The following is a 72089-nucleotide window of genomic DNA, read 5'->3' as shown; positions in this document are numbered from 1 at the left end:
TAACTAAATCATGGTTCGTCACATGCGTTTGTATACGAAAGTTGGTCGAAAAAATATCAATATTTCGCCCTTTAGAATATGAAGTACGAAAACGCGAAAACGCGAAAATGCAAAATGGCCTCAACCGGCCACCGTAGAATGGAAAAAACTTACTCCACAACTTTTTAAATCCTCACTTTTTACGGGGAAAGATATTTAGATAGACATATACGTTGAAAGCACGTGATTGCCTCTCTGAAATTGTGTAGATCATTGTATGTTCATATATCATGTATTTTTTCAGTGTTGTAACTGCAGGCTGAGGAGAAAAGAATGTTTCATTCATATAATACAAACAACAAGAATAAAGATTGTTAAACGCATATTGATTTGTATTTACTTAACTGTCACATTGTCAAGACAAAAAAAGTCACTTGAAGATACATGTATATCAAACTGTTTAATGAGATAAGGAGAAGACACGTACAGAAGTAGCTCACATCCAAATTAATTTACAAATTAGACATTACCGTCACTTAAAGCGTATAATGTCCCACAAACAAGCAAGCCAAATCTTCTGATTTTTATATTGAGAGTATTCCTAGCCCAAGTACCAGGAGTTCATGTCACTTTTGACACCATTTGCAATTATGGTCTTGAGAAAACGATGATAGTCCGGCGGAAGGGGACGATAAATTGCTGACCCGTGTTAAGAGAGAGAGAGCCATATCTCTTGCACTTTAATGACACCCTTGTAGATTTAGAAAACGATCAGGTTAATGTTGCTACAGGGCAGCACTCGCACCGGCAAAGTTGAAAGGGGTTAGCATATGTTGCAATAACTTGTTTCCCAATCCACTAGGAATAAAGATGTTTCAACTAAACTACAATTGAATGTCAATAGTATCACTTTTGTTGATAGTGATTGGGATCCTTTCGTCTGTGATTTTGTCGCAACCAATAACTCGGCCAAATATGTTTTATCAAAACACAGCGTAATATAGCTAACTCGTTTTCATTTAATAAAACAACAAATATTTATTCTGAACAATTTGAATTTCCAACATCGTTAACATGAAACATGTCCTTTAATTTGACAATTGACAGAAATCCTATCCGTTTTAGCCTATCTTTTGTAGAACTCATCACCTACAGAATATTAATATGCGTAGATGACTTGTTTGCAATATTGCAACTATTTTACTATAATAAAACAGCCTTTCTAAAAAAGAAACAAGATAAAAACTTGTATGTTTTGATATTTCAGAGTGAAACGCTTAAACATAAACGTAAAAAAAGTGGATTTTAACTTGGAAACTATAAGTATATGATCAACTGTGTAAACAAAATTTCAAACGTTCGGATTTAATTATCTATTTTACGGACAAGATTCTAAAAAGAAAAAACAATCCATGAAACGTCAAAATAAATAAAAACGACACCCTAAACTGATATCTGTCCCTTTAGGAGGCTCGAGGGTACAAAAAGTCAGCAAAATTTTAAAAAATTGTTTTGTAATTACAAATTGTATTACTTGCACTAGTAGTTGGTCCTTTACAATATAGTACAAAAATTAAGCAATAAAATCAATTCGTTTTGGCCCAAGATGGCTTTTAAAATGTCGATCTCATTGTAAAAGCTCCAAACTATCTCCCTTTGGTGAAAAATGCCATTTTATTTTTCGCATAAAAATTGAAAGAACTTTTTAAACTCATCGGTGACCTATATTTTTTATCATTGTTTTCAAATTAACTGTACCTAAACTAAACTATTGTAAAATCTAAGTAATTTCTGTAGTTTATTATTTAATATCTTTTTTATTTCGATTACCTTTTTTCTCCTATTAGTTCAACAGAAAAAAGTACCTTAACAAAAATGCATGTTTCTTTCAAAGGCATATTGTGAGCTTAAATGTACGGTGGCCCTATATTTTTATTTAATTTTTCTATTAAGTATTGGATAAAATTTATTTATAGAAAAAAATAGTGAAATCCTATGTTTAAAAAAAAATGATTTAGACCCCCTTAAATCCTCACTTGAAAAAAAACAGTCAGCTATCTTTATTGTATTCAAGAATCAATAAACACAAAAATGTTATAATTATAGATGTATTGTATGAGTTGCATGTTGGTATGATCGTAATCGTTGGGTACTAATTAATCGAAAAGGGTTTGTTGTCAGTGCGCAATCGTATAAATAAGGGCAACAGACATTTACCGCTGTTCGAAATTCATTTATCGTTGAGGAGAAAAATAATCTGGGTTACAAACTAAAATTGAGGTAAACACATCAAATATAAGAGAAGAACTACGACACAACATGAACTCAACACTAACATTTAACACATAGAGAAACGAACTATAATATAGCAATGGCCATTTTCCTGACCTGGTACAGGACATTTTAAGAAATCAATGGTTGGTTGAATCTGGTTTTATGGCTAGCCAAACCTTCCACTGTTATGGCAATGTAAAATATAACATTTAAATGACAATATAATATGACAGGACTACAAATACAAATAAATCAAAGAACATATAGGACAGAGAAACACACGAATAACCATCAAAAGGTAACAGGTTTATAATTGAACAAAGCAATTACAATACCTAAACAGTACATTTGTTCTTGTGCCTTTTTATAGGGTTTTTCAATTAAATCGTATTATTTTCTACTACATGTAGCATTATTTAAGCGACAATTGTAAATATGGTCAAATTGATACTGTAAATATTAGTTATAAAAATACCTTAAGTTTTGATAGCTTAAATATAATAAAACAATGACTGTAGTGTTTTCCTCAGTGTTTGTTTCACACTTGAAAATATCAAGTATGGCGATAGTTTCTATATTCTTACTGTTTACTGAATCAACAAATTTCAATTATTTTAACCGTCAAATATAATTGCTTTAAAAGGGGTAGGTTTGTTTGTAATAACGGTGGACATCATTTAACTAAAATGACCAATTACACCTATCTATTTCAGTATTTTCTGCGTAAAGCATACACAAATTGTCTGGGTTTTTTTTCGGTCACGCGTATTAAGATATAGTAATTTTTTTATATTAAATTATGATTATTGCCGTAAAAAAAACCCGCTTGATACACATTTCTATAAGACTTATTATTCCATAGTTTCCTATTTCGACAAATTTAACTGACGAAAATATGAAATGAAACATAGTACACACTGTCCTCCTGTCTTCACGAATACCATAGAACAAAAGTGATTTGTGACGGTGTTTAACTGTCAACGAATTGTTCCGTGATCATTTATACATGCTGTAAGCTTAAGAGAGCAATGGAATTGACATAGCTGGCAAAACGAACTATACGGTATAATATGAACAACTCTTTTTTTTTGTATAATTTCAAGTTCTAATTAACAGTTAAAGGTCCATGGCCAAAGAATTGCTACGTAAAGATTCATATAAGAAATTATATTGAACATTGATAACATCCTAAATCGTAAGAAATTGCGCCATGCCCGTGCACTTCGCAACTTGCAGTTTTATCAAATTGTTTTTTATTCAAAAACTGAAATATGCAACACTATTATAATATATAAGATAAACTTCTGTATTCATGTACACATTGATTTATACTCACACATTGTCACATGAGTAAGTTTAAGACATTCAAAATAGTGTTATCTCAAATTTTGATAAGATTGTTGCTTCGAATGATTCCGGATTTACCTGTTTCGAAGTTTACATAATTGCTTTGAATCTTCAATAATATTACAATGTATAACCTGACTTTAAAGTGGAAAGAGCGAATTCTAGTTAAATGACAATACATAACTCAATTGCAATCCTGGTATCTATGATGAATTTAGAATATGCATTTCCCGCTTCAGTACACATAGTCAATTTATATATGATGATGAAAATTACACATTTGGTTGTTTTAAGGTGTTACAAATACATGTTTAACCCCAAAACAACTAAGAAGCTGTTATCGTTCATTTAATCATAACATGTATACATGTAGTTTATGTATTCCTCTGTAACTAAGAGTTCTTAAATGAGAAGATTGGGTATGATTTCCAATGAGATCACTTACCACCAGAAACACTATGGCATGTGTATAACTCTTTCCCTTCATCTCAATTGAAATAAATTCTTTATTCAATGTTTATTATATTAAGAGAAAGTCTGAACAAAAAGTAGTCAATTTCTGTATACATTTACGTCAGACTTATAAAAATTTATCAGTTTATTTCCAGAGGGGATTATAAAAAACGAGAACATTTGATAAGAAAAACGCACAGTATTAAGGAATTTGAGGTTGAGTGTATTTGTATTGTTATACTTTTGAACATTATTACATACAATTTAAAATCAACCAATACAATTGGAAATATGCCCATTCAGTCGCTTTTCATATAGATTGTTCGCACATCACAGATATTTTTCTAATTTTTTAACAGTATACGAGTTGACAAGTCATAGTATTCATATACAGTTATAACTTGAAATTCAATTAAAGATGATAACAACACTTTGCTTAATCAGTTAACAGATGATGTAACACCATTTTTATATTTTCAAATATAATTTTACTAACAGGGAGAGCTAAGCTTTCCAGATGGCATGTAAAACAATTATCTGTAATTAGACACAAGTTTGTCGTATTTGAACTTTGTGTATTCGGGCAATTATGTGATAGTAATTAGTTTTACTTGGAGTGAGAAATGTTATTAGTTTGACGAAAAAACGGGTTATTTTATCAATATGGAATTATTATAGATATTAAATAGCAATGCTACTGACATGTAGTTCTTTGATTTTTTTTGATAATGATTAATATTACTCAGTTTTTACTTTTTAACTCTTATTTTTTACATATGAACCTATTCATATAAGAATATTGACCTATTTTCACTACCACTCAACAACACTTATAAATATCGATAAATAGAGAAAGGCAACAGAAGTATATCGCTGATCAAAATCATTTATCAATTGACAGAAAACAAATCCGGTTTACATACTAAAACTTATATAAACAGATCAACCTTAAAAGTAAAACAACGAAACAACAGAAACACTGAAGTGCATAACAAAAATCCAAAACAACGATATAACACACACATAAACGCACTATACGATAACAACTGCCATTTTCCTGACTTGGTACAGGACATTTTAGGAAAAAATGTTGTGGGTTGAAACTGGTTTTGCTGCTAGACAAAGCTCGCGCTTTACTGGCAATGTCAAATATAACACTAAAATGAAAAAATTTCATGAATATAGAACAAACAAATAAAAAAACAGTTAGGACAGAAAAATACACAAATAAACATTACAATAGGACATGAGAACTTATGACGGTGTTTATAGTTATCAGTTTGTTCAGTAGCTTTTCAAAGAATTTTGTATATTACAATTAACAACTACTTAAAAGTATAAACACTGACCGAACATATCTACATGAACTACGTTCAAATTTCTGATCAGTGATACATTTACCGTTATGGATAATTCTGGGGATACCAGAAGGCTGAAATTGACACAATTGTTTGTGTATAAGTCATTTCCAGTCTTTTTAGACTGCGTTTTGTTAGATAAGAAAAAAACAAATTCAGGAAACATCTGCATTTTGGGAGCAACAGCTCAATATGGATTGGTCAGGTTGTTCAATATTCTGAAGTATTAATAATTTATGTGGGATGTATTATAATACTTTGTCATGATGCTTGTTTGTTTGGGTTTTTTTTATTTTAAATTGAAGAAATAACAGCCACATAACAATGAAAAATGGACAAGTGCGTGTTTCAGGAGAGGATAACTAAAAACACATTACAATTCTTTTGTCCAATTCTCGGTGTAGAAACATGTTAAAGAGCTGATTGTTTAACCATTTTACACTTTGAAACGAACTTTTACATGTGCTTTAGCTTCTGTAAGTACAGACAAATGACAGACTGAAAAATAAAAAATAAAAATATATTTCATAACTTAAACCCGGTATTTGTTTTATTTACCAATTTTCAGGGTAGGTACATCTTGTTGTGATATTTTTTTCGTTGAGAACTATTATATTTTGAAAACATGTATGACTAGTAAAACTTGCATTTCATGTGAATCAACTCATAAAACATGATATAGGGTTTTCTAGTTTTCTAAAAAGAACTTGTTATTATTGCATTTGAGCTTTTTTTTATGTTTGTCGAATATCTCCTTTAATTTTCGAAAATGACTGCCAAGTTCTTCGTAATCATTAAAATTCACCATTTTGAGGAAATTACTCTAAGAACGGGAGCGCAATTTAAAAACAAATGCAAAGTAGATACGACTTGTTGTACTGACTGTTTTATCCTCACTAGTTTGTTTTCTTTCATTGTAAAAGTCTTTGAGCTATGAACCATCCATATTTTTATGTTACCTCTGGGTGAAAATATATAGTTGTTACATTTGTATCTAATAAATAAAGAAGAAACACTTCGGTTTCGGAAATTTAAAACTTTCAAAGGAGATAGACGTGTTCTTTTTTTTAAATTACACATTTGTCTTTCATATAACTATAGGTAACAGTTGTGTAGAAATAGAATTCACTTGGAAAAGTCATTTAAATTTTCCATTAGAAATAATTGAAATTGATAACAAATAGACGATTTCAATCATTCTGTGTGATGAATTTGTAGTATTATCAAAACATGTATCAAGTTTCCGGATTAAAATACATATATAATCGTCAAATCAAAGAACACCTCTTCGTAAAATTTTAGGAAGGTCGACTTTTACGCTAGAACATATAAATGTTATTTTCAAGTAGCTCGCGTCATATATATGTGTACGATGTAAAATATTTGTAGTATTAAAATATGTATTCTGTATCATCATCATGTGACAATGCTAGACTGTATTTTATCATATAATTCAAAATAACACGATTCTTTTGAAAACAGTTGTCCCTATAAACAACACGACCATTTGAAGAAAGACAAAAAATTACTACAACAATTCAAAGTTTGATTCTGATTATAGAAAATAAAATGGAAAATGGAAATAGGGAATGTGCTAAAGAGACAACAACCCGACCATAGAAAAAAAACAACAGCAGAAGGTCACCAACAGGTCTTCAATTTAAGCGAGAAATTCCCGCACCCGGAGGCGTCCTTCAGCTGGCCCCTAAACAAATATATACTAATTCAGTGATAATGAACGCCATACTAATTTCAAAAACTAAAATTAAAATAATACAAGACTAACAAAAGCCAGAGGCTCCTGACTTGGGACAGGCGCAAACATGCGGCGGGGTTAAACATTTTTGTGAGATCTCAACCCTCCCCCTATACCTCTAGCCAATGTAGAAAATTAAACGCATAACAATACGTACATTAAAATTCAGTTCAAGAGAAGTCCGAGTCTGATGTCAGAAGATGTAACCAAAGAAAATAAACAAAATGACAATAATACATGCATAACAACAGACTACTAGCAGTTAACTGACATGCCAGCTCCAGACTTCAATTAAACTTACTGAAAGATTATGATTTCATCATATGAACATCAGGCACAATCCTTCCCGTTAGGGGTTTAGTATCATACCATCATAACATATATTAGAAGAACATAACCCGTGTCATGCCAACAACTGGTTTTTGAATAAATGTGTTTAGTTCCTATGCAAAGACCCTATAAGTGAATCAATATTAACGCCAAAATATGCAATCTTTAATGACCTGACAGCAGTATCGTAACTATATCCCTTCTTAATAAGTCTATTCAAAGGTTTTGTTAGTTTTTGAGGTGAATACTGACACCTTTGTGCTTTATAAAGAACATTTCCATAAAAAATTGGATGTGAAATACCTGAACGTGAAAGAACGTATAAGAGTTTACAACTTTCTCATGTTTCTTGAAAATAGCTTCCAGTAAGATGATGTTTAGAACAAAAACTCAATTTAAGGGTTTCGTTGCCAACGTTAATAACATTTGTAATCATTACTTTTGGATACTTATTTAATATTCCAGTTGCTATATTGTATGTAAATTTTTAAGTATGAAATTAAACAATGTACTATATAATATTTCATTAGCAGTTTATTTTGTTTAACCTTAGGTAAACACCTATTATATATGTCTAATTACAAATAGGCAAGAATTATGTTAACCATGTCAACTGAAATATTCGTTTGAGATTAGGAATACGTTCATTAATCACAACCTAAAGCAACATTACAGAGATATGTTTCTTGTGTCATCGAGAGTACTCGTTCTGTATCGGCGATGGTAACACATTAGAAATCAAATAGCTCACCCGTAAACTACAATAACAGAGTTAATAGATTAAGCTAATATCAATATACTGTACTCTCCTTGTTTTCAATAACGACAGATATATTGCATTGTGAAATAGTTATCAAAGGTACCATGATTATAATCTAATGCGCCAGACGCGCGTTTCGTCTACATAAGACTCATCAGTGACTCAAAAATAATTTTAAAGCGAAACAAGTACAAATTTGAAAAGCATTAAGGACCTAAAAATCCAACAAGTTGTGACAAAAACGACTGAAGAAATTCCTGAAATAAGAAAATCCCTAATTTTCGAAAAATTTAAAGTTTTGTCAACAGGAAAATATTAAATGACCATATAACTGATATCCATGTCAACGCGGAATAGCTGACTATTGGGCTGGTATTACCCTCGGGACGTACGGTCCACCAGAAGTGGAACCGACCTAGTGGTGTAAATAGTTATCAAAGGTACCAATATTATAATTCAATACGCCAGAAGACCGTTTCGTCTACATAAGACTCATCAGTGACGCTCAAAAATAAAATAATTACAAAGCCAAATAAGCACAAAGTTGAAGAGCATTGGGGACCCAAAATACCAAAATACCAATAAGTAGTACCAAATAAGAGTCTTTTTGTTTCTTGAAACATTAGTTTATCCTGTTATTATTATAAGCTTTTAACTGATTAGGAAACGCAGTTTATCGGTTCAGATTTTATTCTCAGTGATACACATACATAGCAATTAAAAACAAAAGACAATCTTAAACAAAAACTTCCATTTGATGAAAATCAAGAAGTCTTCTATTTCTATGTGAACATGGTGAAGTCATCTTTTTTCTGAATATATATCACTACTTTCGTATAATACATTGTAGTGGTATAAGCACGTACAGAGTACATCAATATGTCATCGTTAATTTCCGTGTAGGCCGACTTCTTAGCAGAGATGATAACTGCCATTAGCGACTAAATTGATATGCATTTGGTTATATAACGTTAATAAGACTTAACAAATATTATGCATGACCCTTTCAAAAGAATGTTACTAGAATACCATATCATTATCCAGTAATCGTACATGATAAGCATTGGTACAAATGCAAACAAAAACAGTAGCATGCAAAAAGGGGTAAAATCCATCACCTCTAGCTTATGCATGCATGTATCTTTAATGGACTCACATTTAATGTAAAAATATTAAGGTGGCTGGGACGTCTAAATTTAAATCGATAGAATGTTTTAATATTTTGTTAAAATGAAGCTTTTTTATACTATTTTTTTTAAACCGCTGCAAATACAAAGGTTCAGAAATGTAATAAAAAGTATGGGTCACCGGACATTTGTTAACGATACAGGTTGTGCATGGAAAATTTCATTTGGTGTTATAAAAAGAACACTATTTGATAGAATTTTAAAATAAAATGCAAGAAGATACATTCTGTAGTTCTGATAACATGCTTTCAGATAAGAAAAAGAAAAAATTGGGTCAACAAACTTGTTTCTTGCTACATATCAAAACATGCAAATTCATAACACTTTCTCTTATAAAAATTCTTTTACTCGGATTAACTCCCCTACTATCCGAGTTATCTTTCCTTATTTGACAAAGTTAGAAAAAAGTATTTAAACTCAAATTTGGTGTTTTTTTTTTAGAAATTACAGCCATTAATATGATAAAACAAATACCTTTTTATATTAAAACCCAAAGTCTTACACATGAAATAGGTACTACTCTCAAATGTTGCACAATTCATCAAAGAATTAGACAAACTGTTATCTGCATCTTCAAAATCAAAGAGTGAGGAAGACACTCGAGCCACCTTAAGGTCATTGTTTGTGTTTTACTGTAGAAAGTTTCTTGTAAAGATAACCATGATAACTGTTGAATAACACAAATTTGCATATTTCAAAATTTACAATTAAACTAAGGCTTACCAAAATAGTCGACATGTTATTTGAAAATATTGGGATATACTAATATTGACAATGTTTGAAAGAAAAAATAAGCAACTCATGAGTGACTTTCTGAAAGGAACCGTGGATGCTTATTAAGGTCTTTCCTTTTACAAAAGGGAAAGACCTTACTGTATTTCTTCTGATTATTATTATTATTATTATTAAGGTCTTTCCTTTTACTAAAGGGAAAGACCTTACTGTATTTCTTTTGTTTATTATTATTATTCTTCCGTTAAACTTTGACAAATTTAGCCGCGTTAACCGTAAGACGTGTCGCTTTCATATTCACACTTTGTATAGGTGTCATGAATACCTATCTGGAACTCACCCTGTGAGTCGAAATATTTTGTCGGTTCGGAGTAATCCCTCCGAAACCCAAAAACCTTGTTATCGTTCCAACACCATAACCGTAATAGGTAGAAAAAAAACAAAGGGTGAAATTTGTTCAGGACCAGACCTCGGTTCTTCGTTACATTTGGATCGAAAAGATTCAACGACTCATTGGTAGGGTTATGCCCCTATGAAAATTAACCGGTGTCGGTTGGCCACCAAAACTCAGAAACCGTAAGTCGTAGACACCTAGGATCTTCACCAATCTTCATCAATTTATGTATCTTTGAAAAATACCTCAAGGTCAAATTTGTATGTTGACCTTGACCTTTGACCTAACACCTTGTTATGGGATAATCTCAGAAACCATTATACTTACAGAAGTTTTAAATAGTGGAAAATGTTTGGGTCATTACGGCACAACTTTGTTACATTTTGACCGAAGAGATTTGACCTTTTTTTAAGGGGCATAACACCTGTTTTAGGTTTCTGGAAAGACAAAATCATCTTTTACTATATAACCAAAGGTCCTAGACCCATGGGGTCTTCGGCAATGACATTGGGGACTAATGACCTTGACAAAGGTCAAAAGGTCAAAGGTCAAGGTCATGTCCCATATAGCGAATTTGGTGTTTTTAACCTTATATAAAATATTTTTAGTGTGTTTTCGAGCTTTTTAAGGTTAACCTTGACCTTTTCAATACATTCTACGTCTGTAGGAACATGTATTTTACATTACTAAAAGGAAAGACCTCTCAATTGTTCAAGAACAATTGACAGTTTAATTTTTTTATTTTTTTTTTGCAAATTCGTTGTGTTTACACCTTTTGTAAAATAATGATTTGTTTAAGGAACAAAGTTAAAGACTTTTGCATCATGGCAAGAAATTCTGCATTTCTTTAATGTCTGGATAATTCAATGTTTCCAATTGATAAAAAGTGTTTTACTTTTTGCCGTTGTGGATACATCAACTACAGACTATACATATATTGTGTACCTTTAAAGTAAGATAAATGATGGTGTCAGTAAGGGAAAACACTTTTTTTCATCTTTCTTTTTTTTCTGTATATCATAGTTAACAAATGATAAAGGCTATTCATCTATGACACACTATCAGTACCTACACAGCCAAACGAAAAAACAAAACAAAAAAGAAGCAACTGAACAGCGCTTGTAGCTTGTATGGTGTTCTTTACTTCAAAGTCAAAGTCAGGTTTTCTACTCGGTTCAAATTGTTTTCCCCACAATGCAATTTTAAGGTTAATGACTGGTGGATGAAAATGCCTATCCTGGAGCCGGACTGCGGCTAGCCCTTTAACAAATTGTAAACTAGTTCAATAAAAATGGACGTTACACTTAACTCCAAAACATATAAATGAACTTAATTTAAAAACTAACAAAGGCGAGGGGCTCTTGACTTCGGAAAGGTGTAACAAACGGCAGGGTTAAACATGTATTGTGAGATTTAAACACGTCTATAAATCTAGCTAATGTAAAATAAACGAACACAGAGTACTACGTGCAGTAAAATTAAATTTAAAGAAGTCCAGGTACGATGTCAGAACAGAACACTTAAAATACTAAACAAAACAACAATGATATTAACAAGAGACTTTTAGCAGTAATTGACATGACAGCTTCGGACCTCTTTCAAATTGATTGAAATATAGTATATTATATATGTATTCATCATTTGAAATTCAAGTATAAGGTTTAGTATCATACTTGCATGAAATATGTCAAAAGAACATAACCCATATCATGCCACCAATTGGTTTTAGGATAAATGTGTTTATTTCCAATGTAAAGACCCTATGAGTGAATCATTATTAATACCTAAATATGTCATCTTTTACAACAGCACCATCACCGATCCTTGCTGAATTAGTCTGTTCAAATGTCTAGTAAGCGTTTGAGGTTAACACTTATATTTAATATTGATTTTTTTTTATCATTTAATAATTGTGTTTCAATGTTTACTTGGTATTTATATCGATTGATTACTGATATAAATAAATAAGGAGATAAGGTATGATTTCGAATGAGACAACTATATACCGAAAGTTCAAATAAAGTTGATGTAAGCAATTCTGGGCAACGATTAGAAAACCTCCAAAAGGGGGGAGGGGCGTTCGTGGTCTCCGACAATTCTATTTATTTCTTAACATGATATCTTTTTTATCCAAAACAAAACTATTAAATTATTAATTATTCGGAATTCGTCAGTTTTCTATGCAAAGTCAAATTCTACAAACAAATATAATATAATTAAGGCTAACTAGAGCGACGTTTACCACTGAGGACAAAACAGTTTTATTATCTTTATTTTGTTAACGCTTAATTGTTGCAAAGGCATTTAGTAAAAAAAAGTATATAATTCCGGTTATATGATCGTATATTTCTCTTTCAATGATAATCATGTCTAACTTCTATTAAATTGTTCTTTAATTAGACCATATTTTAACGTTTAAGTATACTGACGAAATTCATTTGAAAATACATTGAGTTAAAAAAAGTATTTTGACAATTTTATTGTTACAAACGACCTGTTTAGAATGACGTTTGTATTCAAATTGCTTTAAAAAGACGGTTATGTTTACCATTATCTGTAAATATATCTGTCCTTTAATTATATATCATTTCAATAGACTTCCTTTATAAAACCTGTTTGACAAGTTTAAAAATAGAATTGGAAGATTGTATTACATGAAACGCAACGGAGCAATTTATTTTTTACAGTGTTTTAATTGTTTGATTTAAAAGCCACCACATCACTTGTATACCCGAGGAATATTATCCGAGTTTGACACATCTTATAAACATTTTGAAAAATAAGTAAATTATTTGTTTTTATAGGGTGAGTATCATTTTATCTATTTTATAACAGTTCAACAGTAAATACAGTCATCAAGTTTAGCTTGATACATGTGATGGTATTCAAAATTCAATTATGGTAGGTTGAAAGCGAAAGAAAGCTAACTACAATGTATTACCAATATTATTTCAACAGATTGGGTGGAGCTTACGTTTTAATTTGCCTAAGGAAAGTCTAAGATGTGTCTGATAAGGATGATTGCCGTTATAATTATTACTGATTTTAATCACCTGTCAGTGTCAACAAAGGAATTTACAAAACAATGACTGGACACCTCATTGGTGAGTTTATCCTAAAACACCTATATAATATATATGGACTGGTTTGTAATGAGCGAACCGATTAAACTCCGCCCAGTCAAGTGAAATAAATCGAGTAATACATTGTGTCTGTTTGAACACATGCTCGATATGACACAAAGATTTTCATTTATTCAAATTATCAAATTTAACATATCGATACAGCCGATCACTATTTGTTATTACTTAGATTATCCCGTTAATTAGAAAAAAAATGTTTCAAAATCAACGTAACTATAAGTGTGAATTCAAACTCAAACCCTCACCTTCCTTCCCAGACGTAAAAACACTGTATGCGCATTTGAATAACAAATGTTTCTTTATTTAGTGGATAGTTAAATCAAAATACTAAAGTTTTAAGAAAAGTTTATTCTAGATACATACACACATAATCAAAGAATTAAGACAGAACTTTAGTAATGCAATTGAAATTAATTGATTTTCTTTATATTTGTAAAATTATATAGTACACACATGTTTAGAAAGTGACGATTACAGTTATCTAATTATACTAAGATGGTTGGTGTGGTTAATAGTTATTTCGTTATTTTAGTTTTCTATCCTTTCCTTTTTTATTTTTTTGGGGGTGAAAGTTGTAAAAGTTGTAAGGTGCACTTTCGTTAAAACTCGAAATTTGGAAATTGAAACAATCAAAATCAAAAACATTCTAAACGACTACATATAGAACTAATGTTTAAAATGTGTTGATTATACACTATACGCATGATGAGAGTGAACTTAACATTATGATATTTCACATTGTGAATTTAAATCACTTTGAGAAATGTTCAGCAAGGTTTTTTATCAATGAAAAACACTCTTTTCGTTAAAGTCATCATGTGTACTGAATTGTAATTATGTATTTACATATACGTGTTACATTTGACTGTTTGTCATTCCATTCCCCAGTCCATCCGGTTACCTCATCTGGATTTTATGAAACTCATTGAAAAGCTCAGAATCAAATTTCGCAGACAGGGTTTTAATTTTTTTGCAGTGAGTAACTCATCGTTTTAGAGTTTTGCCCCACGATAATTTACAAAAATGTAGATATTTATTGTTTCTGGGTTCTTACTACGTTTGCCTCATGCAAGGTTTGTGGAACTCATATAATATACTCATTATTTACATAATACATGGAAATCAAAAAAGTAAAAATAGAAAAGAAATAACACACAGGAAAATATAGCTAAGATTAGAACAATCACTGGTATTAAACTGATTACCATAACTAGAATTACGACTATCCCAATATGGTGACGGCAGATATAGGTAAAATCATTACAGTCATATTTCTCAAATGTAGCATGTTTTTGTCCATGGTTACTCAGCTGCAAGGTTTTTCTATACCATAACATCATATTTGAATCATAACGGTGCACGGTAATTGTCTAAGCGCTTTGAAAATTGCCGTTGAAAAATTCGGGATCATGTGTTGTGTCAAAGATTAGAGCAATACCGCATTTCAAAGTTTAAGTATACATTCATATGTTCATTTACGTCATTCGTTATTTAATTAAAAAATGAATTGAAGAAAAAAACAATGCAAGATATGTTTAATAGTTAGAAACCGGTCAACGTGTTCAGTTTCAAGTTTGAATTTAAATTGCTTTACTAAAAATATAACCCTGCAAATAGGTCGGTCAAATAATTAAAACACATAGTATTATACAACCTTGATAAAACTTCTCCGACAAGTTTTAAAATAGAAACGGAAGATTATATTATAAAACATGTTTGACAAGTTTAAAAATCACAACGGACGGTTGAATTACTTTAAATGCAACGGACCGATTATCTTTTTACAATGTTCATTTGTTTAATTTTTAATCTATCATAATACCTGTATGCAAGAAGAAAATTTTTCGGGTGTGACGGTAATTTAATGAAAAATAAAGATAGGTAAATATTTTTCGTTATAAAGTGAGTAGTATTTTATGAATGATACTTTTCAAAGTTGTTCATAATGGTAATAAAACAGTTTGATTATTCACTACATTAAGTTTGAACTTAACATTATACTACATGTATTGTGATGAGATTGTGAAATTTGAAAACTTTTTGAAAACATTCAATAATATTTCTTTCATGTATAGACATACTTTTTGTTCAATAATGTATACATCTGTGGACAGTTGTCTCGTTGGCAATCATATCACATCTGCTTTTTTATAGTATGTAGGGGATAGGAATTATGTTGCTTGTATACTGGTAAGCTTCTTCATCAGACAACCATTGTGATAGTTGTATGTTTGTTTGTTGATCATTTAATATTTGTGTTTCTTATGTTTACTTGGTATTTACAACAATTGATTACTGATACCAATATAAGGATACAAGGTGTGATTTCGAATTAGACAACTATATACCCAAAGTTGAAAAAGGTGATATAAGCAAATTGAAGGCAACGTTACGGCTTTCAACAATTAGAAAACCACAAAATGGGGGGGGGGCGGCGTTCGTGGTCTCCGACACATCATTCCTTTTTTTTTATTTTTAACATTATATCAGTTTTATCCTAAGAAAACATTAAGTTATTAAATATTCGGAATTCTTCAGTTTTCCACTAAAAGTCACATCGTACAAACAAATATACTTTAGTCAAAGCTTACTAGAGTGACATTTAACCTGAGCACATAACAGTTTTTTATATAGATATTGATAACGATTAATTGTTGCAAAGGCATTTAGAAAAATAGAGTTTATAATTCCTGTCATATTATTGTACATTTCTCTTTCAATAAAAATCATGTCCTATTTCTATTACATTCCTGAAATATACCATATCTTAACGTCTAAGTATACACTGGTGTGATGACGACACGTGTTATTCAATTGAAAATACATTAAAGTTACAAAATGTCTTTTGACAAAATATGTTTTATTGTTAAAAACGACCTGTTTAATATGAAATTTGTATTTAAATTGCTTTAAAAAGATGATTATTGCTACCATTATCTGTAAATATACCTGTCTCGTAATTATATATCATTTCAATAGACATCTTTTATAAAACCTGTTTGACAAGTTTAAAAATAAAATTGGAAAATTGTATTAAATGAAATGCAAGGGAGCAATTAATTTTTACTGTGTTTTAATTGTTTCATTTAAAAGCCAACCTATTACTAGTATACCCGAAGAATATTTTCCGGGTATGACACATCTTGATGAACATTATGAAAAATAAGTAAATGATGTGTTTTATATGGTGAGTAGCATTTTATCTATTTTATAAGAGTTTCAACAGTAAATACAGTCATCAAGTTTAGCTAGATACATGTGATGGTATTCAAAATTCAATTATGGTAGGTTAAAAGCGACAGAAAGCTAACTCCAATGTATTACCAATATTATTTCAACTGATCGGGCGGAGCTTACGTTTTATTTTGCCTAATGATAGTCTATTTGAAGATGTGAGTGATAAGGATGATTGCCATTATAATTATTACTGATTTATAATCACCTATCAGTGTCAACAAATGAATTTACAAAACAATGACTGGACACCTCATTGGTGAGTTTATCCTAAAACACCTATCTATATATAGACTGGTTTGTTATGAGCGAACCGATTAAACTCCGCCCAGTCAAGTGAAATAAATCGAGTAATAAACGTAACGATAAGTGTAAATTCAAACTCAAATCTTCACCTTCCTTCCCGAACGTAAAAACACAATTTGTGCATTTAAATAAAAAATGGTTTTTTTTGTTTGTTTAGTGGATGATAAAATCAATATACTAAAGTTTTAATAAAGGTGTATTCCAGAGACATACACACATAATCAAGGAAATGCATGTGTATGAATATATAACTGCGGGTACTCTCAGATCTGTTCATTGTGTCTTTATGTGTCGGGATATTTAAGTACCCGGCCACGTCCACTTGTATTTTTTCCATCTGATGAGTTAAGCCTTTTTCAACTGATTTTTATAGTTCGTTCTTATGTTGTACTGTTATACCACTGTCCCAGGTTAGGGGGAGGGTTGGGATCCCGCTAACATGTTTAACCCCGCCACATTATTTATGTATGTGCCTGTCCCAAGTCAGGAGCATGTAATTCAGTGGTTGTCGTTTGTTTATATGTTACATATTTGTTTTTCGTTCTTATTTTTACATAAATAAGGCCGTTAGTTTTCTCGTTTGAATTGTTTTACATTGTCTTATCGGGGCCTATTATAGCTTACTATGCGGTATGGGCTTTGCTCATTGTTGACGGCCGTACGGTGACCTAAAGTTGTTTATGTCTGTGTAATTTTGGTCTGTTGTGGATAGTTGTCTCATTGGCAATCATACCACATCTTCTTTTTTATATGACTTAAGCATTAAAATTAAAATTAATTGATTTTTTTGATATTTATAAAATTATAAAGTAAACACATGTTTAGAAAGTGAAGATTAGAGTTGTTTAATCATACTAAGATGGATGATGTGGTTTGTAGTTATTTTGTTATTTAGGTTTCCTATCCTTTCCTTTTATTTCATTTTTTTTTTGGGGGGGGGGAGGGGTCTGGAGTTGTAAGGTGCACTTTCTTTAAGACTCGGAACTTGGGAATTGAAATAATCACAATCAAAAATATTCAAAAAAACGACTGCATTCGAGAACTTATGTTTACAATGGTGTTGATCATACACTATGAGCATGATAAGCATTGATAAGTGTGAACTAAACATTATGCTACATTTATAAAGGTAGCATAGTGAAATTTAAAATCACTTTGAGAAATATTTAGTATGGTTTTTTATCAAACGGAAACATTTCTTTTTGTTAAAGACATCATGAGTACTGAATAGCAATTATGTATTCACGTGACTGTTTAATTTGACTGTTTGTCTTTCCACCACTTCCCCGCCCATCCGGTTTCCTCATCTAAATTTTATGAGACTCATTAAAAAGCAAAGAACCAAAACTCGCAGACAGGCTTCAGATTTTTTGCAGTGAGTAACTCAACGTTTTAGAGTTATATCTCATCATAGCGTGCAAATATACAAATATTTATCGTTTCCAGGTTCTTCAAAAACTTGCCTCAAGCAGGTTTTGTGGAAATCATACACTATACTCATTGTCTACATAATAAATGAAAATAAAGAAAGTCAAAATAGAAAAGAAATAATACATAGATAAACATACTTAAGATTAGTACAATAGGACTCTTTAAAAACAAGAAGTGTCTTATTATACAATGTTATATTATAACGTTTTATTTTTCATTTTTGGAATTCGAGAGTCACTGTTTAGTTTTTGGTAGACGAAGCGCGCGTCTGGCTTAAATACAAAATTTAATCCTGGTTTCTACGAGGAGTTCATTATATGTGTTATATCCTGATAGAATTGATTCATTAAAAATTTGACAGTTATGTTTGAGGAGTCTGACTTCCTACTTAAAGAAAACTGACCGATCAGACATAGCCAAGGCTAATTAATGGAAGTAACGTTTAACATTAAAGTCAAAAGACACTTAACACGTTTTGATCTATTCAAAGTATTGTAACATATCTTTTTTTACTAACAAAACGAATCAAACTAAACAGGGTTTGATTTGAATATTGCATGTTTAAGTTGAAGTCAATTACTATCAGACAAATGGAAGAAAGAGAGCTAATAATTCCTGTCAGATGTATCTATATTTCTTTTTGATCATTATCATGTTTAATGTCATATAAAATGTTGAACAAAACTGCATTTCAACGTTTAAGTATACATTCACAGGTGTCTTTACGTTATATAATTGAAAAATGAAATGAAGAAATAACATGGAAAGATATGTTTACTAGTTATAATATATAGAAACCGGTCAACGTGTTCAGTTTCAAGTTTGTATTTTAATTGCTTTACAAACAATATTACCGTAATAAGTCGGTCAAAACATTAACAACATAGCAATAGACAACCTTGATAAAACTTCTCTGACAAGTTTTTAAAAAGGAACGGAAGATTGTATTATAAAACTTGTTTGGCAAGTTTAAAAAATCACAACAGAAGATTACATTACTTTAAATGCAACGGACCGATTATCTTTTTACAATGTTTATTTGTTTGATTTTCAAGCTATCATATTCTTTTATACACGAAGATAATTTTCCAGGTGTGACGACGATTTTATTAGAAATAAGGATAGGTAAATATTTTCTTAATAAAGGGAGTAGCATGAATGATACTTTATAAAGATTTCCACAGTAAATACAGTAAAACAATTTAGATAGATGCTTGTGATAGTATTCCATTCATAAGTCGTCAATTAATTCAGTCAAAAACTATGTTCTAAATCTAAGGCCGTGTTCACACCAAACGCCGTGTATAGTAAACATATTACATTTGGTTAATGTAATGTACACTAGTTTCACACAAGATTTGTTCACATCTATGCACCTTGTTTAGTTACCTGTACATAAAATGCATAAGATTTGTGTCATTTAAATGTTTATTACGTAGAACCGATTTCAAATTTTCGAATAACTTTTTTAGCAGTAAGAGAACGACCATTTGACTTTAAAAAAAAGGGGGGATAGATTTTTCAACAATTTGATTAAAACAAAATCGGGTCATACAGATGATTAGAATGAAAAAATATTCTGAATCCAAAGATTCCCCTTACATTATAGTGTTAAATATCGACTTGGTACAATCGAACAAAAATTAAACAGCAACTTTGGCGCGAGAAAAAAAATCGGACTCAGAACCCTCCCCCCCTTTTTTTAAGTAAAGTGGTTGCTCCTTTAACATGTTTAAAAAAGTCATTTTAGATGATTTGCAGTAGTTTAAAGATGTCTTGATTACGCATTAAAAACATAGGCTGTATTAGCGTGCTTACAAAGAAAAAGAATTGTTATGTTAAGGATCACTACATTTCTATCTTTTCTGTTTGTTTCAAATATTATTTTTATCCAAGTTTTTTTTGGGCAAAAGGAGGGGGTGATATTTTTTTTTTTATTTCTAATTGTATTTTAACGAATCTGAGATACTACACAAACAAACAATTAACCTCACCCTTTTTCATTAATGCATTTCTGAGTGAATCGTTGTTTGAGTAAATACCAGTGGCAAATATTTCTGTCAGTGTGTACATCCAGTGGATTCGGGAAGACCTTTTCCAATAAATTATGTGTTCGGCAATGATGATAAATGAGTATTGATAAGGGGTTAATAAGGCTACGTAAGGTGTTTTTATAACAAATAAATATATAAAGTTTAGACAAATATTTCTGTAAAGAATTTTATTAATAAGTATTATAAATATCAATTTTATATAAAAATCGTTTCTTTTTTACATATACATGGATAAATAAAAGTTCTGCGTGCATTTTTTTGTGTACACTGAACCTACACAAGGCCAACCTCGACTATCGACTGCATGTAGACAAAACATGCTTTAAACTACATGTAAACATTGAGTTTTATCAATGGGAACGTATTTATGTTTAGTTTATGTGTGAGTTACAAAAACACAACACCCAGGTTAGGTCAATGTGAACACGGCCTAAGATTTAGTTCTTACCATTTGGAAATTACGAAGTGTACAGGGAGTTTACACCTCAACATATATGTTATATTATAGATGTATATTGTTTAAATAAACTATTTACAGTTAAAAAAAATGTTCGATAAAAAAAACCGTTGCATTACACATATGATATATTTTGAAGATATGTTTTCATTGTTATTCTTTAGTATTTTACTTTATTTCAGATTGTTTAAATGTCATTTCAAACCTAATTTTCTAATGCCTAAAAAACATTTCAAAACTTCAGAAAACCCCCCCCTTCCGACCTCCATTGTTTTTTCTATATTCCTTTTTGCGTCATCACACTTAATGACTGATCAAACAGGCCAGCCAATCGTGTTTTAAAATAACCCAAAATGACAAGCACTTTACGTTTTTAGGAAATTTTCCTACAAAAAAATATCCCAATAAAAACAAAAATCTTTAGAAAACAAACGATGATCAAAATGTGTCAGTGCACAAGTTCATGCTATATTTGTGTTCATTAAGTATGAAGCAGGTTATAATTACAATGTAATGTTTTTTAACAACTAGAAAAAACCTGCTTCATACACATACTGTCTCTTTCTCGTTTGTGTCTAAATTTAATTTAAAAAAATTTCATATAATGGCAGATAATCACATGTGTTTACCTTGATAGACTATGTTTATTTGTTTATAAATTTCCAGAAATGTATTCATAAATTTTATCTGATGAACAAACTCAGTAAAGACACGCCATATTGGGCGATAAATTCAACAATAAATACAGTTATCCTAATTGATGATATTGTAAAATAATCAATAGTCCCTTAATATACCAATAAATGTTACCAAAAAGAATTGTATTTAACTAAATCCAATATAATCTGTTTCTAGATTTAGACAACTCAATTTCTAAAGGGAAACTCTATACTAAAATTTACGACGAAAGAGACGATTGTTCATTCCTTATTTCTTAGACGGCGACGTTCCTTTGGTACCATAATACGGTGTTTATATTTCCCAACTCGTTTGTTACGCCGATGTTTATAGTGATGCCATAGATTTAAACAACGTAATCAATGCATCACAGGTAAATTATTAAAACAAGGATTCAATTACCATAAATTACTTACAACTTTTACTAAACTCGTTCATAGATACAAAGATTTGATATTAAATTTGGCTGTTAGCTCCTTGAATCTTTAACAATAAAATTGAGAATGGAAATGGGGAATGTGTCAAAAAGACAACAACCCGACCAAATAAAAAAACAACAACAGCAGAGGGTCACCAACAGGTCTTCAATGTAGCGAGAAATTCCCGCACCCGGAGGCGTCCTTCAGCTGGCCCCTAAACAAATATATACTAGTCCAGTGATAATGAACGCCATACTAATTTCCAAATTGTACACAAGAAACTAAAATTAAAATAATACAAGACTAACAAAGGCCAGAGGCTCCTGACTTGGGACAGGCGCAAAAATGCGGTGGGGTTAAACATGTTTGTGAGATCTCAACCCTCCCCCTATACCTCTAACCAATGTAGTAAAGTAAACGCATAACAATACGCACATTAAAATTCAGTTCAAGAGAAATCCGAGTCTGATGTCAGAAGATGTAACCAAAGAAAATAAACAAAATGACAATAATACATAAATAACAACAGACTACTAGCAGTTAACTGACATGCCAGCTCCAGACTTCAATTAAACTGACTGAAAGATTATGATTTCATCATATGAACATCAGGCACAATCCTTCCCGTTAGGGGTTTAGTATCATACCATCATAACATATATGAGAAGAACATAACCCGTGTCATGCCAACAACTGTATTTTAGAATAAATGTGTTAAGTTCCGATGCAAAGACCTTATCAGTGACTCAATATTAACGCCAAAATATGCAATCTTTAATGACTTGACAACAGTATCGTAATTATATCCCTTCTCAATAAGTCTATTCAAAGGTTTTGTAAGTTTCTGAGGTGAATACTGACACCTTTGTGCTTTATAAAGAATATTACCATAAAAAATTGGATGTGAAATACCTGAAAGTATTAGAAGTCTGCATGTTGAGCTATATTTACGAATGATGTCTTTATACCGATGATAAAATTTAGTAAATGTTTTGACTAGTTTGTGATATCGAAAACACCTGGTGTTATAATTTTTCAGTAATACATAAATTTCTCTCGTTAAAATCGAAAACATTGTTACATACACGAGCGAATCGTACAAGTTGAGATATATAAACACCGTAAGATGGTGACAAGGGAACGTCACCATCTAAAAACGGATAATTAACGATAGGAAATGAAAAATCATCCCTTTTATCATAAATTTTAGTATTCAGCTTTCCATTAGTGATATAGATATCAAGATCAAGAAAAGGGCAGTGGTCATTGTTAGTATTCGCTTTATTTAAAGTAAGTTCAACAGGATACATTTCATTAATATACATACTGAAGTCGTCATTATTGAGAGCCAAAATATCATCCAAATATCTAAAAGTATTATTTAATTTGTTTATCAGATGTTGTTTCGATGGGTCTTTGCTTATTTTTGTCATAAATTGTAACTCATAACAATACAAAAACAGGTCCGCAATAAGTGGTGCACAGTTAGTCCCCATTGGAATTCCGATAATCTGACGATATACGGAATCTCCAAAGCGAACAAAAATGTTATCTAGTAAAAATTCAAGGGCATATATAGTATCAAAGCATGTCCAATTAACATAGTTTTTTTGTTTATTGCTACTAAAAATGACCTAAAAGAGTTTGAACATATATATTCACATTCTGATTTTTTGAATGCCCATTTAATTAGGTGTGTGAATTTTTTCTTAATGAGAATGTGAGGCAATGTGCTATACAGGGTAGAAAAATCAAAACTTTGAACAGATTCAAAATCACCAATATAAGCATGCAATTTATCAAGTACTTCCAACGAGTTCTTGACACTCCAAAAGTAATTTATTCCACTATTTTCGAAGGCCTTATTTGAACAATTTATTATCAGATTTTTAATTGTACCAAGTGTGCTGGTAAGAAGAATAGACAATTTAGTCATGTTAGTAGTTGAACAATGGCTTGAAGACGAAATAAATCTATATTTGTAAGGGGTTTTGTGTAGCTTCGGAAGCCAATACATAGTTAGTAAAAGTTGATAAGGTAAACTGGACGTCGTCAGCTGCTTCAGTTTTTAACAACATCGTACATTCAGTGACCGGGACACAAATATGAGAAACCAAGATTGATAATACATAATAATAAAACAAAAGCTAAGTCTTAAGAAAAATGAAATAAAAACATGTGCGTAAGCGACCAAAGTACCATAATAACAGATAAATGCAATACATCGGATGGTGTTTATGTATGTTAAATACGCTTACCATCATAAAAGCTTCAATAATAAAGATGAATACAACTCCGAGAAACACATGTCTGTATAGTTTGGATGAAATACATGTATGCGTAATGGGTTTTTTGAATCCTTAAACGTTTCTTAAGCAGTTGATATTTCACATATACAAGGGTCGTATGTTTAGAGGGGGTGGCTGTTCGTTAGCGACCTTGATATTAAACGAGGGTCTCGCACGGTTGGGGTAGTTTCAAATATTTATATAATATTATTTACTTAGATTTGAATGTTTTTTGGATACATAACATCGCTGTTTTAAGGTTTTTTGTCTTGTCGTTTAAAATTTCGGATAAGTTGTGACAGAAAACATATTCAGAAGTCGTATTTATCTTACAAAATGTCAGGTTGCTTTGAATGTTAATTTATTGCTTTCGAATTTGAGGACTTAGTTTTAAATTAAAGTTAAAATGCTATTGTTTTAGTTTTTAATAAATTCAGATAGGATCAACGAACCTTTAATTTAGATATTTAAATTTGACAGCAATACTCCACATAAAGAATATTTTGTAAGAGAAACATATAAAGAGGAGTTATTGATTTTATTGAAAAAGTAATAAAACAATTCAAATTGACTATTTTTATTTAGTCCGAACTTAAAATCTTCGTTGTTTTACCTAGATTGATTGCATTCTCAAATTTGATAGCAATACACCAAACTATAATAACAATTTAGGAGTCAGTCAGATCGATATGCAAATGAAGTAGCTCTATAGTTTTATGAAAATCCAAGTTAATTTGAAAAAGTACTAAACAACTTTACTGATGACTAACTTTCTTTACCTTTAACCGACAATTCTAGATATTTTAATATCTTTGAAATAAATACTTTATTTTTCAACAATACGTCAAACGTATTATAACCTGGTATTCAATATATAAATACAACTGTGATAGTTATATAGTTTTATGAAAATCAAAGTTAATTTGAAAAAGAATTAAAATAAACAAATAAAACAATAAAATAAAATTCAAAATATAAAATTCAAGTTTTTTGTCCGTTTAACTAAATCCTTAAAATTGACAGAAATAAACGAAACTATATAACAACCTGGGATTCAGTAAATTAGGATCAATGTACAACTGTTCATGCTTGTAATAAATGTATATAAATCTGTTAAGAACATGCATGTATGTGTACAGTAACTTAAATGACATTCAAACTAGCAACACGAGGTGTCCATATCATTGTTTCAGGTAGTACGAAAGGTAAGAATTGGCACTTCTTATATTTTCACAAAATGTTTCGAATGCACCATAGGTACATTAATTTTTAAATACCCTATTGCGGGAAAAAAGAAAGCTTACTAGTAAGACGTTTCATTTCATTAAACAAGTCATTTTAGAAGATAAATGTCGAAATATATTTTACGCACGGCTACACGAGGTAAATAGATTGTTTACCTTAATAAAAAAAACTACATGTTTCAGTCACATTGAAATACATCAATTACAATTAAGTAGTCAGTAAATGAAGTCATTATATATAAGATCTGCCTATTTTTGGACATCAAGTCATTAAGATCACTACAAGGCCGATTTCATCAACCCCACAATATCTTGCTAGGCATTATATTTTTCTCGTGTTACAACATCTCTGCCAATGTCTAAAAAAGGAATTCCAACAAAATCAAAATAACAAAAAAAATATCAAAAATACCAATGTTGAAATCAACTACTTTAATTATGCATTGTTTTTATCTTTCATTTTGATCATGTGTAAAAAAAAACCACATTACACTTGATACAGTTCGTGTGTTACAGGTTTCATAAAGTCTTTACTTAAATCCTTCTAACGTGTGAATATTATCTGTTTTGTTAACGACACATTTGTCATTTATTAAAAATAGTGACAAAATATTACGTGTTTTCATGTTAAGTTCAAAGTTTTAATGACTTTTAAAATACAATAACACTTATGTTCACCTCTTTGTATAATAACTTAAAATCATACCAAAAAGACAATTTTCACTAGTTTCACACGGTTTTAAAAATGAAAAAAGATCGTATCACTTTAATTCATCCAATCAATTTTTAAATGAACTTCATCGTAAGGCCACCAAATAATTTCTAGCGAGAAGAACGATTACTGTTGATGTGTTTCCCTCAGTTGTAGTTTGTAACCCGGATCTGTTTTTCTCTATTGATTTAGAAATTTCGAACAGCGGTATACTACTGTTGCCTTTACTATACTTTCTATGCGTATCTTTAAGCTAAATTAAATCTGTACGGATTGATTTATCACTAGGTCTCTAAATATTATATGTATAGCTTAAAATCGGGGTTGTATTAAATGAATAGAACTTATCCTAAAAATTAAGATGGTGCAGTCATTGTGAATGACCATGTTCAGGCACATTATTGTAGATCCCATTTAGTTTCTATTTCAAAATATAATAAACAGCTTCGCCATGAGCTCATGATACGCCCGACGTCTTGTGTAGAATTTTTATGCAATAAAAATAAATAATTTCTTAGAACGTTTTAAGCCTTTATTGTTTTTGAGACACAGCGGGACATGTGAAACCCCCAACCCTGTTTTTTTTACAAAAGGTAAAAATGTGAAAAAAACAGCCCTGTTTTAGTTACAAACTGCCGTAACTCAAAAAGTTTAAATCTTATTTTCACAAAAAAGTATACAGACCATTTGACATCATATGAAACAACTATATTAGGTTTCAAGGAATTTAGATAAGTCGTTTTCAAGTTACGGTTCAATATGTTTTCGCCGGACAGACAGACAAACGGACGGACAGACACCGGACATTTGTATACCATAATACGTCCCGTCAAAATATTGATCTAAAATGCGATAAAATTTATTCTTCTGACTTCTTATTAATAAATCGCAAATCACAAAACAGATGGTGGTGAGACTTATTGAATTTGGTTCGTTTCTTATTATGTCGTGATAATTACTTTGTTGGTTTCGACCTTGCTAGGTTGCAGTTAAGTAGTCGTAAAATATATGGACAAAGAAAGATATGGTTTGAGTGCCAATGAGACAACTCTCCATACAAATAACAATTTATAAAAGTAAACCATTATAGGTCTAACTATTGCCTTCAACACGGAACCTTGGCTCACACCGAACAACAAACTATAAAGGGCCTCAAAATGACTAATTTAAAACCATTCAAACGGAATAAACAAACGGTCAATCTATATAATATAAAAAAAATATTTTTATTTTCGATTCTTTTTTTTCAATTTTAACTTAATTTGTTGTTTTTTTATGTTTTTAATTTTACTATCAATGTGCCGCCCGTATTAAAACAAATGAAACGTAAAGGGTGAAAATATAATACGAAGGCATATAAAATATATTATGACAATCATGCACAACGGATATAGCCGATCTCTCCAGTACTTACTTCACTCAAAGGGTCTGTAATTTGTTTATAAATGCTTAGTTTTGCATTTCAAGATATCGATTACTGAGATGAAGAAAACATATCATTACTTTCGACAACATTTTGCTAAAAAATGGACTTTCACATCTTTTGGCGTCCGTCTTCATCCTTTTTTACTATCTATAATATTTTCCCATCTGACCGAACCTAAGTGGCTTAATCTGACCGAACTTGAATACCTTTGTTTACAAATATCCGATGACTTGTCAATCAATGTAGCCGACATGGCTTAATAAAAAGTATAAACTTTAAGATTGAATGCAACCTTTGTCTTTTATCCTAAAAAGCGCAACGGAAAATAGAGAACATAGAAAATTAACAAAGTAGAAATGTTCAAAGTGTTGAGATCTGATTGTTTTTGTTCCATTGACAACTTTCAGAAAAATCTTATAGGAGCAATTGCCCTTAAATGATTTTTGGCTGAAATTGTTAGTCGACTCCTTAGTAAAATGATTGCCCTTTAACGACAATTTTAACCCATAATTACACCTTATATAAGAATACCGGATTTTAGTTGGTTGATAGCACTAAGGGTATTATTCGCATAGTTTAAATTAGATAAGTTTGATTTAAACAATTTATCTATAGTTCATTGGGAAACAAGATAATGCAACTTCAATTAATCCCTTTCTACTTTGCGAATGCTGCCTTGAAGCTTTAGCCTGATTTTTTTGGAAATCTACAAGCTTGTCTTTTATGCGCAATCGATATGATTGTTTCTTAACACGGGTCAGTCATTTATCGTCCCCTTCCGACGGACTATCATCGTTTCTCCAGAACATACTCGCAAATGGTGTCAAGGGAGAACATGAGAGAGGTTTAATCCACCATTTTCTACATAAAAAATGCCTGTACCAAGTCAGTTTAATTTTTGAAGTTCATTTATTATATTATTTTGATATCAAGCAAACATTTACATGCCGATTATAATTTTTCTTTGTTTATTTGATATTGATCCACTGGGAACTTATTTTTTTTAACAAAAACATGAAAAAAGCAGCATTTTTTAGTCCATAAGCAGGTGTGATGGTAAATATGATTTCGGTTCTCAAATTCTGATTGATTCTAAGTTGTGTTTAAATATTGAAAAACGTTAAATGTGAAAACAGGGAATTGTTATATTGATCATTCATGTAAGACTGATGATTTTTAAGGTTAGTGCGATATACTCACGCTATCAAATGCAGAAGATAAGAGTTTAAGGACGTAATTGAGAAGGTTGAAATTGCAGAGAAACCGCTGCCTGTTCGTCGATTCTGAAAAAAATCTTCTTAAATGGATAAAAGAGTCAGGTAAACTAATGTATACATGTATTTTTGCATTATAAATCTGTGACCAATTGTTTTCAGAAACGATAGCTATATATGTAGTATATACCTTGGAGTTTATTAAATTGTATATAAAGGTGTCATCTTACATCAAAGCATTCTAACATCAATCAGAATTTCAATAGCATATTATTATTATTCTTATTCGGTAGACTCCGTATACATACTATTAGTATTTTGTTGTAATTTTAGGATTGGTGTGAAGCAATTTAAAGTATTTTAATACTAGCATCCTGTGATTTTTAATTAGTAATATAATTACAATAAAATACTAATCATTTGTATACGGAGTCTTCTGAATATGACCTTTTTGCTGCTTTCGACATTCTGATTGATTTTGAAATGCGTGGATGTTATGTGTCACTTTTATACAAAGACAAACTACAACTCGTCCTCAAGAGTTGCAAACATGATAGATGTGTGTCTCAGTTTTATATAATATGCACCGAATCTTTTTAGTTTTTGATTTTCCTAGACAAAACGGTAAATAATGATATAGTAATGCAAAGTTGGCACAAAAAGTTTAGTACTACAAAACAATGACAAAATCAGTAACACATTTTAATCAGAATGATATATACTTGATTTGCTCGGTTACTTTTGTCTATATTTCAGAACTATTACAAACTGTCAAACAATTGTCATGTTTATTTAGCTTTAACATCGGATGTAACCCACTATGATTGGTGAAATATGACTGTACAATGTATTAAGGCAGAAGTATGACATAAGTTTTTCCTTTTGTTTCGTTACTGACATAGTCGATCAACTAATAGTATTCGGTTTCATGGGTGTTCTTTTTTTATTTTCGCTTGCACTACGTTTTTCTTTCTGCTATTATTTGTTATATGTGTTTCATATACACGATGTAGGATCTTTTTAGCACATCTGGCTCCAAGGGCCAAGTGAGCTTTTCTCATCACTTTGTGTTCGTCGTCCATCGTCGTCGTCGTCCGTCGTCGTTAACTTTTACAAATATCTTCTCCTCTGAAACTACTGGGTCAAATTTAATCAAACTTTGTCACAATTATCATTGAGGTATTTAGTTTAAACAAATATGTCCGATGACCCTGCAAACCAACCAAGATGGCCGCCATGGCTAAAAACTAACATAGGGGTAACCCCTTGAGGAGTTTTTTCCCTTTATAGTAATTTTTGACCACTTTTTCTTAAATTTTTGTTATCTATTAAGATATCTAGTTCAAAAAATTTGTGCAGTGACTTAGCTAACCAATGAAGATGGCCGTCATGGCTAAACATAGAACATAGGGGTGAAATGTAGATTTTGGCTTATAACTCAGAAACCAAAGCATCTAGAGCAAATCTGACAAGGGTTAAATCGTTTATCAATTCAATATCTATCTGCTCTGAAATTTTCAGATGAATTGAACAACTGGTTGTTTGGTTGCTTCCCCAAAATTGGTAATTTTTAAGGAAATTTTGCCGTTTTTTTGTTATTATCTTGAATACTGTTATAGATATAGAGATAAACTGTAAACAGCAATAGAGTTCAGCAGAGTAAGATCTAAAAACAAGTCAATAAGACGAAAATATTCAGTTGACCCCTGAAGGAATTATTGCCCTTTATAGTCAATTTTTAACAATTTTCATTAATTTTGTAATGTTTTGTAAATTTTAAAAAATATTTTCCTCTTTATCCAAGTTTATTATAGCAAGAATTTTCAGTAAAGTAACACCTACAAACACAATTTTGTCATGAATCAATCTGTGTCCTTCATAGACTAAGGTGAGCGACACAGGCTCTTTAGAGCATCTAGTTATATTTCTATTTATTTCTAACCCAATGTATCTTCTTATTCATCGACGCAGAAGACGAAAACATATGAAGCACCTTCCCAATATGGGGCCACCGTTTCAGTTTTGGTAGGATTGGGGGGTTTGAGGAATGCAGGATAGTTCTTTTAATTTAGTCGGTCTTGCAGACGCGGGGGAAATCAACATACTCAACAACAGATAAAACTAGATAGTTAAAAAATACTTTCCCAAAATGAATATAAAATGACTTGTATATTTACTTTTCAGTATGAATTTCTGCTTAATGATATATAACATTGCTATTTTACTTCAAAACGTAGTACTACGTCATCGTAGATGGATTACGTTATATTGATCGCATTGGGCTTTCAGTAAAAGTGAGCTTAATGTCGAATTTTCATTGTTGAATTTTCAGCATGCAACAGGCAGTATAGTGTAGCTTTTTTATTAGATATACTGTATGTCTTCTAAAGGAAAACACATACTTATCTCATTAGTCTGTTAATATGTGGGTTTTTTTAATCTAAATTTTCTACTCAATAGAAAAAAATAAAAAGTATGTTCTTAATATATTCACGACAACCCAAACAAACATACACTTTATTCTTTTAACTAATTTACCAGGTGAGATGGAAGATACACAAAAAGAAAACCAACCTATGGCTACTTGTGAAACCACTAAAATCAAACAGTGTGATGATGTTATGAACACAAACGCTAGCCAGGTTGTTTCGATCGAACAAGATGAGCACGGTTTCGATAGGATAGGCGTACAACAAGGTAATTAGTCTTTTTTTTAAAGAAGCCTCTTCATTTCCTACACACATCAAATCCTTTCACATATGTTTTTTCAACACTGGTCCGACATTGGGAAATATTTGGTATTTACAAGTGATGGTTGACATATTACCTTTAACAACATCGATATATAATACATGTAATTGTCTGTTGGTTCTGTTTCCAGTGAAATATTTATTCGGTTGTTCGTACTGATGCTTCAAAACGCTAGAAGTCAATTTCCATTTACTACGTTACGTAATTAAAAGGTCTTTTTTTCACATTATGCGAAATGTTGGTTCATCGTTTGTCCTTGGCATTTTGTTTGTTATAGTTAGCTGACGATTTCATTTTGTTTAATATTCGGTGTTTGTAGGTAATATTTTTAATAATCGGTATTTGTCTGTATATTTTTTGTCATTTAATGTTATTTTTTTTGTCATCTGGTTATGTTTTTTTTTTGGCTTGTTTGGATCTTTTTCTTTGTTATGTATAGGTATATTGGTATATGTAATTGGTTACCATAGCTACAGACATGTGCATGAGTATGTGAATCTTTTATTTTATCCTGCAATTGGGTGTTCTACTATACAGATACAGCCCTAAATATATCGCTATGCAGTATCTGTATACTATACAGATATAATTTTAAAGCTGCGCCTATTGCCGGACTGAGTATTGTATGAACCTGCGATACGCCAGAAAGTGTATTGCTCTCGCATTCCAATGACGTATTAATTGCGAAAAAGCGATTTCGTTTATACTTTCTGTTTGTTTTCAAACATTTCTTTAGAGCAATATTAATCACACCAATTTTTTGATAACTTACACACATGAACAGCAGTCTATGATGACAACTATCGATTTCAAAACTAGAATGTGTATGATTGTGTAACAAAAGCAACCATGTCAATGTCAGCATGCATGATTAGTGAATGTCAAGTCTGAGACGTAGGACAACTCGAACACTCCTGTTTCAAATTGGACTATGTTTTGTTATTTGCTTTTACTGTTGAAATTATTTGTAATGTTAAAATAGATAATTATTCACCTTGACCGATGTCTAATTGTTGACCATTCGAGATTTTTTTTGTTTACCAACCCGTCGTCAGCTGAATGTGTGATTACTGTATCGTATTACTACACGGGCCTCAAGGTATTTCAAATCGAGAATTATAAAATGCAAAACATGTGTTTTTGTGTTTTTCAAAACACAAATTATATACACAGTTCATTGCAGGATGACGACAATAACTATGTAATGTCTTTAAATATCAGCTGTATTTGTACTCGGCTCGAAACAGGTGTAGTAGCTCGCTAAAAGCTCTCATACACCTTCTAGATTCGTACAAATACGGCTGATATTTAAAGACACTAAACATTTATTGTGTATATAAATTGTTTATCAACAAAAGAACAAAGTATTACAATTTAGGAAGACCGATGACACTAGATTTAAATAGTAAAACAACAAGATGTTTCCTGAAGAAAAAAAATTCCCCAGCATGAGATAATAACTAATTGAAATTTATATTTATATTTAAGAACCTTTTTTACAGGGCAATCACCAAAAATAAAAACAGGATTATTTGGGAGGCTGGCTGGCTTCTTTAGAAAGGTATTCTTGAAGTATTCTCTACTTATGTTTTAATAAATCGTTTTAATGTACAATAAAATACAATCAAACATACGGAGTAATTACAAGTATCATTGAAATAATGATTATTTGGTTAAACATCAGTGCACTTCTTTGAGTTCATTATATACTCGTATTGTTGCGATAATATTGAAAGAATTTCAATTTTTTAGATTGCATGCGCTTCAGTTTTATTTATCATTTATTAAAAGAGAAGCAATGATAAGGTGATCAAAACGTTATCACTCCCTTATACTAATAACTAATTGTAGGTGCATGTTTTGTTTGGGTTTCATCTACACGTTACTTTTCATTCTAGAATTGAAATGTACTTACAGCCAGAGAAACAATTATTGTCAGATCTAGCACGTCGCATCAATCTTTTTTCACAATATTTTTGAAAAGTTTATGATTTTTTTTTTAAATAAGAATATTTTCTTTTTAGAAATCGAGGAAGAAAGAGACTGAAGAGAAAGAAGATAAGGGTGTACCAGGTAAAACACTAAAACACTAGAACATTTCCTTTTTTTGGAAAGGGGGGGGGGGGGGCTCTTAATCTTCGAAATATTATTCTTATTTTCTACTTTGAAGAAGAACCACTACACAACTCTTATGTTTTTGTCATCATTTGGCCGCGAGCCATGCGGCAAAAGTAAAATCTTTATTATTACGTGAATATCGAACGAAACTAATAAATGTGCACCTTCATGCAAATTAATATAATCTCAGTTTATGTTTACGGTAAGTATTCATAAACTGAATGCAGATTTTTGTTCTGGAATATTCAGATTGACATATCATTAACACCTCATGTGTTAATATTTACATATTTTGTGTAATTTTAACAAATTCTTTTCTCAAAGTGACATAGAGCTCCGTTTGCTATATCTTTGATCTATGTACCTTAAAAATCAGATTAGGACAATTGGCCAAGTTGATATAAAAAAGAAGATGTGGTATGATTGCCAATAAGACAACTATCCACAAAAGACCAAAATGACACAGACATTAAAAACTATAGGTCACCGTACGGCCTTCAACAATGAGCAAAGCCCATACCGCATAGTCAGCTATTAAAGGTCACGAAATGACAATGTACAACTATTCAAACGAGAAAAATACGGCCGTATTTGTACAACAAAAATGAACGAAAAACAAATATGTAACACATAAATAAACAACAACCACTTAATTACAGGCTCCTGACTTGGGACAGACACGTACCCAAATAATGTGGCGGGGTTAAACATGTAAGCGGGATTCCAACCCTACCCCTAACCTGGGACAGTGGTATTATAGTACAACATAAGAACGAACTATAACGAATACCATTTCAACTGTACTACTTATTCAAAAGCTTGAAAACCAACTGACATACTGGAGTACACCACGAAAAAGAAGTCACAGTCAGGTTAACCCTGTCATGCGGACAAAGTTATTTTTTCAAATACTGAATATTTATGTACCACTCATCTATTCTCAATAATTCGTAAAATTTCAGTATTCCTGCTAAAGTTCAATCACGTATTGGTTTATTTTATTTCATGTTAATATTTTAACAGATTAAAATGAATTTGGAAATCATCATTTTATTTGTATTAGAATTTTGTTTATCAGAGGAACCAGTTACTAAAGAGATTACGGCAAATAGTAAAAAAATAGTTTGCAGTACTGATTTCATATCGACTATTTAGATAATGCCTATAATAACAATTTAAATATAGACAGATGAATAAACTGTTTAAAAAGAAAAATAAATACAATACCGAACTCTGTTGAACGTCACAACTTCCTTATGATAACAATCACCATATTATTAAAGGTAGAGATGTATCATTGACAAACAATTCTATACTATAACGTCATTTGACTTTAATACGCTGTCAGTTTGCTTTATGACTAAAATTGTATATATACTAATAAGACTTTTTGATAAATCATAATATACATACTATTATGTCATTTCACTTTGTTATGAAAATAAAATGTCATACTATGAAGACATCTTGAATACAAGTAGCTTCATTTTAATACTAATTTGTCATTTTACTAAACTAGTATGTGATATTGCTATGTCATAAAGATACGTTTTATACTAAAATATAACTTAAAAGCACCTATGTCATACTATTATGTCACCTCAGTATATTAAAACGATAAATGTGTATACTTTACAATAATCTCGATATAACATGGAACAATTTTGTCATAGTATTGCTTAATGTTATATATTGATGTCTTTTTAGTGTAAAAAGTATCTTTATGACATAGCAATATCACATAATGGTTTAGTAAGATGACAAATTAGTATGAACATGTAGCTCCATGCTATATCGAGATTTCTTTATAGTATGAAATATTCAGATAATATCCTTATAGAAAGTGAAATGATAGAGAATAGAATAAATAGGTAGCTTCATGTTTTGAAAAGTGTCTCTTTAGTATATGAATTTATCTTGGTGATTTGACAAAGTATTATAGTTTTATATAATTTCATTCTAGGATCACCTAAGTTGAACAAAGGTATACAGAAAAAACATTTTAATTAATAATACATTATGTTGTGCATTTGTTGAGGAGGCAGTAAATGTTATATTACAACGGTTTGATCAGTATAGTCGACAGGTTGATATCAGAGATAATCCAGTATGTCAATTAAACTTTCAATAAATTGACACAATTTTCGTAGTTTAGATTTCTTTGTTTGGTTCGTAATAGCTTTAAATTTAAATATTACAGTTCGATAGGTGTTTTTTGTCAATAAGTAGTGCTCTATTTGTCAGTAGACTGTCATATTGAATAGTGGTATTCGTCACCGGTAGCAATTCTGCACAAAGGAAACTCTCTCTCTCTGTTCTCGTGGTGTGTTTTGCCATCTACCTTTATCAATCGGAATCGTATGGTACATTGCCCTGAACCGCGACATTTTTGTTACAGCTTTATCCTCAAGTAAGTTAAGGAAGTGTTCGATATTGTGTGATATCTTGTACAGGTGATAGTTCAGAGTCTTTGGTGAATTGTTTACCTTTCCTGACCATGAATGTGTTAACTGATCTTCTAGTCTCTGTATAATAGCCGATTTAAGGTTAGAAGTTGTGTTTTGGAATGACAATAAATAAGAGAATCCACAATTATCTAGAATACTTTTCATCTTATCTAACAATCGTGATCGACATGTTGTTTCTTGTGCCAACTTGAAAATGTATCTAAATATTACAGCAGCGAGCTTACTTTATTTACTGGTAATCATCTTTGTCCAATAAGATACAATTCTAGTTTTTATATCTATTTCTAGGGGTTACTGACGCAGTTCTCCATAAATGATTTCGTTTTAAGAAAAAGGTCTCAAATGTTAAAGTAGCTTCAAAAATTCAGTATGGACTCTTTCTAGGATATCAATTTTTTTCGTAACCCCATATTTCGCATCCGTAGAACAAGATATGTTAGGTCAAATAAATCTACGTGGCACTTTATTGATAAATTGTGAGTTCTTCTCTTCCTTAAAACTTCGTACATTGCACTAATTGCTTTGTCAGTTAGAGGTTGTTTGCATTTTGTAAAGCTGCCTGGTTTGCTAAAACAAATCCTAAGTAGTTCAAGTTATTTACAGTTTTAATATGACGATTGGTGTATCGGAAAATTGGAAGGTTTGTCGTTCTTCATTTTGAAAAAAAAATGAAGTATTACTTTATGCCACATTTAATCGCATATGTAAATAGTCAAATGACGTTTTAGTTCCATAGAACTCCAAGAAAAATGCAAATCGGAAAGTCTCTTATCAATTGACCTATTTTGGACAGACCATCCTGAAAAAATGGTGGATTAAACCTGGTTTTATAACAACCTATATATTCCATGTTTTCTTTTGATTTGACCATTATAACTGCCAAATTAAGAGTGCTGATTTTTACGGATTTGACAAATACCATGGATACAATCTTGAATTGAAAACGGAAGATCGGAAAGTGTGTACATTTGGATCGTTGAATACGGCATAGCTAAACTTTGATATCATCCCAAAATGTCTATTCTATTGCAAGAGAGGCAAATAAATATTTTCTTTCAACATAGCAATATTGGAAAAGAACCCCTTAAAATGGCACACATTTATAGAAAACGAAACAGTTTTCAAAAGAACAAATCACACTGGTTGAACAAATTGCGTTACATAATTTACTAGATTATCTAATTGGAGGACGCTGAAATGAATGAAAATAAATCAATATTCTACCCTTATACTACAAAGGCTAGTTTTTTTTCCATTTTATGCAGTAATTATTTTTCTTACCATAATTTTATTTTATTGATATGTTGTTTTTTTCAAGGAAATAATGTACCTGTTCCTAGCTTTATAGATAAGACTGACGATGCTACACTGTCTCCATCTGCACAAAGCCTGAACGTTAATGCAGTGTCTGATATTTATTCAGGGGTACCACAGTTGGAAAAAGGCGTATATAGGAAACAAACGAAGGACGAAGGTGGACTTACTTCTTATGTAAGCTTATTTTTTATCGGTGTTCCTGCACGGTATATATTTTAAATATATGGCCCCTGAAAACATACAGATTAGTTATCAAAGGTACCAGGTTTACAATTTAGTACGCCAGATGCGCGTTTCGTCAACATAAGACTCATCAGTGACGCTCATATTAAAATATTTATGAAGCCAAACAAGTGTAAAGTTGAAGAGCATTGAGGATCAAAAATTCCAAAAAGTTGTGCCAAATAAGGCCAAGGTAATCTATGTCTAGGATAATAAAATCCTTAGTTTGGTTTTTTTTCGAAAAAATTAAAGAAAATTATGATGAATAGCAATGACCAGTTTACTTAAAGATGTTGTTGGGGTCACCAGTTGTCAGTATGATTAGCTTATGATTGTCGTAAACGGGAGAGTGGCTAATACTTGAACGACGATGATTACAAAATGCAACAACACCAATATCAGAAGTTGGAGATGTGAACGATAAAAATTACTTTAATCACTTGCCTGAGACTGGCTGACACTTCATCAGTAAATCATAAGTAGTAGTTAACAATTTAATAATTACAGGATAGAATATAGATTGTATTTTTTACAAATTGGGCAGAGTTGTCAGTACGATTTTGACTTTCAATGAAGCAAGAACTTCAGAAAGCATTTCAAAATTAGAAATTTGTCTAGGTGTCAACTCCATTATGGACACGAAGTAATCATGGTAATCGAATGTCAAATAAAACTTACAATTAGCACTTATAGAATTAACAAAAGAAAAATAATTAACGGATTATCGAAGGAGCCAATTAGGAAAAAAAAACAATAACATTGGCAAACAAATATTGCAAATCAAATGATTTCTATAAGAAAAACAATTCGTTTATCATAGAGAAGTGTCAATTTCAGACCAAGCAACAAATACAAATGGTCAATTTTCATAAATGCAATGCTAACACATATATACCACCAAGCTATAAACAGTCAGGGGAGTGTCTAAAACTAATTTTCTTATAACTATTTTCAAGGTAATTATTTAGGGGAAAGTAATCAATAGTAAAGAAGCGTATTAGGGCATACTTGTTTATTCTATTTTCAAACTGACGACTTTAATCTTTAAAAATCCCCTTTAATGTTGGAATTTCCTACTTAAATTTTGCAATTATCAACTTCAATCTTGGAAATATTAACTTTAATCTTAGAATTATCGGCTTTAATCTTTAAAATTTTAACTTAAATATCAAAATTATAAACTTTAATTTTGTAATTTCTAATTTGAATTTTGTAATTTCCAATTTTTTAATCTTGTTATTTCTAATTTTGATATTGTAATTCCCAATTTTGATATTGTAATTCCAAATTTTAATCTTGTTATTTTGTGATTGCTAACAAAAGAACAGTTAAGCACATTAAACTGAAGAACACTGTTTGGCCGAGGCGAGAGTCGATTGTGCCAACAATCACGATGTTCTCAATTCACAGATTCTCAATTCAAAGATTCCCAATTCAAAATTTCTATAAAAAAAAGGTAAAATCACAAAAATACTGGGAAAATTTAAAACTGAAAGTCCCTTATCAAATGGCAACATCAAAGGATAAAACACATCAAACGAATGGACAACAACTGTCATATTCCTGAGAGGTACAGGCATTTTCAAATGTATATTTGGTCTTATAGTGCTAAACCTCGCAACGTGTCACAGGGATAAAGGAAGTCGGAAAAAAAGTGTCGCAATTATCAGGTTTGGAATATAAAAGTTTGATTTTCAAAGCTTAATGTTGTTGATTCAGAGATAAATGTTGGCAAATCCTAGATTAATGTGGTTAAATTCAAGATAAACATAATAAAAGTTGATAATTTCAAGTTTAAAGTTGGAAATTCCAGCTTTATATTGAAATTAGCCAACATTAAGTTTAGAGTATTATCACAAAGACATAGATGAGCAACCATGGTCTGCTTTATAGCCTCGTGTGCTGTTTTGATGACGGAGTGAAACTTCACTGGAAAAAGATCAGCAAACCATGAGTTCCAAATAATTAAGCAGTGCCCATTGATATTTGAAATAAGTTATTGTACTCGGAAGACGATTTTTACTCTTTTATGCCTTTTTCATAGACACTATATTAATCGACTGGTTGTTACAAGAGTTATTGCCAATAAGTGATGATTTTAGACTACATGTATTTCTTTAGTTTCAAAATATTGTCTAAAAAGCTGTAGATTCATACTGGATTGAAGTCAGTGATGAAAGGTCTTCTAGTTAAACGAACCTTATTAAATTCCCCCCAAAATGCCACTACCAGTGGAAAATTTATAACTAGTCTATTTGTTTTTATTTTTATTATTTTTTCAATTCTCGTATACCATGTATACATCCAAGCCAAGTTGTTGTTTCGAGACCTTAATAATTGTGAGATTTTTCACAGGTAATTTGTTTGTGTCAATCAGGTACCAACGTCAGTTGTGCCAATAAAGAAAACCTATGTAGAACTCACATCCGCCATTGGCTATATAATACTTCAACAAATAATTCATGGGGGCTTGAATATATCGTGATTTTACCACGTGTTGGCCCTTTATGACAAATATTTTAAACTGAGCGATATGTCTTATAAGTATATAAAAAAAACATCGTTTTTTACGTTTCCTTTTCGGTTTCACAATCGTGTATTTTCCCGTAAAATGCTTATATTCTAACGTCATAGTTCTATGACGTCGGGTAGCTCATTCATCAAAAAGCATATGACGTGGGAGTACGATCGAAACAGCCAAAACAATATAGTCATATTTTACCAAGGGTGTGTACTCAAAGCGTTTGAAGGACGTCATGTTAGAATTATTTTTATAAATGATTGATACCCATAATTGTGATTTAATTTCAGAAATTAAAGAAGAAAAAAATCCGAAAGCAAGAAATCATTGAGTCAAGACCAACACAACGGGTCATCAAAGGTATTAAAACTTACGATATGTCACACGCATTTGCTTTCACATTGCCAGCCTGATTATAAACAAATATTTTTACTTTACTTTCACAGGTACTACTGAACACAATTACCACATATGTTATCCGCAGCTTAAAAGTTACGAGTTGTACTGTGTGAAAACTTGTTTGTCAGACGCCTTCTTCCTGTTCATCGATACATTGACACTTTTTAATTTAAAATCATTGTCAAACATACTCTATGTTAGCTGAACAAAATGACATCATATATGGTCAACAGTTTGACAGTGATGAGTTTTGAAATATAATCAGAGTTAAAGCAATCTCAAAATCAAAAAATAATGATAATCATGACAATGTGTATCGTTAATAATACTAAACATAACTTAACGAACAGTTCTTTAAAAAGCAGGTCATTCAGAGTTTAATCAACTTGTGTCTGGTATAAAGTATACGACAATTGCAACAAAATTCATCTGTATTATATTTTATATGTTTAACTTATTCCGCGAAATTGTTTATTTTATCAATTGCCAAAAGGGATATTAAAAATTAAATCAAAAGGTAAACTTAATATTCCACTTAACATGCATTTGAAAAATTCTATATTTTTATGTAATGATAAAATTGCCTATCTTTTTATTTTAGATCAGAAACAGCATGGACTCTTTCCTTACTATGATGAATTGTTAAATAAAACAGTACTTGACAAGATGGTTCTAGATAACTTGATTTCCAGGTGTATATTAATGATAGAGGACCGAGAAGAAATTATCAAACCAACAACACAAAGAGAGCGTAACAGGGTTTTACTTGATATTTTGACTGACCGACCATATGATACATTCCATGTGTTTAGGGATGTCTTAAAAGAATCAGACCCTCATAATATTGATATTCAAGAACTTATAAGCAGAATGCAATGTACTTTTAACAGTGATGAACATATGAGTTTCCATGAGATGAGTAAGTAGTTTATTCTAAATACGTTAACTATTAAATAACATGCGTCGCAAAGCCATTGTAAGATCTAATCATTTAACGAAAGAAAATCGAAGATTGAAGAGGAGCCATATAATGCATTTTTGAACATGTTGCATTTTATAATTTTTTACGCTTGCCACAATTTTTGATTTGACTATAGAGGGTCTAATTTCCTATCAAAATCTCTGTCTCAATCATTTTCCAGTGTTTCCAAATCTCAACAACAAAGAATGTAAATTGTGATTATCCATTCTCCGTAAAACTTCAAAAATCATTAACATGTTTAATCAGAAAGCTTTCATACTGGATAGGATTAGCTGTCCTCTTTAATTATGCTGTATCTTTATCTATGGAGTAGTTTTTACGAGAGTGTTTTTAAAATTGTAACAATGGCATCTTGTGAATGTAACCCCTCCGTAAGTTTTACACAAAGTTATCATACTTTGTAAAAGAGAGGGATGAAAGATACCAGAAGGACAGTCAAACTCATTATCATACTTTTTAAAATATAAGTTGGCTTTAGGCCATCATGTATTTTAAACTATGTTTCATGGCCTGAGTATTGTAATAGATTTACCCGTATAAATACAATTCATCTGAAACAATTTGACAGTTTCCTCTAATACTTTGAATTAGTGTTTGCAATCGTGTATACTTGAATATAGCATACCTTTATAACTCGAAAATGTTATTTGATACACAACTCAACTTCCCATCTATGTAGATGGGAACTTTGCGCTACATGTATATGATTGAAGCAGACTTGCTATGGTAATAAGGGTTTTGTTTTCTTATTTGCAGGATTTAAAAACTAATTCATTTAAAAGCATCACTGTATTGAATAAGAAGCTTTGTAGACGTTAATGGGAAATTGTCTTTCACAAATTGACTTTATCTTGCAAGCTTATCTGTATGCTAATGCACAACATACAAATTTCTCAAAATTAGTCATTATTTAGATATAAAATTTTCTTTTTTACGTAAATCCCGCGATATGGTGCAATCGTCTTTAGCACATGGGCTTTATAACGTCATAGGTATGCTTTGGGAGTCAAACGTAAACCGGGTGTTTATCTGGTTTCCTGTCTACCTGATAATGTAATAAAACGATTTGAAAAGAAATTTCTAGTTGCGGTATGTTATGGTTTTTTGAGCGATCTATTCATGCTATTGGAAAACACATTCCGGAATGCAATGTATCGACTTCCATTTGTTACAGACATGTCAATACAGAGTTCTACAAACGTTGTCATCCAATCAGAAATCATAGATACAAAATACTTACATTTTAATTTACGTGACCCTGAGAATAAATCATGATATACTGTGAATGTACTTTTATTCGATTTCGTGGCTTTTTCAAAAGTTCATGGATTTTTGAAGTCGTGGATATTATGAGAGCATCTTAGTTTAAATGAAAGTTTTACAATTCGTGGTTGAACACAAAACACAAAAACCATGCACGAAGATTAGTACCCCGATAGCAAAAGTACGTGCACAGTATACGGTAAATATGTAATCAAGTTGACTAATCAGGTTATCGGTACTGGTGCTTTTATATCGTTGTCCGTCTGTTTGTTCATCTATATGTCCGTCGGTTCGCCTGTCCGTCTGTTCGTTCATCTGTCCGTAATCAACAATTCGAATAAAACTCATAAAACGTTGGTGAATTGTTTATATCTATTGTCGAAAGTTACATTTCGAATAAAAAAAATATATGCTTGGAAGTATTTCGATTCTACAGTTTTTCAATAACAACTCTTAAACGCTTGAGTATTTCGCATGACACAGTGGTGACTTATTCAAATTTATAGAAATATGCTTCGGTGTTTTTCCCCATAAATTTCCAATACTTTATTTGTTGAAAATAGTAAATTTTTCTTACGAAGTACAGTTATAGAATTTTACTTCTTTCAAAACTCGCAAACACAAACTTGAACGTGCAATAGCCTTTGTAGTGCCGAATAATTCGTGCGTTGTGTCAATGGGTACCAATGTGTGTATATGATTTGTTTCTTTTTGTCATTTTTTAGGGGGAAGGGGGACAGTGCTTGCATTACTTCTAGTTGATCATAAATATTCATATACAGCCTAAAACGAGCTGAAAGACTGGTGAATCATGCGCTTATGGTGCAACTCTTCATTCATGGCCAGCTGAGATCAATGGTCATTGTTAAATTAGGGGCCTCGGTGGCCGAGTGGTCTAAGTAGTCACTACTTTAATCACTAAACAATCAACACTGATGTTGTGAGTTCGAACCCCACTCGTGCCAGTGCACTCGACTCCAACCTTGATTGACAAGGATTGTCAGATTTTTCTATCTGAGGTTTGTGGTTTTCTCTGGTCACTCCCGAATCCTCCACCAATAAAAAATCTGGCCGCAACGGCATAATCTAAATGTGGTGCTTGAAAGTGGCGTTAAAACATCAAAAATCAAAAATCAAATCAAGGTTAAAGTTGTATCTATTTACAATTGCTATATGTTTGCCAAAGTTTTTTGGTTCCTGTTATATTCAGTTCTTTTTATTTTTTTTGTGTAGATGTGAATGATAATGTAATACGACTACAGAAGAATTACACACTGTTAGTCCATAATATAGTCTCAACAACTGATGTTACAGACTACTTAATTGGAGAGGATATAATGCAGCACGAAGAACGAGAGGAAGTTTGTGCCTCTGGACTTACAACAAATGAAAGCAATAGACGTCTCTTAGATAAATTATTGTACAAAGACAGACATAGATACCACCAGTTATTGAAAGCTCTTAGGCATGCAGAGTACTTACAAATTGCTAATGAAATTTCAAACACTGATGTGACTGAATTGGATCACAAACTGTATCGTATAGGTAAACAATTCTTACATATTTGCATATCTACAAATACTTAAAGTGGGTTGGTTAGTTAAGATTGTTTCCATTGGTTAACACTTCGGTAGACCATGTTGCCGTGACAGATTTATGGAACTAAGGGGTTCATGCAAAATGATATTGAAAATAAACAAATACCCATCTGTTATTTTCATTGTCATGAATAGCAGTAGGAAATAACGCGTTAAAGCTTAAAGAATGTTTATTTTTTTTAAAAAACTCACCGAAATTGTTTTAAAGAGCATTGCACATTAATGTCATGGAATTAATTATGTCATACGTATTAAAACTCTCAATATGAAGAATATTCCGTTTCTTGTACGCTTCAAATTTGAATGATATATAATTTAAATATTTTTTTTTTAGTAATGAGTATCAGATTATATTGCATTAATCGAAACGTCAATCGTTTTCAGACAGTAAACGGGACTACTAGCTCATTTGTTACAAAATTGTGCCTGTGAATAGTTAACAATGAACAAAATATGTAAATCAACGGACTATATTAGTTGTTGAGTTAATCGCCCCAGTTACTTCATTGGTAACCTCTTGAAAACAAATATTTAATCCTATAATATTGTGTTAAGTAAATGGTTACTTTGTGTATCTACAAAGTTTACTCTTATAATAAGATTTTGCATCATCACCAGGTTAGTTTAACGTTAAAGCTTAGAGCAATCAAGTTTTGTATCTCTAAACTTTGAGATTGTGCTCATCAGCATTGCATCTGGCTAACCAGACCCTTTCCAGACCAGAATACAGGTCACTTTCAAATTTTACGAAATCACATTATTCCAGTTTTGATGATGTTTTAATAAGAATTTCGTTTGATTTTAGTGTTCAAAAGGGATGTTAATAAATAATGTCTACTTTACTCAGGTTTTTTAGTGCAAGAGACTTAGATGTATGCCTATTAGTCAATTAGCAAAGTAGAGAAAATGTTCTGGTGATGGCCAATATGTTTTAATACATATGCTGTTTACACGCTTAGCTAAGTTCGTGTTTCTGCTTTATAGAACTTTCGAGATCATTTTATCTTGTTTTAGTAATATGCAAATAAACACCGATATACATTATTAGATCCTTTATTTTATTAAGTTGTATTATTCAGCATCAATAATATAGACATATGAATTTTATTTTAAAATGTAATGAACGCCAGATGAGAAACAAATCGAAGTGTTGGATATTTGCATGTGTACGTACGTGGTTTATTGATGTACGAAATGCATATGACTACCGTTACATCTAAATATCTGATGTTTTTTTCATTGTGTTATAATTTAATTTATGATGTAAAGCGTCTTCTGATTGGCTGACGTTATTTTGTTATCAGCCCATAGACACAATTTAGTCATGTGACCGTGACGTCATCAACGCTTTTTCATGGTTTTCTACGGTTTAAAATGGAATTTAGAACTAAATTATAAGAAATGACTGTAAATTTTTTTCTGTCTATTCGAAATAACATAAAAGATGTGGTGCACACTGTTAAATAACCCGCTACGCACGTTATTCAGTGTGCACCAAATTTTTATGGTATTTCTTCATAGACAGAAAAAATATTACAGTCATTCCTTAAATAGACCTAGTACATTGAACCATTTCTTTTCAGATGTAAAAATTGGTATACATAACTTTACTATATTTGAAGCTGTTAGTAATATACATAAAACTTTGAATTTGGTAAAATGCAGTTTTTGTAAAATGTTATGAACTACAATTTGGCAGCTTTATTGTAGGGATAACGAAGTTCAGGGACAGACAGGACACCAAAGGAGAAAATTTCGATGGTAAACAATTACTCTATGTATATACTTTTGTCAGGTTTCGACAGACACATACTTGTTGTTGTAAACTATTTTAACTATGCGGTGATATACACATTACTTAGATGTCTTTAATATTTTATTAAATACATGATATGATGTGTTTCGTTTTGTTAAACATGTTAAAGAATAGACAAATATGTTGGCAGATGTATGTTAAAAATCAAAATAATAGTGAGTTATGTGGTTCCTTCCATATTTTACTGTGCTGATTGTCTTAATTACATGTATACACAATGGTAGAAATCTTCACTTTTGTATTGCTAAAGGATGTTTTCATTAGAGTTAAACACACTACTTATTGTTGCAGATGTTGAAATGGGTCACATGTTTAAATTCCCGGTTGTCAATTCAAGGAACGTTAAAGTGTCAGTATGCGATAGCTTATAAAAGTTTCTGACAGTCTTAGTTGTTTATGTTGATAATTTGTTGTTATCCGCCTTTGTGACAGCAATTTATATTACACCTTTTGAAAAAAAGCTCAAACGCTTAGTAGTATTTGCTTTTATTTAGAATTCACAAAAATGTAACATCATTTTCATTAGATTAGATGCGGAGCATATTTTACAACAAAGTAGCAGTCATATTGCTTTGTTTTGGCTTTCCTACTCAACTCAGACCCTTAAACTAATGCATTTCAAATTTCAATGTTTTATATGTTTAAACAACATGTGTCGGATTATTTATTACCGACCTGCACTTTTGCCGTTTAGTATTATACATGTTGATTGTATTGAAAACAGTTTTTTAAATTTAGAATTACAATAATAGTACACAACATGATGAGTATGTTAATATTGAGAAAAACAAATGATTAGCTTCTTTTTCTAGATTTTCAGTTCATTCGTTCCACAATAGAGAAACTAGCAAGTACACAAGATGATGTTATTCCTAAAAATATTCTTGGTAAGTTTTTTTCAAGTAAAAAAACCTGCTACTATATTCAGGATATTAAAAAAATTAAAATCACAAAATTAAAAGGTAAGTTATTAATCAAAAATTTCAAAAATAGAGTCATATCAGTCACCATTGTGTTATCATCTTAATCACTATAATAACAATCCAATGTAACAAGGAAGCACAAAAATGCATACATCAAATAAAATCTCTTCATTTTGCTTCTTTTTTTCTTTTTTTCTTTTTTTTTTTATAGTAAACGATTTTATTTATCTAAATTTAATCATCATAAACAATAACACAATCGCGGGAGTTATAAGTACAGAGCCACGTCATGAGTATTTATCTAAAAAATACAAAAAATCGAAGAAACAAAGTACATTGCCAAAAGTTTAGTTAATTGCAATCATCAATACGATTAATTTAAAATTAGGTAAATGCCAATAGAACAACAACCAAAAGAACAAAACAAGCTTAAAAGTAACTTGAGTAAATTGTCAAAGGTGTGTTCGGAATACAAAATAATCAAAATGAAAGAAACGTTACAAAACATGATGCGCTTTTTGAAGTGTACATATATTCACGTTAACACTTTCGCCTGTAAACAATTAATTCACTAAAAAAAAAAAATTTCAAGCCAAGACAATTAACTTTAACCTCGTACAGATACGAGTTACCAAGACAATGACTATCTTCAATTTACTAAATAGTTTTTTCGATTGTGTTAGGTTAACGATCAGTCAATTATTTTTGTTACAAATATCATCATCAGTCCTGTAAGTATGCGTGACAGACTCAACTTACCTGGAATATCGTTAATTATTGATCAGTTTCAAAGTTAATACAAATATTTGATTGATTGGCTGCACATTGTTTAGTTGCACATATGTTTCTATATCTAATAAGACATGAGTGATGTTTCTGAATTTCCGTTTAACAAGATGCCAAAATATTGTTTTGTCTCTGGCAACGGCTGAATATTGAGAGTTAAATGTAGAGAGTTCTATTCGATAACAGCTTTAACTATTTATATAAATATGAATTTATTAGAAGATGACACTTCATATATTTTATTCCGTATGTAACGACGTTTCAGCCTGTATCAACACCATTGTCTTATATACTTTTAATTCTAAATCAATCATGGTCGGTGAAAAACAAATAACATGGATTTAAACAGCTAAAGGTCACGGTACACATTCAACAATGATTGATGGCAAACAATATAATTGAAACAAAAAAGCAAACAGCCTAATTTAAATACTCAAAGATAAACAAAAAGAAATTCGATAGAAATACTAACGACAACCAGGCTATGAACTTGGGACAGGTAGTACATAATATTGCATGGTTAAAACGTGTTAGCTAGCGCTGTTTCCACATCTTAAACTTGTACAATTATTTTACATGACAAGATAAGAATGGTCAAACTTATTTTTTTTTTATATACTGGTGATCACAAAAGATACTTAAGAACGAATAATCGATTAAATTTTCTTGTATTTTTTATGTGTGCAGACCAGTTTGAAAGACGTTTGGAACAGTGGAAAGAAGATGATCACACGTTTGTCAGTATAGAAGCAGAAAAAGAAGTAATGGAAACTATTTTAACAGAAAGTTGTACGATAATCATAGGAAATTCAGGCACTGGGAAAAGTTTTCTTTCGCGTCATGTTGCACTGAAGATGATGAAACAAGGTTATAGTGTTATTCCATGTGATAACCCTGGAGATATAAGACAATGGTTTAAACCTGGAAGGAAAACTTTATTTGTATTTGATGACGTATGTGGGCGATATACTCTTAATCAACAGATTTTCACTGACTGGAAACAAAGGCATGATCACATTAAATCCCTTCTCAAAGACAAATGTTGTAAAATAATGGCTACATGTAGGCTAGAAGTTTATAAAGAAGAACAATTTAACAGTCTATCAATTTTCAAAACCTGTACTGTTGATTTAAGTTCACAAGCGTTAAAACTGAATGCTGCTGAAAAATTTGCTTTAGCCGAAGTATACTTTAAGAATAATGCTGATCAGGTTAAAGAATTGTCAGATGAGTATGATTTTTTTCCGCTTTTATGTAGTTTATATTACAAACAGAAACTCCAGGAACATGTAAATATAAACAATTTTTTCAGCAATCCGTTTGATATTTTTGCAAACGAACTGACGGACATGTATAGAGAAGGGGATGCTGGTAAAATGAAGTATTGTAGTTTAGTCCTTTGTGTGATGTTTAACAACACATTGAAAGATGAGTATTTCACATCAAAAAATAAAAAGTCAGGGTTAGTAATTGAAGATTTACTGGATAAATGTGAACTAAATAAAGGAACATCCATTGAACGTTTGAGGAAATCCCTTGAAACACTCAAAGGTACATATGTGGTCAAGGAAGAGAGAACATACAAAATAATCCATGATAAGTTGTTCGATTTCTTGGCGAAGTACTTTGGAAAAAAAATGTTACATCTCTTCATTGAGCATGCTACATCTGACTTCATCCGTGAAAGATTTATTTGGAAGACATCATATAACATAAACACAAATATAGAGTTTGCGATAAAAATACCTGATGATCATATAGACATATATATAGCAAGATTGCTAAATGATTGGGAGAACGGTTATGTGAACAATGTGAATGAAAATAGGAACATGCATTCCAGTATCTTTACAGAAAAGTTTATAAACAATTTAAATAAATTTGATCAGTCAAAGCAGAAACAACTCGCCTGTACACAAGATTTTGACAACAAAGATATAGCACTTACAGGTAGTTGTTTTATGGGTACTATTAACCTAGTAAAATGGTTGATTGGTAAAAATTGTGACATTAATTATTGCTCAAATGATGGTTGGTTCCCTTTGTATGTAGCAAGTCAGGAAGGACATGTGAATGTTGTCAACGAACTGATAAAACATTCAGCAGAAGTTAATAAGTGTGACAATGACGGTGCATCACCTCTGTGTATAGCATCTCAAGCAGGACATGTTGATGTTGTCAAAGAACTCATACACCATTCCGCAGAAGTTAATAAGTGTAGCAATGACGGTACATCACCTCTGTATATAGCAAGTCAAGAAGGACATGTTGATGTTGTTAAAGAACTGATACAACATTCCGCAGAGGTAAATAAGTGTGACAATGACGGTACATCACCTCTGTGTATAACATCTCAAGCAGGACATGTTGATGTTGTCAAAGAACTCATACAACATTTCGCAGAAGTTAATAAGTGTGACAATGAAGGTACATCACCTCTATATATAGCAAGTCAAGCAGGACATGTTGATGTTGTCAAAGAACTGATACAACATTCCGCAGAAGTTAATAAGTGCAAACTTAACGGCGTATCACCTCTGTATATAGCAAGTCAAGAAGGACATGTTGATGTTGTTAAAGAACTGATACAACATTCCGCAGAGGTAAATAAGTGTGACAATGACGGTACATCACCTCTGTGTATAGCATCTCAAGCAGGACATGTTGATGTTGTCAAAGAACTCATACATCATTCCGCAGAAGTTAATAAGTGTAGCAATGACGGTACATCACCTCTGTATATAGCAAGTCAAGAAGGACATGTTGATGTTGTTAAAGAACTGATACAACATTCCGCAGAGGTAAATAAATGTGACAATGACGGTACATCACCTCTGTGTATAGCATCTCAAGCAGGACATGTTGATGTTGTCAAAGAACTCATACAACATTTCGCAGAAGTTAATAAGTGTGACAATGAAGGTACATCACCTCTATATATAGCAAGTCAAGAAGGACATGTTGATGTTGTCAAAGAACTGATACAACATTCCGCAGAAGTTAATAAGTGCAAACTTAACGGCGTATCACCTCTGTATATAGCAAGTCAAGAAGGACATGTTGATGTTGTTAAAGAACTGATACAACATTCCGCAGAGGTAAATAAGTGCAAACCTAACGGCGTATCACCTCTGTATATAGCAAGTCAAGAAGGACATGTTGATGTTGTTAAAGAACTGATACAACATTCCGCAGAAATTAATAAGTGTAGGAATGACGGTACATCACTTCTGTATATAGCAAGTCATGAAGGACATGTTGATGTTGTAAAAGAACTGATACAACATTCCGCAGAGGTAAATAAGTGCAAACATAACGGCGTATCACCTCTGTATATTACAAGTCAAAAAGGACATGTTGATGTTGTTAAAGAACTGATACAACATTCCGCAGAAGTAAATAAGTGTGACAATGACGGTACATCACCTCTATATATAGCAAGTCAAGAAGGACATGTTGATGTTGTAAAAGAACTGATACAACATTCCGCAGAGGTAAATAAGTGCAAACCTAACGGCGTATCACCTCTGTATATTGCAAGTCAAAAAGGACATGTTGATGTTGTTAAAGAACTGATACAACATTCCGCAGAAGTTAATAAGTGTAGCAACGACGGTGTATCACCTCTGTATGCAGCTAGTTATTATGGACATGTTAATGTAGTTAAAGAACTGATCCATCATTTAGCAGACGTAAATCAGTATAACAATGATTATGCATCACCGCTGTGGAGAGCATGCCAGAAAGGACATGTTGATGTTGTTAAAGAACTGATTCAAAATTCTGCAGAGGTGAATCGGTGTGTCAATAATGGTTTATCACCTCTGTATATAGCAAGCCAGAATGGACATAATATTGTTGTAAAAATACTGTTACAACAATTAGCAGATGTCAACCAGTGTAAAATTAATGGTTCATCACCTCTGTATATTGCAAGTCAGAACGGACATTTATCTATTGTTAAATCATTGTGTCAACATTCAGCAAAAGTTGATCAATCTAGTAAAAAGTCAACCCCACTGCATATTGCTTGTTACTGCAACTGGATTGAGGCTGAACATGTCCTTCTTCAGTTTGATGATGGTGGTAATGTTACGTATGAGGATGGGGCTAATCAGAAAGGATATGTCCAACATTCTGCAGAAGGAAATCAGTTGATCAACAGTAATTATGTATCACCTCTTTATATAGCAAGTCAAGAAGGACATTGTGATGTTGTTAAAGAATTGTTACTGCAATCATCAGAAGTAAATCATGGTGCCATAACTGGTGTTTCACCTTTGTATATAGCGTGTCAGGGAGGATATGTTGAAGTCGTAAAGGAACTGCTTCAACACTCAGCAGACGTAAATTTCTGTAACGATAAGGGTGCATCACCTCTATATGTAGCAAGCCAGTACGGTCATGATGGTGTTGTTAAAGAACTTTTACATCATTCGGCAAATATAAACAAATGTGACTATCAAGGTAAAAGTCCTCTAACTGTTGCTCAGGAGCATGGCCACTTGGAAATAGAATTATTGCTGTTAGGTAAAGGTGCAAGTCAACAATGATAAACTTTTCTCCAAACTTTTTATATTGTTCCTTTCAAGCTGAAACATTTATTGCAGTCTTGTATTAATTTGAACATCAGCCCTTGGATAACGATCATGCGTGCTTCGATTTTGACAAATAATAGTAGCACATGTCATACTACGAATACCTGGCCTTGAAGTCATTAAATTTTCGAGTCACTCTTTTGTACTCATACTCGAAAATCAACCAATCGAAATTCAGGGCTTGAAGTCATAAAACTTTCGAGTCAGTTTTTTGTGCTCATACTCCAAAATCAACCAATCAAAATGCTGGATTTCATGTTTCGAGCATGATTTTTGTGCTCCGTTCACTGACTAAAACTTTATTATTTCAACCCCTGATAAAAGGTTCTAGATGTACTTTCCTTTTTTTTGTACTGCACGTTGCTGTCTCAGTGACTTAAACATCTACATATCCCCTTGTATTTATAATTACATTTTGATTTCATAACCAATGTCACTTGAATATATTTTTTTAGATTATATATTTCTGATGTTAATTATGCATTGTCGGAAATAAATCATAAATTTAGAAGATATGTGTACATTTACCATTTTTTTTAAATGATGTTGATCTATAGACCGTGGACCCTAAATAGAGGTTTAATTAATTCCAAATCGCAGCTTAAATTTGGACAACTGTAAACAATTCAAAGTTACATTATCTGCCGGATTTCATTTTTATTCAGTCAGGAACAGGGTATTTAAACAACAAATGAAAGTGGCAAACATTTTTATTAAAACGAAAGTTTGAACCAATGGGCATAGCGTCTCTTAATGCATATATTTATCTTTTGTTTGGAATAAATACAAAACTCAAAGTATAGTTGGTGATCGAATTTCCTTGATGTGAAAGTGAATCTTTTATATTATTATTTGTCTAACTTTCGGTCATTTAGTTACATGATCAACTTTGAAAAGTATAATGTTCTTAGTACATTGTATTTAATTCTGAGATTAGATTCGTCTTTGTTTCTTGTTTCCTGTGATTTAACGATTGTTAGCCTTAACTCATCAACGTTAACACGACGGATGTCACATGTGGAATAGGATCTGCTTAATACCCCTCCGAAGCTCTCAAATCACCCCCAGTTTTGGTGGGGTTCTCGTTGATTAGTCTTTAGTCTTTTATTTTGTGTATTGTGTATTAAAAGATGTGTCTGTGAGTCTTTTTTTTTCTTTTTTTAGCTATAGCTTTGTCAGTTTATTTTTGATCTACGAGTTTGACTGTCATTATGGTATTGTTTACCCCTCTTATAATTTTTTTAGAGTTCAACTCACTGCGATCATTTATTCAACCACTAATGGATAAGTAAAGACTTGTTTTATATTACATACTGTTTCAATAAGGTTGATGATTTTCCGTTTAGATTGTGTCAATAAATGTATTAAAAATAGGGAAAAACATTTTAAGTGCTCTTTGGATACAACTTTTTTCCGATAGCTATGAAATTTATATCAACAGTTTTTATCACATTTGTCCCGACAGTTACTAACATTGTGAAAATCAACAATTGTTTAAATAATTATGTCCTTCGAAAGTATTAATTTAAAAAAAAAGTTGTTAGCTATTTACCAGGTATATGAACAAAACGTAGTACAATGGACTTTGTTCTTATGTTGACATATAATTATCCCAATGTCTTTAATATGTTGGTATTAGGTATCATTTTAAACATTTTTGAAGGCTGCTTAGTGATCTATAGTTGTTTCGAACCTTGTACTTTTTTGTCTTATTTAAAAATTATACCACATTTACTTATTTTGATGTAATGAAGTTTTATTGTTAGGAGTTCAATAATATATATTACATTGTGATATTATGTACTTTGTTTCTCAAGAAATGCATGCACGTTTGTAATGAGATCATAATTGTTGATAACTTACCTTATATGTGTTTTGTGCAAATATGTAGCTTTATCTTGTAACCCTCCCATTTTTATGAAAATGATTTCTACTAGTATTGTTGAAATCATTTGAATATTATAAAAATAGGAGATATGGTATGATTACCAATATGACAACTTTCCGCCAGAGATAAACTGATTTCAAAGTAAACAATTATATTTAAGTATGGGAGTCAAAAGGGGTAAATTCAGTAAATAATTATACGCCATCAGAAACCGTCCATTTAGGGGAGAGCTTTCTGTATAGCACTGAAGTCATTATAGTGATTGATAGTTAATTTTTGTAATAGATATTGTTTGATAGATTGACTAAAACTAGATAAAAAATGAATACTTAATGCAACTAATTGTGTTACTAAAGCATGTAAAGGGTTGAACAGTTATGGGGTCAGTTAGGAATTATGTGCAAATCAACATTATTGTTAAAATGGTCATATGCATGGCCAAATATGCCGCGTGACTCTCATGTTTGTATTGTTGCAAAAGGGGTTATATTTGTTCTTTGATGAATTATATATGAACAATTCTAATTTCTAAAGGTATTCCAGCTATACATTTTTATTAATTTAAATCACAGATTTGCATTGAGATCAATGGGATATGTCTTACTGGATTTCCTCACATAAAAAAGCCTGATTTCAAGCTTATTATAGAAGCTGCAAATTGCTTAGAATCTTTTAGAAATGTATATTTTTTGGTTTAAACTATTATTCTTTAGTGATATCAATATTGAAAAAAAAAATCCATACAATACATGTATCAAGCCACTCGTATTATATGTGTTATTGAGAATGATGTGAATCCTTGGTCATTGTGACACACGTCTATAATATAGCATTCCTTTGATTAGGATTCTCGTCCTAATACACGTTATGCATTTTGGTAAAAGAGGACTGTGTATTGCTTACGAAATTTTATAAACAACTGTCAATTTTTTTTTAAACTTGATGTTGACCTTGAGATGTTAATTCCAAAGTTGGTTTGTGTGGTTGATTTACTGCTTTATTAAATAAAAGTAAAAAATTTACCTATTTGTTAAAATCGCATTTTTTAGTTTTCCATGTTTTAGATTTCTTCCCAAAAATTGTTCTTTCATACATACATTTTATAAAATAAGAAATGTTTGCCTAACCTCTAACTTGAAAAACACTCTGAGAGCAAAATGGTTCTTCTTTTTTTGAACAACCTGACACAAACAACTTTTTAATATATAGTTAAAAAAAACAATATTTTCCAATAAAGATACATCAACTCTTCTGTTCAGATTTGTATGTTGATGTCTTCTAAAAGTGTTAACTTTTTTTAGACAATTTTGTTTTTTTTTAAGTTTTTTAAATCTATGCGCAGCATATTATCTGATAGATGAAGTCAGATACGAGATGCCGTGAAATAATTGATGTAAAACACTCTTTTTTTTTTTTAAATATAACATGTTTGTAAAGAAAAACACGTTTTTCAGCTTATAGAATAAGAACAAGTATTACTCCTTGGAATCAAAGAGATATACATTTACACTTTTTTTCATAGAAAAAAACATGATTTTCGATTATTAATTGTGTTTTTTTGTGGATTTTTCATTAATAGTTATCCATCATTTGCCATTTATTTCTGAGATATGTAATGTACATTTGTTTACTCTTATTACCCATAGTCATACTCGGATTTTGTAGGTAAATAAAAAAAATCATCTACATGAAACATTGTTAATGCATACTTTGATTGATTTGGAAAATTGTGAGTTCTTGTCATATGGTTAAAAACGTATATTGCAAGGTGTCACGATTTATGTATTTATTTGCACTTATTAGACCTTCACAAGTTATTTTTATGTACTGTTATTCACTTGAAATTTAAAAAAAAAATTGAATATATTGTCTATATAAATATATATGCTTTATAAAAGTAGAAGTTGTATATACTGAACATAGACAAAAGTAAATTTAACAAAAATACCGAACTTAAGGAAAATTCAAATCGGAAAGTCCCTTATCAAAAAACAAACGAATAGAAACAACTGTCAAATTCCAATATAAACCTTTAAGAACTGGTATTACTCTGTTTTATTTACATGCTAGAATTTTACATTGTGTATTGCATAAATTATAAAAGTCTATCACATAATCATATTATTTCTTAATAAACCTATCAAATACATGACTGGTTTTTGTTCAAGTTTAATTAACTCAGATCTGAAGTCGTAACCAATTTTCATCCTGGTGTCGAGTTTTTGATTAACATATTTGAAATGGCCTCATTTGCATTTGTGTAATACCTTCATAAATATTTCAAAAACGACCTGAACGATCCACTCGTTGATGTATCTACACAAATCAACATTATAGTTTACAGTATTTCAAAATCTAACATATTTTTTTGTATATGTACAACTGTAATTAAATATAATTTGGGAGACATAGTTCGACAAAACATAAATAAATTTGTCCTATATCAAACATCTGTAGTGATATATATTGTCAATGATTAATTAATCCAACAAAGACAAAAGCTGTTGTATTCAGTTGTTTTTCAAGGTAATGATTTACAATATCAACACTTCCTCCTATCCTTGTTGGATCAACTAAGTGGCCTAGAGAGCTAAGAAAGGTTATCAAAGGTACCAGGATTATAACTTAGTACGCCACACGCGCGTTTCGTCTACATAAGACTCATCAGTGACGCTCAGATCAAAAAAGTTATAAAGCCCAACAAGTACAAAGTTGAAGAGCATTGAGGACCCAAAATTCCAAAAAGTTGTGCCAAATACGGCTAAAGTAAGGTATTCCTGGGAAAAGAAAATCCTGATTTTTTCGAAAAATTCTGGAAATTTATAAAAATGACCATATTATTGATATTCACGTCAACACCGAAGTGCTGACTACTGAGCTGGTAATACCCTCAGGGACGAAACGTCCACCAGCAGTTGCTTCGACCCATAAGATATTTTAGTCACTTTTAAGTTCGTCTGTCATCCGTGGTCCATCGTACAAAAATCTTCTGAATCAACTTGTACAATTGTTATCAAACTTGCATGTATATAATCATCTTGTTTGGTTATCAAGTTTGAAATTTAAACCGTTCATCCCGCCTGTCAAACAAAATGGATGGTATGGCTTAAACAAGAACATAGAAGCTAATTGCTTGTGTTGCCTTTTATGTTAAAAACCACTATAGATAGAGAAATATAGCATGGGCAGCAATCTTCAAAATGTTGAAATCTACTGACCCTCTTTTCTCATTATAACTTACATTTTAGGTATACTAACTTTACAAATATATTCAATAGAGAGAAACATTAAGAAGAAATATAATCGGAAAGACAAAATCATCATTATCAAAATAGTCAGTTGTCACCTTATTATCCATGAATTATAAACAAATTTACCAAGATTCTTTTTTTTTATCTCCAATCATTTGAGAACTACAATTGGTAGAGAGAAATTTTGAATATAGAAAATTGTCCAAAACATGCGAGCGAGAGGAAGCAAATACCGAAGGTACAGTAACACAAGCATGTCAAAACTTTAATAAAATTGAGAATGAAAATGGGTAATGTGTCAAAGAGCAGAAGGTCACCAACAGGTCTTCAATGCAGCGAGACATTCCCGCACCCAGAGGCGTCCTTCAGCTGGCCCCTAAACAAATATTTATACTAGTTCAGTGATAATGAACACCATACTTAACTCCAAATTGTACACAAGAATCTAAAATTGAAAATAATACAAGACTAACAAAGGCCAGAGGCTCCTGACTTGGGACAGGCGCAAAAATGCGACGGGGTTAAACATGTTTGTGAGATCTCAACCCTCCACCTATACGTCTGGCCAATGTAGAAAAGTAAACGCATAACAATACGCACATTAAAATTCAGTTCAAGAGAAGTCCGAGTCTGATGTTAGAAGATGCAACCAAAGAAAATAAACAAAATGACAATAGTACATAAATAACATCACACTACTAGCAGTTAACTGACATGCCAGCTGCAGACTTCAATAAGACAGATTGAAAGATTATGTCTTCATCATATGAATATCAGGCCCAATCCTTCCCGTGAGGGGTTTAGTATCATACTATCATTACATAAATGAGAAGAACATAACCCGTGTCATGGAAACAACTGGTTTTTAAATAAATGTGTTTAGTTCCAATGCAAAGACCCTATAAGTGAATCAATATTAACGCCAAAATATGCAATCTTTTATGACCTGAAAACAGTATCGTAACTATATCCCTTCTTAATAAGTCTATTTAAAGGTTTTGTTAGCTTCTGAGGTGAATACTGACATTTGTTGTGCTTTATAAAGAAAATTTCAATAATTTTCTGGGTTTGAAATACCTGAACGTATAAGAAAAGTTTGCATGTTGAGCTATATATTTACGAATGATGTTCTTATATCGATGATAAAATTTAGTAAATTTTTTGACTAGTTTGTGATATCGAAAACCAAAGTGTAATAATTTTTCAATAATACATAAATTTCTCTCGTTAAATCTTAAACATTGTTACATACACGAGCGAATCGTACAAGTTGAGATATATAAACACCGTAAGATGGTGACAAGGGAACGTCACCATCTAAAAAAGGATAATTAACGATAGGAAATGAAAATATATCTCTTTAATCATAAATTTTAGTATTAAGCTTTCCGTTAGTGATATATATATCACGATCGAGGAAAAGGCAGTGGTCATTGTTAGTATTAGCTTTATTTAAAGTAAGTTCAACAGGATAAATTTCTTTAGTATACATACTGTAGTCGTCATTATTGAGAGCCAAAATATCATCCAAATATCTAAAAGTATTATTAAATTTGTTTCTCAGATGTTGTTTCGATGGGTCTTTGCTGATTTTAGTCATCAATTGTAACTCATAGCAATACAAAAACATGTCCGCAATAAGTGGTGCACAGTTAGTCCCCATTGGAATTCCGATAACCTGGCGATATACGGAATCTCCAAAGCGAACAAAAATGTTTATCTAGTAAAGTTTCAAGGGCAGATATAGTATCAAAGCATGTCCAATTGACATATTTTTTTTGTTTATTGCTACTAAAAAATGACATAAAAGTGTTTGAACATATATATTCACATTCTGACTTTTTAAATGCCCATTTAATTAGGTGTGTGATTTTTTTCTTAATGAGAATGAGAGGTAATGTGGTATACAGGGTAGAAAAATCAAAACTTTGAACAGATTCAAAATCACCAATATAAACATGCAATGTATCAAGTACTTCCAACGAGTTCTTGACACTCCAAAAGTAATTAATTCCACTATTTTCGAAGGCCTTATTTGAACAATTTATTATCAGGTTTTTGATTGTACCAAGTGTACTGGTAAGAAGAATGGACAATTTAGTAGTGGAACAATGGCTTGAAGACGAAATAAATCTATATTTGTAAGGTGTTTTGTGAAGCTTCGGAAGCCAATACATAGTTGGGACTTTCATTGTATTTGGTTCTGCTTGTAAAGCTGTAGCTAAAAGTTTGTGTTTGTTACAGATGTCGTTTTCTGAAAATGGAGTCAGTTGAAATGTTGGTGAATTGGTGATTTCCTTTTTCAGAACCTCAATGTAAAATTTACGTCAAACAATAATAATATTATTAGCAGCTTTGTCGGCCGGGACAAAAACAAATTCCTTGGCTATTTCTTTTAGTTTATACGAGAAAAAGGTTTATTGTGGTTATTGTTAATAGTAAAATGTTCTTTAAAATGTTAAATACGTATATCAACTATGTTCATTACTGAATTATAAAAAGAGTCAAAGATTGTTTGTCCGCTTTTTCCCGTTTTATCCATTTCGGTCCGTGTAACACTTATCAATTCAAAGTTTTGAAAAGTTTTGAAACTTTAGATTTTTGGAATTTTGATCAAAGTTTTAAAATATCAAAATTTCAAATTGTGTAAAAATTTTGAAATTTAGAATTTTAACCAAATTATTAAAATATTAAAATTCTAAATATCGTTTATAAATTTGATAGTTTAGGAATTTGATCAAACTTTTAAAATACTAAACCTTACGTGCAATTTTGATTGTTTCACTTTTTGAAAGTTTGATTTTTTAAATTTTTGATATTTTAATAGAAAAGGGGCGAAAAGAGGGGTACCTATAAACACTGATGTAAACACGGCTCTGATAACAATCATTCTTAGTTATAAATAAATAGCACGAAATATATCAAATCATTTTGAATTACAAAATAAATAATGGAAAGAAGAAGCCTTTTTTTATATATATAAAACATATAAGACATCACATGGGATAACAGTATCCTGAAATTTTAAGGTTGTGCATCTATCAAAAAAAATTGTTAAACCTATTTAAACCGGAATTAAATAAGTTGATTTAAATCTCTTATATAAGGTTAGCGTTTGAGATAAATAATTCAGAGCTATTTGGTGTTCCCAGTGCCCAACATTTAGAAGTAACAGTGAAAACTGACCAACTCGCAGTAAACCAAATAGTATTATTCGCCTTTTTGACGTTCCTGATGAAGGTAGATCCAGAAAAAGCGCTTCGGTGGCATGCAACTTTAAACGTTTTGTTTTCTTTTTTATCGATTGCATGACGATAATATATTGCCTTTTATGATTTGTTTCAGGTCCAAGACATAATACGGAAGGAATACTTAATGTATAGCGTCGCAATGAACGTTGTGCTAGGCGCGCTTCAGCTGGCCCCTAGAGAACAAAGTGTACGGGTTCAGTGATTATAGACGTCATACTAAACTTCGAAATATAACAATGAACAAAAATTAAAATCATACAAGACTTAAAAGGACAAAGGCTCCTGAATTGGGACAGGCGCACTAATGCGACGGGGTTCAACATGTTTCGTGAGATCACAACCCTCCTCTATATACCTCTAGCCAATAAAGAATGAAAAACACACAGTATACGAACAGTAAAACGCACTTGAAAAGGAAATACAAGTCCTATGTTAGAATAGGAAAGAGAAAAAAACTAATCAAAATGGCAAAGATAATAAATTAACAAAGGACTTCTACGCCAGCTCCAGACCTCAATTAAACTGATTGAAAGGTTATGTCTTCATTATGCACACTCTCTCTCCCTGTTGTATTTATTGCTAATTTGTTCCGGAACATTCATGAAATATGCGTCACTGGCAACAAAAAATCGATAATTTAAAATAGGTTGTTTACGTACAAATTACGAAGAAACTTAGGATTCAACTCCCTCGGACAAAGTAGCCCTTATCGATGGATCTTGATATGTTTTAACTACACTTTGGCCAAACACGTGCACCTCTTCAATTTTTTTTCGGTTCTTATTTTTCTTGACTTTCAAATTCCAGTTTTCAGCGTTCCGTAGTTGAATTCTTTACTTAAAATTCAGCGTTTTACATTGTACTGTTTTTTCGAAAGGCAACATTGGTGTATGGCCAAAAATGGAAAAATCCATCATGCAGCTGACACTGTGGTTTCTCTTTACACGCCCCATTCTGACTACACGCCCCATTCTGACTGGATGTACCTGTGTTCTTTTAGTTTGCTCAAAGTCGATTGTCGTACGATAACTTAAAAATGTTCAAATAACAAAATGCAAATACGGAACAATAATATCCCTTAATACAAAAAAATCCCTTTCCTTTTATTTACTATTTAAAAACAGTGGTTGATCAAGGACCCATAATGGAGCTATACATATACGTATATGATAATCAGTCCAAACGTTGTCTATAAGGGAGCAACCATTTAACTTTAAAAGTGGGGTGCTTTTGTTTTGTCGAAGCGCTAACAATTTTATTAAGTATATCGCTGATATAAACTTTAATTTGAAAAGAATTTTCAATTTTCAAAATACCGACACCTACAAATATATAGATGGGCGCTTAATGTAGAACAGCGGCAACTATTACATACATATGAATGCTGAAAATAATGTTTATGGTATACGTTTATATATGATATGAATGGTTTCAACTTTACAAAACCAGAGCTATAAGTTTGATATAAACGTTTAATTTATTTGGCCTTTTTAATTTTATTTGACTTTATTTGCCTTTTAAACTTGATTTCAATCGAGCGTCACTAATAAGTCTTTTGTAGACGAAACGCGCGTCTGGCGCAAAAACCGGCAAAATTTTTATCCCGGTATCCATCTATGATGAGTTTATGTAGATACCTTGTAACAGCATCTTTGCTCCAATCTACTAATATTTGGTCTTAGTACTCTTAATTTCAGCGTAAATAAGATATATATATCAAAAACCTCCCACATTGTAGATTAGTACAACCTTAATTGGGACCCCATGTATTCCTACCGTCCCAAAAAAAATTCAACTAAAGTCATTGATACAAGGCAATATACTCACACGTACATATTCCAAGCTAAAAGAGCTAAGTTCGATCCAAAAGTTAACCCGTTATGTACACATTGTATAACTGTGAACAGGATCGAAAGTGGAGATCTAGAAAACTTTATTCTACATTGCAAAGAATTTGGGCAACAAAGATCTAGATACTGCTAAAAAAAATCGAACAGAAAATGAATGAAATTAATTTTGATACCTCAACATACAGGAAGATCATACAACAAAGGAAACTACTACATTCTCGTAATTGACAGTACTAGCAAGAACATAAAATATTACTCAACTGTGTATGAAATCATTGAAACTCTGGCTAGAAATATGTGCTATCAGATGCACATGCTGCGCACAAAAAGTATAAAAACTTGATCACAAGTACAGTAAAAGTAAAAAAAATAGTTCCTTATATTTTCCTTTAACTATTTTATGCCTTATTATGACTTAAAATAACTGTTAGTAATGATTGTTGCAAAGTTTTAAGATATTGATCAAGTACCCTTAAAGGGTAATGACAAGATCCGAAAATATGTATTTATAAACTGTGAATGAAAACTTGTGTATATACGCGTTGAATCGTTCTAAACCCCCAGCCCATTTACATAACAGTCTACTAAAATAATCTTTTCATTATAAATTCTGATGTATAAGAATAGAACCGCTAAATAACAATATCATAAGACCAAATTAAATTGCAGACCAATTAAACTTTAACATGTAAATATATCCAGTTCTTACTGAACTTTTTCTTACATCTCAGCACATAATTTTTAATACTTTCAACTTTCAATTAATGTAGGGCAAGTCCCAGATGACTAGCGCATGGCACTTGTGGTGTCCCTCTTAAAAAGGAGAGAAGAATATATCGAATATAACTACATTAATTGAAAGTTGAAAGTATTGAAAATTATGTGCTGAGTTGTAAGAAAAACTACCGTCCTGTTTCTCTTACAGCAATGTGTTCCAAGGTGATGGAGCACATACTCCACTCGAAAATAATGGAAGAGCAAGAAGAGCACTCCATTTTAACACCAGACCAACACGGATTTCGCACCTTGTTCAACGTTTGAACGTTCTTGTGAGACACAAGTGATTGCCACAGTTCATGAACTGGCAAGTGGACTATCAGATGGCCAACAAATTGATGCAATATTGTTATACTTTGCCAAAGCCTTTTATAAGGTACCACACAAGCGACTTCTCCATAAGCTCAAATTCTACGGAGTTATAGTGACTCTACTCTGAAATTAGTGGAGAGCTTCCTGGATAGTAGGAAACAACATATCCTGTCAGACGAAGCAGAGATAGTTTCTGGTGTACCACAGGGCCCCTGCTCTTTCTCGTCTTCATAAACAACCTCACAGAACTCTAGTGAAAAACTTTTTGCTTTTTGCCTGTTGTATCGTCCTATTAGAACCACCAGTGATTCCACCAAGCTGCAAGACGACCTAAATAAACTAGAAAAATGGTAAAACGATTGCCAATTGCCAATCTACCCACAGAAATGTACCACCATTAACATTAGTAAGAAACGCAAACCCATCATATATGCGATAACCATCTGTACGGCCACACCCTTGAAAGCATCCCAGGCGGTAAATACCTTGGTGAATACATTAGCAAGGACTTGTCTTGGCGTGAACATATAAACCAGACCACAGCAAAAGCCTCCAGATCTGTTGAATTCCTGCGTATGAACCTCAGGAGTTGTCCTCACGAAGTTAACAGTCACGCCTACACAACTTTAGTGAGGCCTATCCATCAGTATGCAAGTGCTGTATGGGATCCTTACCATCAACAGCAAATCCAACAACTCGAAAATGTACAACGTCAGGCTGCCATATTTGCAATTGGGGACTACTCCTCAAGGAAACCTGGTTGTGTAACTAAATTGCCGCAGCAATAGTCCATTTGCTAATTACCGAGTAGATTATGTTATTACTCACTTTTAAACAAATTACTTCCTTTTTTCAATCGTAGACTGGTTCTATACCGGACAAAGTTGGCTTTATAGCCAATGCAAAACATAATGAATTGAAAGTGATGTATCGGCGGTTAAACTAATTTTTCACGAAAAATAGTTTCTGATGTCAAAAGTATTTAGTTAAACAACAAATTACTGTTATTAAAAGACTTGAAAACCTTACAAATTACTCACATTACGCACAGGTAGAGTGAAACAAACTTTTTTTTTCTTAGGGTAAAACTATTGTGAAGCTTCGGAAGCCAATACATAGTTGGGACTTTCATTGTATTTGGTTCTGCTTGTAAAGCTGTAGCTAAAAGTTTGTGTTTGTTACAGATGTCGTTTTCTGAAAATGGAGTCAGTTGAAATGTTGGTGAATTGGTGATTTCCTTTTTCAGAACCTCAATGTAAAATTTACGTCAAACAATAATAATATTATTAGCAGCTTTGTCGGCCGGGACAAAAACAAATTCCTTGGCTATTTCTTTTAGTTTATACGAGAAAAAGGTTTATTGTGGTTATTGTTAATAGTAAAATGTTCTTTAAAATGTTAAATACGTATATCAACTATGTTCATTACTGAATTATAAAAAGAGTCAAAGATTGTTTGTCCGCTTTTTCCCGTTTTATCCATTTCGGTCCGTGTAACACTTATCAATTCAAAGTTTTGAAAAGTTTTGAAACTTTAGATTTTTGGAATTTTGATCAAAGTTTTAAAATATCAAAATTTCAAATTGTGTAAAAATTTTGAAATTTAGAATTTTAACCAAATTATTAAAATATTAAAATTCTAAATATCGTTTATAAATTTGATAGTTTAGGAATTTGATCAAACTTTTAAAATACTAAACCTTACGTGCAATTTTGATTGTTTCACTTTTTGAAAGTTTGATTTTTTAAATTTTTGATATTTTAATAGAAAAGGGGCGAAAAGAGGGGTACCTATAAACACTGATGTAAACACGGCTCTGATAACAATCATTCTTAGTTATAAATAAATAGCACGAAATATATCAAATCATTTTGAATTACAAAATAAATAATGGAAAGAAGAAGCCTTTTTTTATATATATAAAACATATAAGACATCACATGGGATAACAGTATCCTGAAATTTTAAGGTTGTGCATCTATCAAAAAAAATTGTTAAACCTATTTAAACCGGAATTAAATAAGTTGATTTAAATCTCTTATATAAGGTTAGCGTTTGAGATAAATAATTCAGAGCTATTTGGTGTTCCCAGTGCCCAACATTTAGAAGTAACAGTGAAAACTGACCAACTCGCAGTAAACCAAATAGTATTATTCGCCTTTTTGACGTTCCTGATGAAGGTAGATCCAGAAAAAGCGCTTCGGTGGCATGCAACTTTAAACGTTTTGTTTTCTTTTTTATCGATTGCATGACGATAATATATTGCCTTTTATGATTTGTTTCAGGTCCAAGACATAATACGGAAGGAATACTTAATGTATAGCGTCGCAATGAACGTTGTGCTAGGCGCGCTTCAGCTGGCCCCTAGAGAACAAAGTGTACGGGTTCAGTGATTATAGACGTCATACTAAACTTCGAAATATAACAATGAACAAAAATTAAAATCATACAAGACTTAAAAGGACAAAGGCTCCTGAATTGGGACAGGCGCACTAATGCGACGGGGTTCAACATGTTTCGTGAGATCACAACCCTCCTCTATATACCTCTAGCCAATAAAGAATGAAAAACACACAGTATACGAACAGTAAAACGCACTTGAAAAGGAAATACAAGTCCTATGTTAGAATAGGAAAGAGAAAAAAACTAATCAAAATGGCAAAGATAATAAATTAACAAAGGACTTCTACGCCAGCTCCAGACCTCAATTAAACTGATTGAAAGGTTATGTCTTCATTATGCACACTCTCTCTCCCTGTTGTATTTATTGCTAATTTGTTCCGGAACATTCATGAAATATGCGTCACTGGCAACAAAAAATCGATAATTTAAAATAGGTTGTTTACGTACAAATTACGAAGAAACTTAGGATTCAACTCCCTCGGACAAAGTAGCCCTTATCGATGGATCTTGATATGTTTTAACTACACTTTGGCCAAACACGTGCACCTCTTCAAATTTTTTTCGGTTCTTATTTTTCTTGACTTTCAAATTCCAGTTTTCAGCGTTCCGTAGTTGAATTCTTTACTTAAAATTCAGCGTTTTACATTGTACTGTTTTTTCGAAAGGCAACATTGGTGTATGGCCAAAAATGGAAAAATCCATCATGCAGCTGACACTGTGGTTTCTCTTTACACGCCCCATTCTGACTACACGCCCCATTCTGACTGGATGTACCTGTGTTCTTTTAGTTTGCTCAAAGTCGATTGTCGTACGATAACTTAAAAATGTTCAAATAACAAAATGCAAATACGGAACAATAATATCCCTTAATACAAAAAAATCCCTTTCCTTTTATTTACTATTTAAAAACAGTGGTTGATCAAGGACCCATAATGGAGCTATACATATACGTATATGATAATCAGTCCAAACGTTGTCTATAAGGGAGCAACCATTTAACTTTAAAAGTGGGGTGCTTTTGTTTTGTCGAAGCGCTAACAATTTTATTAAGTATATCGCTGATATAAACTTTAATTTGAAAAGAATTTTCAATTTTCAAAATACCGACACCTACAAATATATAGATGGGCGCTTAATGTAGAACAGCGGCAACTATTACATACATATGAATGCTGAAAATAATGTTTATGGTATACGTTTATATATGATATGAATGGTTTCAACTTTACAAAACCAGAGCTATAAGTTTGATATAAACGTTTAATTTATTTGGCCTTTTTAATTTTATTTGACTTTATTTGCCTTTTAAACTTGATTTCAATCGAGCGTCACTAATAAGTCTTTTGTAGACGAAACGCGCGTCTGGCGCAAAAACCGGCAAAATTTTTATCCCGGTATCCATCTATGATGAGTTTATGTAGATACCTTGTAACAGCATCTTTGCTCCAATCTACTAATATTTGGTCTTAGTACTCTTAATTTCAGCGTAAATAAGATATATATATCAAAAACCTCCCACATTGTAGATTAGTACAACCTTAATTGGGACCCCATGTATTCCTACCGTCCCAAAAAAAATTCAACTAAAGTCATTGATACAAGGCAATATACTCACACGTACATATTCCAAGCTAAAAGAGCTAAGTTCGACCCAAAAGTTAACCCGTTATGTACACATTGTATAACTGTGAACAGGATCGAAAGTGGAGATCTAGAAAACTTTATTCTACATTGCAAAGAATTTGGGCAACAAAGATCTAGATACTGCTAAAAAAAATCGAACAGAAAATGAATGAAATTAATTTTGATACCTCAACATACAGGAAGATCATACAACAAAGGAAACTACTACATTCTCGTAATTGACAGTACTAGCAAGAACATAAAATATTACTCAACTGTGTATGAAATCATTGAAACTCTGGCTAGAAATATGTGCTATCAGATGCACATGCTGCGCACAAAAAGTATAAAAACTTGATCACAAGTACAGTAAAAGTAAAAAAAATAGTTCCTTATATTTTCCTTTAACTATTTTATGCCTTATTATGACTTAAAATAACTGTTAGTAATGATTGTTGCAAAGTTTTAAGATATTGATCGAGTACCCTTAAAGGGTAATGACAAGATCCGAAAATATGTATTTATAAACTGTGAATGAAAACTTGTGTATATACGCGTTGAATCGTTCTAAACCCCCAGCCCATTTACATAACAGTCTACTAAAATAATCTTTTCATTATAAATTCTGATGTATAAGAATAGAACCGCTAAATAACAATATCATAAGACCAAATTAAATTGCAGACCAATTAAACTTTAACATGTAAATATATCCAGTTCTTACTGAACTTTTTCTTACATCTCAGCACATAATTTTTAATACTTTCAACTTTCAATTAATGTAGGGCAAGTCCCAGATGACTAGCGCATGGCACTTGTGGTGTCCCTCTTAAAAAGGAGAGAAGAATATATCGAATATAACTACATTAATTGAAAGTTGAAAGTATTGAAAATTATGTGCTGAGTTGTAAGAAAAACTACCGTCCTGTTTCTCTTACAGCAATGTGTTCCAAGGTGATGGAGCACATACTCCACTCGAAAATAATGGAAGAGCAAGAAGAGCACTCCATTTTAACACCAGACCAACACGGATTTCGCACCTTGTTCAACGTTTGAACGTTCTTGTGAGACACAAGTGATTGCCACAGTTCATGAACTGGCAAGTGGACTATCAGATGGCCAACAAATTGATGCAATATTGTTATACTTTGCCAAAGCCTTTTATAAGGTACCACACAAGCGACTTCTCCATAAGCTCAAATTCTACGGAGTTATAGTGACTCTACTCTGAAATTAGTGGAGAGCTTCCTGGATAGTAGGAAACAACATATCCTGTCAGACGAAGCAGAGATAGTTTCTGGTGTACCACAGGGCCCCTGCTCTTTCTCGTCTTCATAAACAACCTCACAGAACTCTAGTGAAAAACTTTTTGCTTTTTGCCTGTTGTATCGTCCTATTAGAACCACCAGTGATTCCACCAAGCTGCAAGACGACCTAAATAAACTAGAAAAATGGTAAAACGATTGCCAATTGCCAATCTACCCACAGAAATGTACCACCATTAACATTAGTAAGAAACGCAAACCCATCATATATGCGATAACCATCTGTACGGCCACACCCTTGAAAGCATCCCAGGCGGTAAATACCTTGGTGAATACATTAGCAAGGACTTGTCTTGGCGTGAACATATAAACCAGACCACAGCAAAAGCCTCCAGATCTGTTGAATTCCTGCGTATGAACCTCAGGAGTTGTCCTCACGAAGTTAACAGTCACGCCTACACAACTTTAGTGAGGCCTATCCATCAGTATGCAAGTGCTGTATGGGATCCTTACCATCAACAGCAAATCCAACAACTCGAAAATGTACAACGTCAGGCTGCCATATTTGCAATTGGGGACTACTCCTCAAGGAAACCTGGTTGTGTAACTAAATTGCCGCAGCAATAGTCCATTTGCTAATTACCGAGTAGATTATGTTATTACTCACTTTTAAACAAATTACTTCCTTTTTTCAATCGTAGACTGGTTCTATACCGGACAAAGTTGGCTTTATAGCCAATGCAAAACATAATGAATTGAAAGTGATGTATCGGCGGTTAAACTAATTTTTCACGAAAAATAGTTTCTGATGTCAAAAGTATTTAGTTAAACAACAAATTACTGTTATTAAAAGACTTGAAAACCTTATAAATTACTCACATTACGCACAGGTAGAGTGAAACAAACTTTTTTTTTCTTAAAGTAAAACTATAGCCCCACCCCCCCCCCCCCCCCCCCCCCCCCCCATTTCCCTCGAAAATCAAATGGTTGCTGCCTAACATCAGACATGTTTATATGTTTCCTTACGGATTAGGTACCCCTTGTGTTGACTCAATGCTTAACATATGGAAATTTATAGAAAATCCACAGCCAATTTCCCCTTGTACTCTCAGATTTGGCAATTCGGTGCTTGATTGAAAGAGGGTTATTGTTTATAAATTTAGATAATGGTGAAATGAAATATAAATGTGCAGTGGCGGATCCAGAAATTTTCATAAGTGGGGGCCCACTGACTGACCTAAGAGGGGGCCCGCTCCAGTCACGCTTCAGTGATTCCCTATATAAGCAATCAATTTTTTTCCCGCCCCCCCCCCCTAAATCCGCCTATGATATGGACCAATTCAAGTACACCTTTTAGGATGCGCTCGACTTTCATGACTCAGCACGAGGTATTTGGGAATTTAAAGGTTGTTTAGAACTTTTTGCAAACAATAAACACTATTACATCAAACATGTAAGTAATCTATGTTCTGAATTTTATGACAAAATTCTATGTACTAAAGTATGTGGATTTTCTACAAAAAAATGCCACAAAATCCCATTTTTTCTATTAAATGCATTAAAACAAGGAATAATAATCATGCTTTGCACAAAGATTCCCCTAAGTATATATACACAATGGCTCATCTCTATTATTCATCATCTATACTGTTTTGATACAATTTCAGTCAAGTTTAAAATTTCGTAATAAAAAAATATTACATAATGTAAATGGCTACAGAAGGGGTCATAAACCTAAGGTGTATAAGTTGCTACAATTATACCCCATGGGTATTACTTCACATTAAATGGAGTAGCATACAACAAAACTGAACTGAACTGCTCGATCACCTCACCTCACATTTTTTTATAAATTACAGTATATATACATTGTATCTCAAAATAGACAAGCTTTTTCAAAAGCTGATACTTGTTGATATTTTACATCTGTGTATTATCTCCCTTTTTTATGGCGCGTGTTTACAATAACAATCACAATGGCAAAACTTGGTACAAAAAGGAAAGAAGATGGTGACAGGGATCACAGTTCATCATTTAATTGTAAAAAGAAACAACTTTCATCCTCCCTGATGAACCAGGAGGATCTAAATGTCATTGGAGTGTTCTACGACACAGAAGTCACAGCGGTGACCGATTTATTAAAACTGCTCAAAAATAGGAAAAGTAGAACGTCATTCCCACAGGTTGCCCAATATTTTATTGACTTAACAGATGAACAATTGAAATTTTCCCTTGATTTAGACAATATTCCTACTTTAGACGAGGAATCTGCACCGGCTATTGAGGAAAGAGAGTTGGTAGAGTACCTTGAGGAAGATTCCTTGAACTTAGAAAAGTTTCGTTTGAATGAAATGAAGAAATGGGACTATGAGAAAGATGCTCTAAAACTTGTGCAAGTACATACATGTTAGTCCTTAAGGAAATGTATCATGTACAGAATCTATGACAGTTCACAAATTATCAAATGGCCTCAATTTTCTACCAACTTCTCCAACTAATGAAAGGGGGTCTCATTGGGGGGTTCTGATCCC

General features: G+C 31.8%; 2 protein-coding genes across 2 annotated transcripts in view; both read left to right on the top strand.

Moving 5' to 3' along the window:
• The first annotated feature begins 13237 nt into the window (after positions 1 to 13237).
• LOC139527523 (serine/threonine-protein phosphatase 6 regulatory ankyrin repeat subunit C-like) lies at positions 13238 to 56975 on the top strand. The gene is made up of 12 exons (XM_071323029.1): positions 13238 to 13375; positions 29144 to 29281; positions 31718 to 31873; positions 33430 to 33488; positions 33952 to 34000; positions 37832 to 38004; positions 40864 to 40933; positions 41574 to 41891; positions 44451 to 44762; positions 46526 to 46576; positions 47444 to 47518; positions 49028 to 56975. The coding sequence occupies exons 3-12, from the start codon at positions 31723 to 31725 to the stop codon at positions 52891 to 52893; spliced, it is 5124 nt and encodes a 1707-aa protein (XP_071179130.1). The 5' UTR covers positions 13238 to 13375; positions 29144 to 29281; positions 31718 to 31722; the 3' UTR covers positions 52894 to 56975.
• A 14500-nt stretch (positions 56976 to 71475) lies between these two features.
• LOC139527522 (uncharacterized) overlaps positions 71476 to 72089 on the top strand; it is an 8358-nt gene continuing 7744 nt past the window's right edge. Inside the window, exon 1 of the mRNA XM_071323028.1 lies at positions 71476 to 71950. Within this exon, the coding sequence (XP_071179129.1) occupies positions 71535 to 71950 (416 nt within the window). The 5' untranslated portion in view covers positions 71476 to 71534. The remainder of the gene's footprint in view (positions 71951 to 72089) is intronic.

The sequence above is a fragment of the Mytilus edulis genome, chromosome 6 (assembly GCF_963676685.1).
Source record: "Mytilus edulis chromosome 6, xbMytEdul2.2, whole genome shotgun sequence".
NCBI lineage: Eukaryota > Metazoa > Mollusca > Bivalvia > Mytilida > Mytilidae > Mytilus > Mytilus edulis.
The sequence above is the reverse complement of the archived record's forward strand: the minus strand, read 5'-3'. Positions and strand labels throughout refer to the sequence as shown.

What these genes read in the sequence shown, in the direction of transcription:
- LOC139527523 (XM_071323029.1), top strand. Translation starts at nt 31,723, where the DNA reads ATGGAAGATACACAAAAAGAAAACCAACCTATGGCTACTTGTGAAACC. An exon ending in TATGAGTTTCCATGAGATGA is followed by an intron (nt 41,892 to 44,450) that starts GTAAGTAGTTTA and finishes TTTTTTGTGTAG; the next exon opens with ATGTGAATGATAATGTAATA. An exon ending in TATTCCTAAAAATATTCTTG is followed by an intron (nt 47,519 to 49,027) that starts GTAAGTTTTTTT and finishes TTATGTGTGCAG; the next exon opens with ACCAGTTTGAAAGACGTTTG.